The following is a 72089-nucleotide window of genomic DNA, read 5'->3' as shown; positions in this document are numbered from 1 at the left end:
GTTGGACATAACTAACAATACTCCACAAATTCTACAATTCTGTTCAACGACTCTTTACTAGTTGACTAGTAATATTACCAGTCGACTGGTTCTTGGCAGATAACTATCTTTATAGCCATCAGACACAAAAATATTATGTGTCTGGCCCAGTTAACTGGTGATCCTGCTAGTTGACTGGTAATCCCGAGTACAATCACTCATCACTAGTCCTTGCCCATGTAACCTCGACCTTGCCTTTTAACCTCTTCCATCAGCCTTGCATCCCTCGGATGCTTCTCCATCTTCATATATTGCCTTCAAGAGCTTCCTCCTTGTCCTTTTTTGTCGGGTCTTCCTTTACTAAGAGGTTGTTCCTCTAGGATTTCACCACCAAGAGCCACACTCTGGGACTTTATCCTTGTCAAGTCACACTTAGACTTACATTGTCAATACTACACACTTGGACTTACATCGCCAAGACTCCACTTAGACTTTGCCTTATTGTACCTACATCTTACACACTCACAAGCTCATATTAAATACAACAATAATCTAACTTAAATCTTTTCCCAAATATCAAAACATAGGGCCACACCGATTACTCCAACAATCTCCTCCTTTTTGATGTTTGACAACCTGTTTAGGTTATGGAAACATATAATCCAATAATTATGAAAATAAATATGCAATCTACAAATGCATATGAATGGAACCTAATCCTTGGCTCTCCCTTCACCTAAACTCCCTCTTAAGGTAAAATATCTTGCAAAGGTATTTAAGTTTTCTACATAAATCTAAACTTCTCCCCCTTTGTCAAACATTAAAAAGAACTCCAATAATATCCCAATTATTAGACTCTTTAACCTCTAATAATCAAAATTATCATGTATTAATCTTTCATAAGATTGCATATATGTATACCATACTTTTGGTCATTTCCTTTTGCTAGAAAATAGTTTCAGATTGCATCAGTCGACTGCCATAGTCCCCAATCGATTGCCCTTATCAAAATAAACTCACAGAACCATTTTGTGTTTGATAAACAATGTCACAAGTCGATTGATCTCTGATTAGCAGAATAGCAATCGACTAGTACAAATTTCAACCCAAAATATAATTTTGAACCTAATTTCATAAATGCACCAGAAATTCTACAGATCTCAATTTTTTTTAAGTTTTATAGAGATGTTTATTTTACCCTTGTCTAATTGGAAAAAATATATTTAAAAATATATCTATCATGAATCCTAATATTGACACAAAACCTAAAACTATCTAAATGGTTTAATTGAACCTTGACCTAAAGTCTTAATTTTGGCTTCCTCTTGATATATCTGCCTATACTAAACCATAATCCATCCCTAGCATTAGTTTATATGACATCTATACATCTAAAATCAATTTTTATGTAATATAAATCTCATTTCATATTTTTTGTATGACAACTCATTTCAATTGTGCCAATTTCTTAGATTTATGACTCAAGTCTGTCTCTAAATCCTTTGGTACATTTCATGACTCATCTAGAATCCCAAGCAATGACCACTTGAAATCCATTGGATATGGTTCCAAATTTACTCTTTGAGCTCCCTTAGAGCTCCCTTAGAGCTCTTAACCTTAGCCACCTTCCCAATTGGACTCTTTGGGATCCCCCTCAACCTTGCCTTCTAGTCTCTTCCATCAGTCTCACATCCCTCAATGCTTCCCCATCCTTCATGCCTTGCCTTCAAGAGCTTCCTTTGGCCTCGCATCCCTCGGATTCTTCCCTATCCTTCACGTCTTATCCTTGTTGTTGAGTTTTCACCATGCCAAGTCACACTTGGACTTATGTTGCCAAGGCTACACACTTGGACTTACACCACCAAGACTACACACTTGGACTTCACCTTATTGTACCTACACCCTGCATACTCACAAGTGTATATCAAATATAATAATAACCTAACTTAAACCTTTTCTCAAACATCAAAACATAGGATCACACCGATTACTCCAACAATCTCTCCCTTTTTGATGTTTGGAAACTTATTTAAGTTAGGAAAATATATAATGCAATAAATATACAATCTACTTATGCATATGAATGGAACCTAATCCTTGGCTCCTCCTTCACCTAAGCTTCCTCTTGAGCTATAATTTTTTACAAAGGTATTTAGATTTCCCACTTAAACCTAAACTTCTCCCCCTTTGTCACACATAAAAAAAAGCAACAATATCACAATTATTGAACTTTTTAATCTCTAATGACTAAAATTATCATGTCTTAATCCCCCATAAGATTATGTACATGTATATCATCCTTTTGGTTATTTTTTATTGCTAGAAAATAGTTTTAGATTGTATCAGTCTACTGCCATAGTCCCTAGTCGACACCCTCATCGAAACAAACTTACAAAATCATTTTGTATTCGATGAACAATATCACCAGTTGACTGGTCTATGATGGCAGTCGACTGGTACAAATTTTAGCCCAAAATGTATTTTTGAACCTAATTTCAAAAATACACTAGAAATTCCATAGATCTCTAAAAATTTCTAAATTTTGTGGAGATGTTTGTTTTACCCTTATCTACTTGGAAAAAATATATTTAAAAATCTATCTATCATGGATCCTAATATTAACATAAAATCTAAAACTATTTAAATGGCTTAATTAAACTTTGACCTGAAGTCCTAGTTTGGGCTTCCTCTTGATGTATCTTCTCATACTAAACCATAATGCATCCCTAACATTAGTTTATATGACATCTAAAACTAATTTTCATGCAATATGAATCCCATTTCATATTTCTTACATGACAACTCATCTCAATTGTGACAATTACTTGGATTTGAGACTCAAGCCATCTCCAAATCCTTTGGCACATTTCATGACCCATCTAGAATCTCAAGCAATGTCCACTTGAGATCCATTGGCCATGGTTCCTAATTTGACTCTTTGAGCTCTCCTTAGAATTCTTAACCTTAGCCACCTTCCTAGGTGGCTCATCCACTATGGCTAGACTACTATGATGCACCTCGGGTGACATTTGGCCTAATCATTTTACTTTCTTGACCTTAAACACCTTATCTTTGATTAACTTTCATTTGTCCTTAACCTTGGATGATCTATCTTTGATTAACTTCTCCTTGTCATAGTTATATGCAACCCTTGCATATTTCTTTTTATTGGCCTTCGAAGGACTAGATTGGTATCCCAAGCCCAATCTAACATTTTTGTGTCTTTGACTACCGAATACCCTATCAAGTCCTTTAGATATAATAATGAATCCATCTAGGACTTTCTCCATTTCCTCAAGCTTTGACTTCAAGGCTTGATTTTGTAATTCTAGGTTCCAAACCCAAGAATCAACATATCCACGTTGGACATTCCTAAACCTATCATTCTTTCTAGGCATGTATCTTCCCTTCTTGGGATTAATGCATAAATGCTTCACTACCTTTCTCTCCTTAGGCATGATAGATTGGTTCTTGTTAGATCTAACCTTTATATTTGACTTCCTAGGGTTATCAACTACATTAAACCTATTCCTATCATTATAGTTAAATCTATAATTATGCATGGTAAATAACTAGCATTATTTCTAGCATGCATTGAGGAATTTAAATTTGAATTCAAATTTAAACTAGATTTTACCTTACCCTTTACCTTTGGAACTCCCCCTTGACTTGAGCCTCCATTCTTCCTCCACTTCTTTAATTGCTCCATCTTCTTAAGCTCTCCCTTCCTGGGACATTTTGTGTGATAGTGTTCTTGCTCATCACACGTGAAACATCTAATATGCTTATTCTCTTTCGCTCCATTCCTACAACTCACATTAGTTTCTAAATCAACCTTATTGAGTTTAGAAATTACCTCCTTTATCTTTTTGAGCATGGAGCACCTACTCTTGTAGTGTCTCATCTCTTCACACTCAAAGCACTTGATATGGGCTTTCCCACTCCTCTCGGTACAAGTGGTTGAGCGTTGAACTTCTAAGACCTCTTCTTCACTTGTCTCGAATTGCTCGTCTTCTTCTTTCCTTGAAGATGTGGATGATTCCACTTTTTCCTCCTCTTTGGATGTTGAACACATGCCCACATCTGATTGGTTCTTCTCCTCATCTTGGACCAATGAGCCATTCTCCTCGGACTCTTTCACTTCTTGTGTTTATGAGGTGTTCCCATGATAAGCAATTATCTTCTTCCAAAGGCCACTTGCATCTTTGTATTCACGTACACTAGACAACACATTAGAAGACATTAATTTAATAAAATTTTTGTCACCTCCTTATTTGCCTTCGATTGTTGCCTTTTCTCCTTGGTCCAATACCATGGCCGGAGACGCTTTGTCACGCCCCAGAGGAGTCCCTGTCCGAGAAAATTTCGGCAGCATCTCCCCTGTACGGTGGACAATCTGAAACTTTTCTACATCTCACAAATACCTCAGCCACAGGCGGCTGGAATAATAACAACAAAATAAAACATCACCACGCAGTTATATATAATCTATTCAGCCTCTGGCTGTCACAACCACGCAGTTAAGATAATTAAACAGTAAAATAATACTCTGACTCGAAATCCACCCTACTCCACTACACTCGTAAAGCTCAAATCCGACGAACTCACCTCTTCTGCCGTCCAGGCAGGCATGTAGTAGAGTAAATCCAAATCATACCAAAAGTCCATCCAACGGAAAGATTCCATACAATATCCATATGTAAAGTCCAAACCAAAACTAAAACAAGTCTGATAGCGAAAAGCTAAAATAAAACAACAACTCAAAAACCAGTAGGGGAGTAGCACTACGTGCTGTGGGGACCAGCGACTGGAACTCCCTCCTGACAGCATCAACCTGAAAATAACAACAATGGAGGTGGGGTGAGTCCAACACTCAGCAGGTACAATTGATATGCAAAGTAAAGAAACAACATCTAGCACTAATCATGCGTACAGTCTCCTGATAAGAAAGATAAAAATGCATCTGAAGTAAACAGGAGAATGCTGTACTAACCAGGTCCTGAGTATAAGGTCAAACAGTCCGAGGGATAAGGAAATCCTGTATGCATGTCAAACATAGGTATCCAAACAATATGCAGCATATAAATGCAGCAAACACAAACACAAGCAATAAATGCATCATGCATATGATGCCAATGATGCGTCCTGGTCACCCCTGACGCCAGTCGATCATCTCACACACAATAGTGAGGCCGAGTGGGTAGGGCTGTGACAACCGTGCACTCTGTCGTCACTACTCCTGATGAGTGACCGAGTGGACGGGATGCTGTCGGAGTACACCTATCCTCCTACCCCAAATCATAGATGGGGGAGCGCAATGCTCTCAACTCCCGGTACATGATGACGGGGAGGAATCCCTGCCGGATAACACGTTGTGTCACACTACCCATGAGCAGACCAACGGTGCCTAACAGAGTCTCTGCTGCAACACACTCTGCCTGAATCGACCACTAACCCATGAGTGGTGGTGTGTGCAGATCCATGTAACTGGCGATGTGCTCAACAATAATGGAGCGGACTATCGCACAGCATGCAATCATGCAAATGATGCATGGCAATAACCATATAAACATCCTGACCTAATCCATATATATAGAAAAGTGCACCCTAGGTCAACGAATCATATTGAATCAAAGGTACACAGAAGGTATAAAAACCTAGGTCCTGAACATGGTGAAGCATGGTATATCACTACCCCCTATAAGCATGTATAAACAAATAAAGTATACATGGGATGCAAATCAAGCAATCAATCAATCATGTATCAGATATTGGGTAGTGACTAACCAAAACAAACAAAGGACATAATTAATGCAATATGTTAATTTCATTACTAAGCATATCAAAGACAAAAAGTCAAAAGTACCCGCCTCCAAAAATAGAAAGGTCCAATCTGACTCCGAGATACTCGTCTCGCGTCAAGGTCCTGTAATATTTATAGTTTCCAGGTTTAGCTAGCTTCATATAGATAAAATAGCTAAATCAAATCCACGAGAAGCTAACATAAATCCAACAATTAACTAGGGTTAACTTACCTTAACCCTAATCATACTATCAGACCAATTCCAATTATACATATGCAACCAATTACAAAAAAAATCTAACTCATACCTAATCCAACCTAATTAAATATCTTACCTCAACACCAAAGTCTCCTCTATTGATCCACAACAAGTAGTTGTCGGGACAGGGCAGCCGCGGAAACCAGATACACCACCGTCGAATTGAATCTAAAATTAGAGACTACCACCCTTAGTTAGCATAACCTTCCACACAACCCAAGTGCTGCTCACGGCAGGGATAAGAACCAGATCACAGAATTGAATACAAAAAAACAAACCCTAAGCCTTACCTCAAGTTCCACAACCTAGAAATCCAAATCAACCTCGCTGCTGAAATCCAAGAGTTGCTGCTCAATAGGGTTGTTTACCGCTAGAAGTGGCTGCCGGAAATTAGAAACACCCCTCAAAGCACAAAAACCCCACCAATCCGTGACCTAGAGTGGCAGCAAGGAGAGGGTCGGCGTCGGCAGTGGTGGCGGCGCGAGGTGGCTAGGGCAGAGGCGTCGGCGCTCAGTGGCTGGCACAGAGGAAAGAAGAGAGAACGACAGCGATGTCTCGTGAGGCGGCGGTGCTGCTCTCGTCGCCGGCGGCAGAGGATCGGCAGCAGGGGAAAGAAAACTGTCGGCACTTCTCCAGGCGGCGTCGGCTGTGGCTAGGGCACCAGTGGTGCGGCGTCGCTGTGATGGCGGCAGAGGAGAGAAGAAAGAAGAAGATGTGGTTGTGGGGATTTGTCGCGAGGGGGAAGAAGGAACTGCCGCGGTTAGGGCACAGAGGAGAACCGGGCGCGGGCGGCGTCGGCGCGAGGAGAAAAGAGAACGCCGAGGAATAAAGAAAATATAAAGAAAAAGGAAAAGGAAAATAAAATAAAACTTTTCCTCATTAAAACAGGGTAACCTAAACAGGCTTTTCCGAGCCCCGTTTTTATCCCCGTGAACTTATCCGTATGAGTTCCGGAAAATTCCCGAAAATTTTCCAAAAATTCCGAAAAATTCCCTTATTAATATTCGACTATTTTCGGTATTTTACACGCTTTCCCTTCTTGTCCGTTGGAGCTTTGAAGGGATCTTCCAATGCAATCCAATGATTCTAATCCATTTGGAACCATGTCTCCAATCGTAACCTCAAATACTTGAAATTTCCTTGCACGGTAGGAGGTGGAATTCAGATATCCCATCCTAGTGCTCCCTTTGACTCTATTTCTTCCTCTAGTACTTGCTCCTTATGATGGTTAGTTCTTCAAGAGAGCTCCTTACTTTGATACCACTTGTTGAGACCTTTGACCCGACTAGAGGGGGGTGAATAACTGATCACCCACTTCATTTGCTTCCTACATATTCATTAGTGTGCAACAGAAATACAAAACTAATACGAATGCAAAAGCCAAGAACAAGAAAGAAAACAAACAAACCCTAACATATGTTGTTTAACGTGGTTAAGAAATGATATTCCTACTCCATGACGTGTCCGTAAGGTGGACAATCCCTGTGATCCTTCGGTGGATCAATCCCTCGCAAACTTTGGCTAGTGAACGACTGCTTCTCAGTGGAGAAACATCGCTACAAACTCGATCATATGCACTTGGATTACGAGAGCTTGGAGACTCTAATTAGGGGTTAACCATCTCTAATTCGTTACCCAAGCCAACCACCCCAAGCTCCATTATATAGAGCTTAGGGAAAACAACCTATCTATTTTCCTACTGCTAGTCGACTGGTAAGTTATCAGTTGATTGATGCTACCATTGGACACAACCAATGGTACTCTATAGAATCCATGATTCTGCTCAACAGCTCTTTACGAGTCAACTAGTAACATTACCAGTCGACTGGTCCTTGCCAGTCGGCTGTCTTCGTAGTCATTGGGCACTAAAACATTTTGTGCCTGCCCCAGTCAACTAGTGATCTTGCCAGTCGATTGGGAACCCTGAATATAATCACCCAACACTCTTCCTTACCCGCACAACCTCGATCTTGCCTTATAGCCTCTTCCATCAGCCTCACACCCCTCAGATGCTTCCCTATACTTCACATCTTGCCTTTAAGATCTTCCTTCAGCCTTCTCTTTTGGTGTTGGGTCTTCCTTTGCCAAGAGGTTACACCTTCTGGATTTCACAGCCAAGAGCCATGCTCCGGGACTTCATCCTTGCTAAGTTACACTTGGACTTACATTACCAAGGCTACACACTTCGACTTACATCGCCAAGACTCCACTTAGAATTTGCCCTATTGTACATGCATCCTGCATACTCACAAGCGCATATCAAATACAACAATAACCTAACTTAAACCTTTTTCCAAACATCAAAACCTAGGCCACATCATTTGCTCAAACATATATGTTTAGACATACCATTATAAAGATTGATTTATGCCCTACCAATTATTGATTGACTATCACAATGTATGTAAATTGATGACATAAGTTTTGGCTATCTTGGAACAACTTTCAAGAATTATCATAATCATTCTACCTCTTCTCCACATTTATCAAGAGATACATGTTGGTCCCTTTTGATGCAGCCGACAAGAATAGGTGAATTGGCTAAAAACCAAATCAAAACCTTTCTTGTCCTTTTCAAAAACAAAATCAGAGAAACACTCGCTTATAAAATAATTAATTAAAATAAATAATTAATGAAAGAAAGAGGCATAGAATTTACTTGATTTACAATAGAAGATTACTAATCCATGACTATGAAAAGCTCACTAGAATTCTCCTTCAGGCGGAGTAACCTTTTACAACATTGACAGCTCATAATCATGGTAGTTAAATAGAAAAGCAATTCAAGTACAAGTGTTGTTCTGAACTACTGAGACTAGAACTTTATTTATAGTCTGTTAGTTGAATCTAACCGTTTACTGATGTGGCAAGTCTGGGCGCCTGGAAGGGCTCCAGGCGCTTGGGCGTGGATAAAACTTTATTCACGTAGCAACGGTTCACAATGGATCAAATTATCCTTGTTCGGACGCCTGGACCGGTCCGGGCACTTGGACACCCTCGTTTGGCACCACCTTGAGGAGGCACCCCTCGGGGTGTCCACAGGGTCTAATTGCCCAGACTGTCTGATTTCTCCTCCATTCAGGCTCTACTCGCTTGGGTGATTTCGGTCATCCAGAATAGGGCTCATTTGAACCCATTTTCCGGCCTTCTCCTCTAGTAAGATTCTGCTCCGGCTTCTCGCCCCTCGAAAGCACCGCGTGCTTCCTTCTTGTCGGCTAGCGTACTCTTTCGTAGCACCTTGTCCCTTAGACGCACTGAGCCTGTCGACTCTCTCCCGTGCCATTTTTCTCGCTAGCTGCGTCTTTCGCTCGACTTCTTATTCTCTTAAGTTCCTGCGCACTTAGATACAAGACATCAAATATATACAGGATCTAACTTAACTCGGTTGACCATATCAAAACTATCTCAGGGTACTTATAATCCCCCTCTTTTTGATATGCATCAACCCAAGTTAAAGTTAGGGAAAAAACATAGAAGTAACAAAATGATAATTAAAATTAGAATTTTACAAACTATAAAATTACAAATATAACCTCTCCCTAGAATTGAGTTATCATATCTCATTCTCCTCTTTTGAACACATCAAAATAAAGTTAGAAAAAAAACATAGTTAGATAAAAAATTTAAAACTTTTTCTAAGAGTTAAGGAAATAGACTGCAAAGTAAAAAAAAAATTACAAAATATTTTCTAAAAATCTAAATTTACAAGATTTAATAATTACACTTGTCAAATTTAATTTAGAAATAAACTTAATAGTTCTTTAAATTTTGAAGATTTTTCTTATGGTTCACCAGTAGTATATGAATATGCAAAAAAATTTTTACAAATTTTTAAAAATATTTTAACATAAATAAATTACTTTGTACAGAAATATACTTTTTGCAAGATAAATTTTAAAAACAAATTTTTATCCAAAACAATCTCCAAATTGAGAACAGAATACATAACTAATGAAAATTTAATTTTTCAAAAATGAGTTTTTGAGATTTGTTAGTTTTAAAAATAAGTTTTTTGATAAATAATCCATAGAAAAGTTATTATTTATCAAAAAATTTTAAAATAATATTTTCTAGATAGAGAACTAATTTTTCCATTACCAAAAAAATTTAAAAACTTGCTTGAAAAAAATTTTAAGCACATAACATTCATTTTTGAAAATAAATATTTAAAAAATAGTATTTCTATTCTAAAAATCTGGCTAATTTTCCTATATGGTCAAAATATAACGGTAGTTGTGTGAAAAAAATAGATTTTTCAAAATAAGTCTCCAAAAATTTTTAAATATGATTTTTCATTCGAGAATTCTAAGAAAATTAATTGATAGATGAAAAAAAATCAAAAACAAATTATTTGAACAGATTATGTATTGTTGCAATACAGAAAAAAAAATTCAGTAAAAATTATGGAAAGTAAGTAGATGAAATTAATTTTTCAAGCAAAATTAAAATACATGCATAATCATTTTTTTTATATACTAAGCAAGATTTGTGGACCAAAAATAAATTTTTACCTACTTGGTTAACAAAAAATTTCTTGGGTATATATTTTTATAATACTTTTCTAATTTGGCTCTTATAAATTTTAAAATACCAATTTAGACTTCTATAATTCCTTGAAGTATTTGGATTAACACATGTCGAATTTTTTAATGCTTCATTTTATCCTTCAATTTTTCATTTTCTTCCATTTAGTTTATCATACATTTCTAAAGGGCATGTATTTACTAAGATTGTTTTTAATTCAAAAACTTCCTTTTTTCAAATTAGTATTTTTAGATTTTAGTTTATATAATGATCTAGACATAGATTTAATACCTGAATATAATTAGTCAGGAGGTAGTAAACATAGATTTTAGTTTGTTTCTTCCTCCTCATTGCAACTTTCTTCTGTAGAGCCTCCCCCTTCATCTATGCTCTACTCCTGGTGATTTGCTATTAGTACAAGTCAAGCGTACTCCTCCAAATCAGATTCTGATGACGACTCATCGCAAGTCGCCTTCAGGGTTTTGTGCTTCGTTGTGCTTGATCCTTTCTTGTTGTCCTTCTTCTTTAGCTTTGGGCAATCATCCTTGATATACCCTTCTTCATTACAGTTATAGTATCTTATCTTCCTTGCTTTTCTTTTCTTGGCCTATACTCGATTAAAATTTATTAGATCTATTTTTTTTATTTCTTTACCATAAATGTTGTTTCATCATCGTCGAGGGAAGTGTCGACGTCTGATTCATCCTTCTTGGCTTTTAGAGCAATATGGTTTGATTTTTCTATTTCCTGAGTATCTACACAATGAGATTCATGAAATTCAAAAGTAGAGAATAAACTATCAAGAGTACTTGCCTCAAGGTCCTTAGAGATGTAGTAAGTATCTACTAAGGCTAGCCACTCTGGAGTTCTCGGAAAGGCGTTAAGTGCGTACCTTAAAGAGTCACGATTTATTACCTTTTCTCTAAGGTTGTTGAGCTGGGTGATTAGATCTTTATTCCTATCATGGAGTTAAGCTACCTTCTCTCCCTTGTTCATCCGGAGGTTCATCAGTTGTCTTCAAAGGATGTTCCGTCTCACTAATTTGGATTCCGAAGTACCCTCGTGATGTTCTAGGAATTTTTCCCTGAGATCTTTGGTAGAGTTGTAGCTTCCAATCTAGCTGACCTCCTAGGGTGGAAGAACACTAACCAGATGGAATTCTTCTTTTCTATTTACCATGAAGTCGGCTTGTTCCTTCCTCATCCATGTGTACTCTTCTTTATCGGCTTCGTGCTAATCCTTGGATGCTACAAAACTATACTTTATAATTAACAAAATCTTAAAGTTAGATTTGAAGAATACCTCTATAGCTTCTTCTATGTCTCAAAATCTCCCTCGAATTTTGGTGGGTAGATGCTGGATCCGGCCATTTCTTGTGCTTTAGATGTTGGTTAGTCCTTCTGAAGCAAGCCTAGCTCTGATACCACTTGTTGGTCTCTTTTGATGCAGACAGCAAGAAGGGGTGTCTTTTTCAAAATAAAATTAGCGAAACACTTGCTAATTGTAAAAGAATTAATTTAAATAAACTAATTAATGAAAGAAAGAGACATAGAATTTACTTGGCTTGTAATCAAAAGATTGTTAATCCAAGACTATGAAAAGTTCACTAGAATTCTCATTTGGATGGAGTAGCCTCTTACAACGTTGACAGATCACAATCAAAGTAGTAGAATAGTAAAGCAATTCAAGTACGAGTGTTGTTCTAAACTACTAAGATCAAGATTCTATTTATAGTCTGCTGGTCAAATCTAACCGTTTGCTAACGTGGTAGCTCTGGGTGCCTGGGTATGGATAAAACTCTATCCACATCATAACGGTTCATAACGGATCAAATTATCCTAGTCCGGTGCTTGGACCGGTCCGGACGCTCGGATGCCCTCGCTTAGCACCGTGTTGAGGAGGCGCCCCTGGGGTGCCTAGGGGGTCTGGGCGCCTAGACCAGTCCGGGCGCCCGGACTAGGCATCTGGATGGTCCGAGTGCCTGGACTTGATCTAGGTACCCGGGCAGTCAACACCATGTTGACTGTCTGATTTCTCCTCCTTCCGGCTCCGCTCGCTTGGTGATTTCGGCCATCCAAAATAGGGCTCACCCAAACCCATTTTTCGACCTTCTTCTCGAGAAAACTTCCGCTTCGACTTCTCATCCCTCAGAAGCGTCACACACTTCCTTATTGTTCGCTAGCATACTCTTCCATAGCACCTCGTCCCTTAGACGTACTGAGCCCGTCAACTCTCTCCCGTGCCATCCTTCTCGCTAGCTACATCTTTCGCTCAACTTCTTGTGCTCCTAAGTTCCTACTCACTTTGACACAAGGCATCAAATATATACAGGACCTAACTTAATTTGATTGACCACAACAAAACTATCTCAGGGTACTTACACTACAAACTCTAATGCCATAGTAGATTATGTTATTACAGTTTACTTAACAAATTTCCATGAAATGATTATACTTCCCAAAGTGAATACATATTCACTTGTAGACTTAGAGTTAATTATGTTTGATATCCAATTAGCATCGCTGTATCCTTCAATCATAATAGGATATCTAATATCGTGTAGTCCTTAATCACGAGTATACCTCAAGTACATCAATACTCTTGTTACCCCTTTCCAGTGCTCAACACTCGACATTACTTTTGTATTTACTCAATTTACTTACTACGTAGGTTAAGTCTGTATACAACTCTGTAAGTACATCAAACTTCTAATAACCCTGAAGTACGTACTCTATCGAGAGATACTCTCATCTTGATTTTTCAATAGATGTTGACTCATATTTATTAGAGTTCATCTCACCATAGTATTACCCTTATTGAATTTCTCAAGAACCTTGTCCACATAATGGAACTGACTAAGAATAAATTCTTTTTCTATTTTAATAATTTTAATTCTTAGAATCACATCAGTTAAACTCATGTCTTTCATGTCAAATCTTGAGTTCAATATAGCTGTAATATATTTAATTATCTTATCATTATTTCCAATGATAAATATGTCAATCTACATAAAGACATAACATAACATAACATATTCATTTCTTGTGTCTTTTTTGTAGATATATTTACCACATTCATTAATTTTAAATCCACTTTCCTTCATGACAATATCAATATTTTCATGTCATTTCTTTAGATCTTGTTTCAAGCCATGCAATGACTTCATTAATCTACAAACCTTATTTTTCTACCCTAGTGCAGATAACCCTTTAAGTTGTTTCATGTAGATTTCTTCTTCTAAATCTCTATTAGGAAAAATAATTTTACATTCATTTGATGTACGTATTTTTAAATTTTATAAAGCGGCGATAGCCAACAATACTTTGATGGAAGTTATTCTCGATACTAGAGAATATGTATTAAAGTAATCAAGATATTCATGTTGTTGATAATCTTTAATTATCAATCTAGCCTTATACTTACAATCGTGTCATCTGATTTCATTTTCTTCTTAAAAATCCACTTGTAACCGAGTGGTTTATTTTCTAAAAGAAGATCCACAAGTTTCCAACTATGATTTTGCAAGATAGAATCCATTTTAGATGCAATTGTCTCTTTCCATTGAGGTGTCTCAGAATAGCTTACTACTTTTGAGTAACTTTGGGGATTACTTTCTAACATGAAAGTGATAAAATCCCTTCTAAAGGATTTCTCTACGCAAACTCTTTTGTTTTCTCTAAGCTCAACCTCATCAAGTTCATCAACTTATTCTTCTCCTTATCACTACAACAAATATGACTTTTTGCAATGCGTCATCAACAGTGCATATTTATAGTGCACTGTTAATAATAGTTTTTACAATGTGTCAAATAAAGAACGTTATGGATACTATTATATTTTTATAAATAACAACATATAAAAATAATATGCTTTTAAATATAATTTTAACAATGCTCAATGCACACTATTAATATTAATTAATAATAGAGCATTTGCAATGCACAGGATATGCTTTTAAAAATACTTTTAATAGCGCATTTGCAGCTTACTATGGATGCACTATTAAATATCTGATTTCATTCCTACATCATCTAAAAAATCCCCCTATTTTTCACTTAAAGAATCTTTTTTTTTTCTCTTACCGCAAGCCGCTGCCCGTCCTCTTACTCGACTCAGTGTTTTCGATTCTCAACCCTAGCAATTTCCTGACCACTGCAACCACCCGTCGCCACCTCCTTATCTCCCACTTCCCCTTTCCCTCCCTCTTCGAGCTCTTGACACCCCTCCGGCTATTCAAATCTTGCCTCCCTCTTCTATCGGTTCTGCCATCGCCCCTATCAGCCTCTTCAAATAGACGCATCCCCTATCTCTCCCTTTTTGTTGGCACTGCCCTCGGCTCTCTCTACCTCTTCGAACCGCTGCACAACCTTTCCCTCCCTCTTCTGCCACCCCTCCCTCTTTGAGCTATAATAGAAAATCAACTCTACCCCCAACCCCTCCCTCTTCGAGTAGCTCTATCCCAACCGCTCTCTTAGAGCTCTATCAGTGGCAGAGGCATAACACTCCCATCCCTCTTCGAGCTCCTTCAACGGTAGAGGTGCAACACTCCATCCATCTTGAAGCTCCTTCAGCAACAAAGGCACAACCCTAGATCAGTGGCAAAGGCACCCCAAATATGATTTTCTAGCAAGGTTTGTAATAAACAACTGATGAAATATTTAGCACATTCATTTTGTCAGATCAAGGTTTAGTCTTAATAAAATGTTTAGCTCATTCATTTTGCTTCCATGGTCTACAATGGAAGTTAATGAAAATTTCTGATGCATCAACATCCATTTTAAACTATATTTAATGATAAATAATGACCAACATTCATTTTGCTTCCATGGTTCATTTTAACAAATAGTAGATATTGTAGAAGAGACCATGGAGATCAAGTTCACAAGTATTGTTAGAAATATTTTTTCGTTTCCTTATATGCAAATGACATTGTAGATGAAACTTTTTCTTATAATGATTGCATTGGTTGATTAACTTGATTTATGTATCTATAATTATTGTATACGAAATCTCATGATTTTCATGTTCTAATGCAACAATTGCTATCAGTTGCATTGAGATATCTTTTGCCGAAAGGTCCACACAATGCTTTATTTCTACTGTGTGCATTTTATAATGAATTATGTCAAAGAATGTTAGATAGGAACCGTTTAGAATAAAACAAAGAGTATATTGCTGAAACTCTTTACATGTTAGAAAGGTATTTTTCACCTTCTTTCTTACAAATTTCGATTAATTTGACAATTCATTTAGAAAGAGAGGCTACCTTGTGTGAGCCAGTTCACTTCCGTTAGATGTATCCATTTGAAAGGTAATAAATATCATACGACAAATTAGATTTTGCTATCAACAACTCTTGTTTGTGAATTTTATTTTATTATTTAGATTTATGAAAACACTTAAAGGTTATGTGAAGAATCGAACAAGGCCAAAGGGTTACATAGCTGAGTGTTATCTCACAGAAAAAAGAATGTGATTTTGTAGTGAGTGTTTAAAAAAAGCTGATAGTATTGGTGTTCATTCAAATTGGAATGAGAATTTGGAGAATGGATTAGTGGAAGGTCACCCAATTTCTAAAGGAAAAGAAATGATTATAGAAGACCATTTGTTGTAAGTCACACATCGATATGTGTTATTCAACATTACAGAAGTTGAACCTTACTTTCAATGAGTATAGTTAATTGCAAACCCTATTAGATAGGTATAATCTCTATTACAAAATTCTATTTTTCTAACAATCACCCTTCTAGTATTTTAAATAGGGTGCACATTGATGACCTTAAACAAGAAGAACATCGTTTCATAACTAATGAAACATTGTTACAAAAGTAACATATGGAAACATTTGCTCAATGGCTATCAGAACATGACCTTACGAACTCATCAGGCTGAATCCAATGGCTAGCACATGGTCCAAGAAAGCATGCTATATCTTATACGGGTTATATTATAAATGGACATCGATTCCACACAATTGATGTTGAAAGAATGACACTAAATAGTGGTGTTTCAATTGAAGCCAATACTATTTGTCAATCTATAGTGCTAATGATTATTCACATACAAGTGGAAGAATTTCATACTACAGGGGTTTATGAGATATTATTTTACTAGACTACTATTCTTTCAAAGTGCTTGTATTTAGATGTGATTGGACTAATACTGGAACAAGGATTAAAATGGAAGATGGTGTTACATTAGTCAACTTACACCAAGGACTAAGCACTTTTGAAAGTGATCCTTTCATTTTAGTATCACAAGCAAAGCAAGTATTCTATTCTAGGGACAATGATGAATCAAATTGGTATGCATTGCTAAAGGTGCCACCACAGGGTATTCATGACATGAATTTGATTGAAGAGGAAGCCTACACGCCATCAACACCTCTTGATGTGTCTAAACTTAATATTAACATTACCGAGAAAGAACCATATGTAAGGAATGAGTGTGATGGAATTGATGTGACAGATCCATGGCTTAACTTTTAAAGTGTAGAATTTATAGTACTCTTAATGCAATAACAAATGTTCTTAAGTTCCATTATATTTTTTTATCATTTCTGTATTTATTCGATAGGTTTATTTATAGCAATATAATATGTAATATTGTTTATGGCAGGTCATTATATATCATTCAAAAGCTGAGAAAAATTAGGAAAAATACAACAAAGCAGTTGTAGATGAAATTCAGGTTATATTGTATCCTTCTTAAAATCTTGCTCTATTTTAATAGAGTATACTTGTACATTTTGATCTCTTTATGCTATTTTGTAAGAAAATATAGGTAAGAGGCTATCGGGAGTGGACTCTAACTCTTCACTTAATGTATCACAAGATTTTCATAGTAAAAAGCCAATTGATGATGCCAAATATGATAAGAAAAATGGGCAAGGTCCATCGAAGTTGAATTTATCTAGTGGTCATCAAAAGATAAAAGAGCTGGAGCGTAATGAATTTGGACAACCAATTAGAATTAATTCTATGAAGTATGCCTCTTTTCTAGGTTGCATGGTAAAGAATTTGTACCATATACATTAGATGGGTGGAATAACATAGATGAAGAAGTGAAGTATATGACGTGGAGTTATCTTTAGGTAATGTCAAGAGTTGTTGAATTTTTTAAGTCATATTCTATAATATATAGTAGATATAATTTTATTCTTCTTAATGTATAGGTGGATTATAATATTGAGGAGTGTGAAAAGAAAACTATCTTTCAAAAGTTAGCAAAGTTGTGACTTGATAGAAAGTCCAAACTGCAAATACTTGTACGAGAGCTAATGTTGGTAAAGTAGCTTCATGAAATCTTAATATTTTGAAGCCTAAATTTATAGACTAAGAGAAGTGGGAATTATTTGTAAGGAGGACAGTATCACCTGAATTTCAAGTAAGTATTAACTAGTAATACTAGTCACTTAATGAATTTTGTTGTATTAGAAATATTTGGTGGATTTAAAATGAATATGTTAAATATATTTTTCTTATCAGAAAAAGAGTGAAAAATTTAGAAGAATTAGGGTAAATCAAGACCACATTCACACGATGAGCTGGAGAGGTTATGCTCATTTGGCTAACATATGATGATAAGTATGATTTTTTAAAATATTATGTAAAGTTATGTGAATATACTTCACATTATTATTTATTCCTAACTATTTTTATAAAACACAATATATTTAGGAAAAAGTAAGTCTTGATACACCAATTACAAGATTACAAGTTTGGATTGAAGGTCACACAAAGAAAAATGGACAACTTAATAAGTCAAGTTATTGTCGAGAAAATAATAATAAAGTCATCTCTTGTTATTATATCTAAAGTTTTCATACAAATGTCACTATTAACTTAAACTTCTTTTTTTTACAAAGTTTGTATCTTGTTATTTGTAGAAAGAAATAGAAGACTGGCCAACCGAATCTGTAAACACAATTAACATTGCTGATGATGCAATTAGCCTTGTATTTGGCAAGGAATCTCGAGGAAGAGTGTGAGGAATGAGATTTGGAGTTTCTATTGGATCGAAAGCGCTAGAGGGGGGGGTGAATAACGCTCGTGGCTTTCACTTTCATTTCGGAAGACTTAAGAATAAAACACAGCAGAAATATAAAAGATAGTTGCAAACCCGCAAACACCAAGTCTTTTACTTGGTTCGGAGCCTAGGGTGACTCCCACTCCAAGGCTCACACTCGTTGAGTGTTTACTTTGGGCAATCACTATAAGAACGGAAAACTCTTTACAATTTAAGTACAATAATAGAGTAGTAGTAAAGTTTATACCGACAATAAAAGTAATAAGTTTTGAAGCTCGTAGTTGTCAGGGTCTTGCTATAGCCTTTCTGGATCGTCTTTTGAGCAGCACGGAGAAGACAAATTGCAATTTTTTTTTCTAAGTTGTTGCTCGAGACCTGCTTATAAAGCTCGTGGAGGGCACCCTCAACAACATGGAGGGCACCCTCATCCCCACCGAAATCGTAGCGTGGATGAGCTCTGACTTCTTCGCCGCTTATCCACCCGAGGGCGCCCTCACACCAGTGTCTAGGGCTCCCTCAAGCTCCATGAGGGTGCCTTCGTGCCAAGCTGCAAGGCAGTCTCTGCATACGATCCGAGGCACCTCCAAACTCCATGGAGGGTGCCTTGGGTACTGTTCATCTGAGGCAAAGTTGTCCAATTTACTTCTTGCAAGATACATTAGTCCAACAAACCAACTATATCCTGCAAAACAAAGTTAGCACAACAAAATAAGTCAAACATTAGTATTTGACAGTCTCCATACTGTCTGGTTCTGACTTTGGATTCTCAACCGAAAATCCTAGGTCGAACCGGTGCCTACTGTTCCTTCACCGGGGAACGAATCCTCACCTACTCCACTCAGAAGAGTTTACTTATTGCCAGTTGATTCTCCAGACCAACTGAACTTTTGCTCAGTGCCTGAGGCTCCAGGACTTTCCGCTGGACATCCTCTCCATGACCCGCTCAGTCTTTCACCTGGTTTGCGACACCAGAACTTTCCACCTAAAGTCCTCGACTTTAGGACTTTTGCCCGAAACCCTCGACCCGCCAAGACTTCCCGCCTAGGGTTACCACCCCCTAGGACCTAGGGTTACCTCCCCCTAGGGTTTTTCACCTGCCTAACCGAAGCTAGGACTTTTGCCTAAGTATACTTAGGACTTTCCTGCAAGTTCATTCAAACACGTTAGATAACAAATAACCTTAACTTTGAATTCTTTGCCATTATCAAAACTTAGGTTCGATCGCCGGATGCTTCCCGCACCAACAATCTCCCCCTTTTTGATTATGGCAACAAAATTCAAAGTTAAGTAAAACAAATGTACTCAAAAAGTATAAATGCAATATTAAGAATCAAGTAATTGCAATAACTAGAACATGTTAAGTAATTGTAGCAAATTGAACAAAATGTTCTAGTTTTCGCTTTTATTCACTTTTTACTTTAACTTTCTTAATTTTCACTTTCCTCTCCCCCTTTGTCATATATCAAAAGTATATAAAGTAGAGAAAGGGATGTAAAGAAAAGATAATTTGCTCCCCCTAAAAGACAGCTTGGAGTTGAAATATTATATTTGAAAAAGAAACTTTAGCAAAAATATTTTTCCTTTTTTTTGTTTGAATTTTTGAAAATGACTTATACATTTGAAAAACATTTAAGGAAGCTTTAAATCTTAGTAAAGTACTTAAGTTTTTAAACGATGGGAAAGAGAAGTTCAAATAAGTACCTTACTCTCAAAAGATATTTAAAATTTTTGATAATACTAAAAAAAGTTTGATCATAATTTTGATTTTAGCTTAAAGAATCTTAAAATCCAAGAAAAACTTTAGTAAGATGTAGTAAAAATTTCAAAATATTTTTAAGCTGAGTCAAAAATATTTATTTCAGAAATAAAAAATTTCACTTAGTAAAAAGTTGAGAAAAAACTATAAAAAGGTTTTCAACACTAAGTAACATAATAATTTTTATTTCGAAAACTAAGTCAAAAGAAAATATCAATTTAGTTTTTAAAAATCCCTTGTTCACTCCCCCTTGATTAATGCCAAAACAATAAAAAATCCTAGAGTCCAAGTATGAGTAACCAAATTATTTACTAACAAACAACTATCTAACCTTTAACTACTAGCTGTTTACCAAGAGGTAGTAGCTTTCACTTTGTTAGTCAAATTAGGTAAATGTTCCAGTTAGTTTTGACTAAACATGGATCACTTAATTTGATCAATATAAAGTTTGTATTTATTGCCCAGACTTATGTCGATGCACAAACATAAGCATTCTGAAGTTCAGACAGTACTCTATGTATCTCACACCATTCTAAGTGTTTTTCATACACAAGCAGGGTAAACCTAGTGTGATTGTGAGATGCTCTGGCTAAGAACTAGGGGTACATGCTTTCTAGGGGGTAAATTCCTAGGCTAAATCTAATATTTTAAAAAACTAATGAAATTGGAATTTTGAAAATATTTTTCCTAGAATTTGAAACTGAGTAACAGACTGAAATAGAAATTTTAGAAAGTAGAACAAATCCAAGTCTATAAAGGATGTTTATCAAACAGACTAGAACAAATTGTTTATAGATAGGATGTCAAACATATACAAAGCATAGAGAAATATAAGGACTGATCAAGTCGGAGCATCATCAGTAGGTGGTGGTAATGGTTACTCAGGGCCTCAAAGAATTTGAAGAATCTGGTCAAGTCTGGAAGTCACGTCATCCCGGAGAGCAGTCATCTCTCCCCAGAGTGTGCTGAAGCCATAGAAGACTGACTGCTATAAATGCGTGGAGAACTCCTTGAGACGAGTGAGGCGATCCTCGACGGATAGTGAGGTCGAGGGTTGGGTCAAAGTCGAGGGTCGAGTCAAGGTCGAGGGTTGTGTTGGAGGAGGATCCTCACAGAGATCTGCCTCTGTAGACTCTAACCACTCCTCTCCCTCGACAGGGGCATAAAAATCATCTCATGCTAGAGCAGCTGACTGTGACCCACCTCTCCAGGCTAGGATCCCCTGAGTGGTATTATCTACATGCACTAGGGCTAACTGACGCTATCTGAACTCATCATAAGGACTAAGGGAAGTAACCCTCCCCGGGTCGTGTCTATCCCTAAGGTCGAAAACATATATGTCAAGACATGACAATAGGGCATATGAATCTCGAGCCTAGTGACGAGACCGGATGCACGTATAATGTTATGGAACATATGTAATGCTATATCTATATCCAAACATTGACAAAGGGTGTATAAAAAGAAGGAATGAGAAGGGTGCATCTTCGGAACGCTCCGAGATGCGATCGGCAAAATGTAGGAAGTCAGGACTCGGTACATAATATAGTCCTGGACCCTAAGGGCGAGTGACCTGAAGTCAGTCACTACAGGTGATCTCTCCTCCCCAAAAAGATACATATAGATAGTATCTAGGATGATATGGGAGTAGGGCTCATCAAATGGCAGGTCCCTACTAGGGTAGCATAAAAATGAACATGTGGAAGGCCTAAGTCCTAGACTAGTGCATAAAAGGGTGAGAGAAAATTGAAAATCCTTTCCACAAACTCTTGTAGAGTAAGTCAAATCATCTACTCTATCTAGATTATTATAAAACTGTACACACAGATCATGATTAACTGCATGGCTGTAGTAAACCAGCTTATCTAGCAGGTAGTGCTCAAACATCTGGATGATAGATGGACAATATCTAGTAAACATGATCTGCTTAAATAACGACATTTTAAAGGAGTAAATTTATGCCTAAGGAACTCTATTCTATGCAGCTCAAAAGGAAACCTAGCATAAGTGGATGGGGTACTTGTTAGAGCGTATAATAAAAGTCTAGCTTTTTGTAAACATTTATTTTGAAATAAAGAATCACATTGGTCAAATGTCTACATTTATATGTTAAGTGTAGTTGTTCAATTAATTTATATTTTAGATAACATGGTGTGTGGTGTCACACACAGAAGATCATGTTATCAATTCCTTATAAATTATAAACAGTAGCTCACGACTAAGATGGAAAGGAACAAATCATTGGAATAGTCAAAGTGTAATTTGGTATTAGTTTATCTTGACTATAAAATTATACTAGTACACTCTGAGTGTATTGAGCAGGACCATTTAAGATAAGTTCTTTTTATACTTACTGCATAAAAGAATAAGACCTTTGTTATTATGGAAGTGTGTGTTCTTAATCTTGATATAATAACAAGCGCATATATTTAGTATTTATTTCTTTAATTTATCAGAGGGTGTGATTTAGCTCGATAAATCAACAGGCCCGATAAGTTGAGAAATAATATTATTTATAATGTGTGTTGTTGATTATAGAAGGAAACTGTGCCCTAGAAATCTAGGTTGATAATGTCCCCAAGAGGAGCTCATAAGAATTGTCATGTAAACCCTGCAGGTGGACTTAGTCCGACATGACGATAAGGTTGAGTGATACTACTCTTGGAGCTAGATATTAATTGAGTTGTCAGTAACTCATTTAATTAGTGGACATTCTATATCTTAAACACAAGGAGACTAACACACTCATGATAAGAAGGAGCCCATATAGTAATATGGGATTGGTGCGGTAGTTTAATAATAACTCTTTAGTGGTATGAGTTATTATTGATGAACTCGAGTTGAGTGTTCGGGGCGAACATGGGAAGCTCAAGTTCATCGGGAGACCAAAACCAATTTTCTCCTCTCCGTCCCTATCGTAGTCTCTTAATTATAAAGTGTTATACCCACCCATACCCACCTTCTTACCCACCTTAAGGTGGCCGACCAAGCTTAGCTTGGAGCCCAAGCTAGGGCCAGCCAAACCAAGGTTAGATGGGTCAAGTAGGTGGCCGACCCTAGCTTGAACCCAAGCTTAGGTGGCTGACCATAATTAAATTAAAAGGATTTTATTTTTTAAAAATCTTTCCTTATGTGGAAGCCATGGTTTTAAAAAGAATTTAAAATTTAAATCTTTCCTTTTATAACTTTCTACAAAAAATTAAGAGAAAGGTTTGATATCTCTCCATATTTGTAGTTAAAACAAAGATTTTAATTGTTGATAAAACTTTCTTTTTTTTTTTGTAACCATCCTCATGGTTTTAAAAGAGAGTTTAAAATTTAAATCTTTCCTTTTATAGTTTTCTACAAAAGATTAAGAGAAATGCTTGATATCTTTCCTTATTTGTAGTTAAAAGGAAGATTTTAATTTTTTATAAAACTTTCCTTTTTTGTAACCATCCTCATGATTTTAAAAGAGAGTTTTAAAATTAAATATTTCCTTTTATAGCTTTCTACAAAAGATTAAGAGAAAGATTTGATATCTTTCCTTATTTGCAGTTAAAAGGAAGATTTTAATTTTAGATAAAATATTTCTTTTTATAAATCATCCACATGTTTTAATAGAGAGATTTAATTTATAAAAGTTTCCTTTTATAACCAACCATGAAGGAAATTTTTATTTCCGGAAATAAATTAAGAAGTTTTAATTTTGTGTTTAAAACTTTCCTTCCTTGGAGGATTTGATATGGCCGACCACATTAAGAGAAAAGGAATTTTTTTTTATAAATTAAATTTTCCTTTTCATTGGTAAGGAAATTAAGGAAGTTTTAATTAAAACTTTCCTTATTTGCCAAGACCAAGGAATATAAAAGAGAGAGTAGAGGTGCCTCACCTTATAACAATCTATCTTCTATTATTCCTCTCTTCCTTGTGGTGGCTGGCCCTCTCTTCTTCCTCTTCCCCTATTCTTCTTCTTAAGTGGCTGGCGGCATCATCTTCTTGGAGAGATCTTGGTGGCTGGATTTTGCTTGGAGAAGAAGAAGAGATAGGAGGCATTGTTTCCTAGCATCCCTTGTAGCTTGGTTGGTGGCCGAAGTTCTGCATCTCTAGGAGATTGTTGGTAGCCGAAACTTGCAAAGAGAAGAAGGAGGCTTGGGTGGATTCTTGTCTCAGTAGATCGTCGCCCACATGATGCCCGAGATAAGAAGAGGAATATGGTAGAAGATCGTGAGGTCTATAAGCTATAAAAGGTATAACTAGTTGTTAGTTTCTGCATCATAACTAGTTCATCCTTTTATTTAGATCTTGAAATACCAAACACAAGAGGCTAATGAATCTAGGTTATCGAATTTATGTTTTCGATTTTGTGTTTCTTTTGTTTTTCAAACTTATGATTCGATTGTTCCTTTTGGTTAAACCTAGGGTTACTATAAGGAAATTAAATATTGAATTTCATTGAAAGGCTTTGTCTAGGAAGTGGTGGATGCTCCCATACCCAAGAAGGCCTAGTGCCTCGCCATGATTAACCTAGAAGTCGATCTCTAAAATTAATATTTAATTGAATTTGTAATATGGGCGGATTTGGATCAATAATGTTAAGCATTGTTTACGATCCAAGTCTTAACCACTAAGAACAGATAAGTTGAATTTGGAATCAATAATGTTAAGTTTTGTTTGCGATTTCATATTTAATTTTTAAAGAACACAATAGGTTGTTAAGAATGGTTCAAGACTTGTATAAAATTTTTGTGTAGGGGAACCGGTACAATATTCCGAGTAGCAACCAACAATTGGTATCAAAGCTAGGGTTTGCCTCTGTGTGTTTGGTTTTCAGTTTAATTATGCACATGTCATATATAATTTAGGCAGGATAATAGCAGGATATGGTAACTCTATAGTTGCATGCTCCAACTATTATGACTTATAGTGAATTTGTGTAATTGGACCCTTGGACATGTCAAGAGTATTTTATGTGTGTGCATGATTGTATGTATTAAATACAGTAGGAGCTGTATTAGTTTTAGGATTTTACATTTTTGTTTCGATCTAGATTACATGTACATTCCTTTGTGGAATATAGGATTGATATATGTAAAATTCTATTTTTGTTGCGGATCATATCCTTGCGAGGTGTGGTACTATTTATGGACCAGAGGCGCAGCGGAAAAAGAAGTAAGATAGATGCGACGACTAGAATCTATTGCGGTGGTTAAAGATGGCAGCAGCTAGGGTTGGCAGCACACAGAAGACAGTGATGGAAAAGGTCATAATAGTTGTAAAATTATTTTTCCATATTTATTGCTTTATTTGCTGTGATGTGTGTGTACATGTTAAAATTCCTCACCTTAAATAACTAAGTGGGAGAAGGATTAGTAAATAAATTCCACGGCCTCCATTACTGGTTTGTAAGTGATGCAACAAACTTGCGTGTTGGCTCTGAGTGCCTCCCTCCACAACAGATAAGTTTGTTTGCAGATCACTAGATCAAACATCCTTTATGGATGGTTATAGGAAATTATTTAGGAGCATGTGATCTTCTCCAACTGAAGGGGCACAATCCTATTTAATGGACTAAGTATCAAGTAGTGGTATACACTTAGGCGCATTTAATAGTATCCTCCCCAACAGAGTCAGTGCTATTATTTGTGTGACCAAAGGAATACCAACTATTGATTTTATTTGTCATAAAGTTAGGATGACAAGAATAAAATTAATGGGTAAGACCCTCCTTTTACAAATGTTTGAATTTGTATATGTCCACGCTAACGTGGCATGCAAAATTCACGGTGTTTTAAGGTGTTGGTAAATTTAAATAATATTATTTGAGGAATCAATATTATTCTAAATTTAGAGTCTTAACCAAAAGTTTATTTTGTGATTCTTAGGATGACTTGCAACCCACTGGCTATTATACTGAAAGAGAACAAACTTACTGGTCCCAATTTCATAGATTGGAAAAGAAACCTAGACATTGTCCTAACTGCTGAAGGCTATAAGTTTGTACTGTTAGAGGTCTGCCTTAATGTGCCTAATAGAGATTCTAGTGAAGAGGAGATTGAATATCATAGGAAATGGGTCACGGCAAATGAGATGCCACGGAGTTACATTTGACTATTATATCAAATGTGTTGCAACATCAGCATCAGACCATGCCTACTGGCCATGACATGATGTACAATCTCAAGGAACTCTTCGGACACTAGAATCAAGCTGACAGGTAAGACTATATGATCTCTAGGTACTGGACTAAAAGCAGGAATGAAGAAGCTGAAAGGCAAGTCCTTCATTTGCAAGCAATTTGGACATTTGTAGGCGGACTGTCCTCGTAGGAAGAGAACAATATAAGTATATCTTTTTCTTTAGTAGTTGGAACATGTTTAGTGGTGTTATCTACTAGTACCTGGTGTGTAGATACAGGAGCCACTGATCATGTCTACAATACATTGCAGGGGTTCCATGAAACCCAACGACTATATGAGGGAGAGATAACGGTCTACATGGGCAATGCTACGCAAGTGACGGCTGTTGTAGTGGGAGATGTCTACTTATCATTTGATAGGAATAGAACTTTGGTTTTGAGAAATTATCTTTATGTACCAACTTTCAGAAAGAATTTTATTTTAGTTTCTTAACTATTTTTGGATGGATATTCTGTTTCTTTTCATGACAAAGTAGTTATCAAGAAGAATAGGGTTATTATCTGTTCTAGTACATTAGTAGGCAATTTGTATACTCTAAATCCAACTTTCGTAAAGCAACAAATGAAAATTAATAGCACATCTTCTAATTCTAATAAGAGAAAAGAACTTTCGTAAATGAACCAAACATATCTTTGACATCTAAGGCTTGGTCATATTAACTTGAGTAGGATTCAAAGGCTTATAGCCGATGGACTCTTGGGTTCTTTAGTGTTGGAAAACTTTCCAACTTGTGAATCTTGCTTGGAAGGTAAAATGACCAAAAGACCTTTTAAGGTTAAGGGGTATAGAGCCAAAGATGTGTTGTAACTGGTTCATTCTGATTTGTGTGGTCCTATGTCTATCCAGGCAAGAGGAGTTTCGAATATTTTATCTCTTTTATAGATAACTATTCGAGATATGAGTACATTTACTTGATGCGCCGCAAGTCTGAATGCTTTGATAAGTTCAAAGAGTACAAGGCTGATGTGGAGAAACATCATGGTAAAAGTATCAAGACACTACGGTCTGATCGTAGTGGTGAATACCTTTTTGGAGAGTTTAGGAATTACTTATCAGACGCTGAGATTCAACCCCAATTGTCTACATTTGGTACACCCCAATAGAATGGTGTGACAGAATGAAGGAATAGGACTCTTATAGAAATGGTTAGATCGATGATGAGTTATTCAGAATTACCAAATTCATTTTGGAGATATGCTCTGGAAACAGCAGTGTACATTTTGAATATGGTACCTTCTAAATTAGTAAGTACCCTTTACTCCCATGGAATTGTGGAATAGGCGTAAGCCTAGTCTGAATCATATTCGGATATGGGATAGTCTAGCACATGTACTAAAGGGAGATACTGACAAGTTGGAATCACGTACAGAAGTTTGTCTGTTTGTAGGATATCCTAAGGGAACGAAAGGTGGTTTGTTTTATAATCCTAAAAATTAGAAGATCATTGTTAGCACCAATGCTCAATTTTTAGAGGAAGATTATGTAATGAACCATAAGCCCATGAGTGAAATTGTTCTAGAAGAAATGCGAGAGGACACACCTACTTTATACCAACAGTGCAAGATGAAATATCACAAGAAATTGTAACACGTATCACAAATGATACACAACAATAGACAGTGCCTCGTTGTAGTGGGAGGGTTGTTAGGCAACCTGAGAGATTCATGTTTATGGGAGAGTCTTTGGACTTGGTCCTCGGTGAACATGAACCTGATCCCCGGACATATGACGAAGCACTCCAAGATAAAGATGCAGTATCTTGGCAAAGAGCGATGAACTCTGAAATAGAATCTATGTATTCTAATAAGGTCTGGGAGCTTGTAGAACCACCAAATGGTGTAAAAACTGTTGGATGTAAGTGGATCTACAAAAGGAAAAGAGAGACAGATGGGAAGGTGGAAACCTTCAAAGCAAGGCTTGTTGCAAAAGGGTACACTCAGAAAGAGGGAATAAATTATGAGGAAACTTTTTCGCCGGTGGCCATACTTAAGTCTATTCGGATACTCTTATCCATTGCCGCTCATATGAATTATGAGGTTTGGCAAATGGATGTCAAGACAGTTTTCCTTAACAGAAGTCTTAAAGAAAACATCCATATGAAGCAACCAGAGGGGTTCATTGAAAAAGACAAAGAGCATCTAGTGTGCAAGCTAAATCAGTCTATTTATGGACTGAAGCAAGCTTTAAGACCTTAGAACATCCAATTTAATGAAGTAATCCAATCGTATGGATTTATTCAGTGTCCGGATGAGTCTTGTGTATACAAGAAGTGTGATGGAAACGTGGTGGTATTTCTTGTACTATACGTAGATGACATTTTGTTAGTTGGAAAAAATATCAAAGTGTTGTCAGATGTAAGGGTATGGTTGCCCAAGCAATTTGATATGAAGGACTTAAGAGAATGCACACATATTCTTGGGATCAAAGTAATAAGGGATCACAAGAAAAGAATGCTGTGCTTGTCCCAAGCTTCATATATCGATACAATCCTTGCTCGTTTTAGCATGTAAGACTCCAAGAAAGGTTTTCTACCTTTTAGGCATGGAGTAGCTTTATCTAAAGAGATGTCTCCGAAGACATCAAAGGAGATAGAGGACATGAAGGCAGTTTCTTATGCTTCGACTGTCAGAAGCCTAATATATGCTATGTTGTGCACGAGACCAGATATCTATTTTTCCGTGGGCATGGTTAGCAGATATCAAAGTAACCCTGAACAAGGACATTGGACTGCTGTAAAGTATATATTGAAGTACCTGAGAAGGACTAGAGATTATAAGCTAGTTTACCAAGCAGATGATTTGCTCCCTGTGGGTTACACGGATTCTAACTTTCAATCAGATAGGGACAATAGTAAGTCTAGATCAGACTATGTGTTTACTTTAGGAGGTGGAGCCATTGCATAGAGAAGTGTTAAGCAGAAATGCGTTTCAGACTCAACCATGGAACTTGATTATGTGGCACCCTCTGAGGTAGCCAAAAAAGTTGTATGACTTAGGAACTTCCTAATGGACTTAGATGTGATTCTTGATTTGCTCAAAATTATCACAGTTTATTGTGATAATAGTGGTGTAGTATCAAACTCGAAGGAACCACGAGCCCATAAGGTGAGTAAACACATAAAGCGCAAGTACCACCTGATATGAGACATCGTAAAGCGAGGAGAAGTTGTTGTCGCCAAGATTGCATCAGCAAATAACCTAGCATATTCTTTCACTAAGGCCCTTCCGGCGAAGCTTTTGATTGGCATGTTGAGAGGTTGGGAATCAGATGTATGGCAGGGTATATGGCAGCATAGTCTTTTAGTATAAGTGAGAGATTGTTAGAGTGTATACTAAAAGTTTAGCTTTTTGTAAACATTTATTTTGAAATAAAGAATCACATTGGTCAAATGTCTACATTTATATGCTAAGTGTAGTTGTTCAATTAATTTATATTGTAGATAACATGGTGTGTGGTGTCACACACAGAAGATCATATTATCAATTTCTTATAAATTATAAACAGTAGCTCACGACTAAGATGGATAGGAACAAACCATTGAAAAAGTCGTAGTGTAATTTGGTATTAATTTATCTTGACTATAAAATTATACTAGTACACTCTGAGTGTATTGAGCAGGATCATTTAATGTAAGTTCTTTTTATATTGACTGCATAAAAGAACAAGACCTTTGTTATTATGGAAGTGTGTGCTCTTAATCTTGATATAATAACAAGCGCATATATTTAATATTTATTTTTTTAATTTATCAGAGGGTGCGATTTAACTCAATAAATCAATAGCCCTGATAAGTTGGGAAATAATATTATTTATAGTGTGTGTTGTTGATTATAGAAGGAAACCGTGTCCTAGAAATCTAGGTTGGTAATGTCCCCAAGAGGAGCTTATAAGGATTGTCATGTAAACCCTGCAGGTGGACTTAGTCCGACATGACGATAAGATTGAGTGGGACTACTCTTGGAGCTAGATATTAATTAAGTGAGTTGTCAGTAACTCATTTAATTAGTGGGCATTCTATATCTTAAATACAGGGAGACTAACACACTCATGATAAGAAGGAGCCCATATAATAATATGGGATTGGTGCGGTAGTTCAATAATAACTCTTTAGTGGTATGAGTTATTATTGATGAACTCGAGTTGGGTGTTCAGGGCGAACACGAGAATCTCAAGTTCATCGGGAGACCAAAACCAATTCCTTCTCTCGGTCCCTGTCGTAGCCTCTTAATTATAAAGTGTTATACCCACCCATACCCACCTTAAGGTGGCCGGCCAAGCTTAACTTGGAGCCCAAGCTAGGGCCGGCCAAACCAAGGTTAGATGGGTCAAGTAGGTGGCCGACCCTAGCTTGAACCCAAGCTTAGGTGGCCGACCATAATTAAATTAAAAGGATTTTATTTTTTAAAAGTATTTCCTTATGTGGAAACCATGGTTTTAAAAGAGAGTTTAAAATTTAAATCTTTCCTTTTATAGCTTTCTACAAAAGATTAAGAGAAAAGTTTGATATCTTTCCTTATTTGTAGTTAAAAGAAAGATTTTAATTTTTGATAAAACTTTCCTTTTTTGTAACCATCCTCATGGTTTTAAAAGAGACTTTAAAATTTAAATATTTTTTTTATAGTTTTCTACAAAAGATTAAGATAAATGCTTGATATCTTTCCTTATTTGTAGTTAAAAGGAAGATTTTAATTTTTTATAAAACTTTCCTTTTTTGTAACCATCCTCATGATTTTAAAAGAGAGTTTTAAAATTAAATCTTTCCTTTTATAGCTTTCTACAAAAGATTAAGAGAAAGATTTGATATCTTTCCTTATTTGCAGTTAAAAGAAAGATTTTAATTTTAGATAAAACTTTTCATTTTGTAAATCATCCACATGTTTTAATAGAGAGATTTAATTTATAAAAGTTTCCTTTTATAACCAACCATGAAGGAAATTTTTATTTCCGGAAACAAATTAGGAAGTTTTAATTTTATGTTTAAAACTTTCCTTCCTTGGAGGATTTGATATGGCCGGCCACATTAAGAGAAAAGGAAATTTTTTTTATAAATTAAATTTTCCTTTTCATTGGCAAGGAAATTAAGGAAGTTTTAATTAAAACTTTCCTTATTTGCCATGACTAAGGAATATAAAAGAGAGGGTAGAGGTGCCTCACCTTATAACAATCTATCTTCTATTATTCCTCTCTTCCTTGTGGTGGCCGGCCCTCTCTTCTTCCTCTTCCCCTATTCTTCTTCTTAAGTGGCTGGCGGCATCATCTTCTTGGAGAGATCTTGGTGGCCGGATTTTGCTTGGAGAGGAAGAAGAGATAGGAGGCATTGTTTCCTAGCATCCCTTAGAGCTTGGTTGGTGGTCAAAGTTCTTCATCTCTAGGAGATTGTTGGTGGCCGAAACTTGCAAAGAGAAGAAGGAGGCTTGGGTGGATTCTCGTCTCGGTAGATCGTCGCCCACACGACGTCTGAAATAAGAAGAGGAATACGGTAGAAGATTGTGAGGTCTATAAGCTATAAAAGGTATAACTAGTTGTTAGTTTCCGCATCATAACTAGTTCATCCTTTTATTTAGATCTTGAAATACCAAACACAAGAGACTAATGAATCTAGGTTATCGAATTTATGTTTTCAATTTTGTGTTTCTTTTGTTTTTCAAACTTATGATTCGATTGTTCCTTTTGGTTAAACCTAGGGTTACTATAGGGAAATTAAATATTGAATTTCATTGAAAGGCTTTGTCTAGGAAGTGGTGGATGCTCCCATACCCAAGAAGGCCTAGTGCTTCGCCATGTTTAACCTAGAAGCCAATCTCTGAAATTAATATTTAATTGAATTTGTAATATGGGTCGATTTGGATTAATAATGTTAAGCATCGTTTGTGATCCAAGTCTTAACCACTAAGAACAGATAAGTTGAATTTGGAATTAATAATGTTAAGTTATGTTTGTGATTCCAAATTTAATTTCTAAAGAACACAATAAGTTGTTAGGAATAGTTCAGGACTTGTACACAATTTTTTTACAGGGGAACCGGTACAATATTCCGAGTAGCAACCAATAGTACTACCAGAAGCAACATCTACATTCCTTCTCTTCCTATTTTTACACAAGCAAACATATAACAAAAAGTACAAAAAAATACATATTGAAGCAATAAAATGAAATAGGATATATCTAGGAGGCATTTTGGGGTCGAAGGGGAGAAAATTAGGTCGAGGAGGGCGCCTTGGTGTGAGTTGTTTCATGGTTGGACCGTGAAAAACACGAACAAAGAGCCTTCTGTTCGCTAGGAAAAACAACGTTAAGGGCACCCTCAACTGCATGGAGGGCGCCCTCAATGGGTTATAGGGGGCTCCTCCGACTGGTGGGAGGCGCCCTCTAAGGTTTCGGCGGGAATTTTCCCATCGCTCACAAGGGTGCCTCCTTTTATTGTGGAGACGCCTTCGTGAGGCACCCTATGCAAGTTAATTATTTTTTTATTTTTATTTATTCATTTATTTATTATTTAGATTACTTGATTTATTAATTAAGTTTAATTTAAGTTAAATTTATTTATAAGTTAAAATTGATTTATTAATTGATTTTGTTAATTAAGTTAATATTGATCGATTAATTTTATTAATTAAGTTAATATTGATTTATTAATTAAGTTAAAATTGATTAATTGATTTTATTAATTAAGTTAATATTGACTAATTAATTTTATTAATTAAGTTAAAATTGTTAGGTTAAATTAGGTTAAGTCAAATTAAATTAATTTGACTAAGTTAAATTAATTAGATCTAAATTTTACCTAAGTCCATCTCACCTTTTTCTAAATTATAAATCAGGAAACCTTATGGATTTTGTGAGATGGTTAATTTTATCTTTGATTTAAATTATGTCGAAGGATTAATTTACATTTGGGTTAAACTCAGGTTTTTCAATTAGTCAATTAAATATACATTTCAAAGATTGACTTCTAGGCTGTGGCGAGACACTAAGCCTTCTTGGGTATGAGATCATCTACTACTTCTAGACAAAGCCTCTCAAAGAAATTGTATATTTAATTTTCCTTTGAAACCCCTAGGTCTAACTAGTCAAGTGTAAATTATGCATAGGTCATTATCTAGCGTAATCTAAGTATGTATAATAAAAGCAGTAAAAGCAAAACAATTCTATAAAAGGTCTTCATATTGGCTCCCCCTGGATCATAGCCTCGATATGGTCTATCAAGGTAATGGATTTGATCTTTAGGGACCCTCCAAGTCCAACTTGATTAACCAAGTTTGACTTGGGGACCCATGCTTGGACTAATTTGCTATTTGTTCTGTTAACAAGGGATAAATAAGACTTGTATTTTCGCCTAGTTTTAAATCCAACTCCAGACCGGTTGTAAACGGCTTGCTGTTTTCCAAGAATCAGATCAAGATTCTTGGGACCCAGAGTAAATTGTTCCAATGTGTCCTTTAATTCCTTGACTTGATTTTTCAGGCTAGAATTATCTTCCTCAAGCTTTTAGACTTGAGTTGAGGTTCCAGTCTGAATGAGATCAATCAAGGAGCTAGGGTTAGTCACTTCTTTAAGGAATGTTATCTCCTTTTGAAGTGACTTAACCCAGACATTTGATTTAGCTAACTTACACAATAAATAATTAACTAAATTGTACAATTTATCTATTTGACAAGAACTTACAGCGGGTTTAGGCCCTTTGAAAATGGATACGGATCCGTGGCTTCGTTCGGACTCAGCTTCTGATTCGCTCTCGGTCTCCGATTCGTTGATGTGTTCCTGGGTGTCAGTGCAAGAAAGATCGTCTGTCAGTGCAAGAAAGCTCTTGGAATCTTTTGACGAGGACTCATCCCATGTGGCTTGTAGTGCTTTCTTCTTCCTCTGCTTCTTTGCTTCGTTTAGGTTCGGACAATTGGCCTTGACGTGTCCCTTTTGATTGCAGCCATAGTAGGTTACTTCAAATTTCACCTTTGGACTCAGTTGAGCCTTTTTGGACTGAACCACCTTCTTGATATCCTTCTTTGTGAACCGCTTCTTCTTTTTGTAGAGCTTGCGTAATAGGTTGACTAATTCGGTTGCTATCTCCTCGTCATCTGAGTCCGGTTCTTCTTTGGACACGGGTTTGATCTGAAGCTTCTTTCTTGCCTTGCTTGTACCTGCAAACAATGCAACACCTTTCTCGGACGGACGTGCATTAGTCTGTTTGTGTAATTCAAATTTAGAGAAAAGTTCATCTAACTTAATTTGAGGAAGATCCTTGGACACTTTGTAAGCATCAACCATGGATGCCCACAAAGTGTTTCTCGGAAAGGCAATAAGTGCGTACCTTATGACGTCACGGTTCTCCACTTTCTATCCGATCTCATGGAGTCCATTTAACAGGTCTTGAATTTGTGCGTGAAGCTGGCTCTCTGTCTCTCCTTCCTGCATTTTGATGTTATATAATTTATTAAAAAGTAGATCACGCTTACTTATCTTTGTGTAGGAAGTGCCCTCGTGCAGCTCAATTAGTTTTTCCCACAGCTCTTTCGCGCTTGAGAATGAGTCGACTCAGTTCAGCTCTTCCTTTGTTAGTCCACATTGGAGTGTGCAGGTTGCTTTGGCATTGACCTCAACCTTCTTGATTATGCTTGCGTTGTAATTCTCGCATGTTACCGATTTTCCAGAGCCATCGAGTGGAAGTGTGATCCCAGTTTTGATGATCATCCACATCTCGAACTGAGTTTGGAGGTATGACTCCATTCGACCCTTCCAGTAGCCGAAGTCCTCACCGGTGAAGAGTGGAGGGCGGGCTATGCTATAGCCTTCTTGATGGGGCATTATAACAAAGAAAATCTCGCACACACGAAAAAAACAAAAAACTTGTTCCAAGACTTAGTCTTGGATTAGTAGTGCGGGATTAAAAAATTAAAACACGAACTTGAGTGGTGTTGCACCAGCTTCGAGCAAAAATTTTGATTACGAAAAAAAATGGATAGAAGGCGGCAATTATACTAATTTCGATCGACTCTGAAAAATCAAAAAATTACCACGAAAGAAAGAAAAAGATTGCTTGAATGGTGATTTCACCAATTTGAAGTGACCTCGCTCTGATACCAATTGTTGAATCGAAAGCGCTAGAGGGAGGGAGGGGGTGAATAATGCTCGTGACTTTCACTTTCGTTTCGAAAGACTTAAGAATAAAATGCAGCGGAAATATAAAAGATAGTTGCAAACACGCAAACACCAAGTCTTTTTACTTGGTTCGAAGACTAGGGCAACTCCTACTCCAAGGTCCACGCTCGTTGAGCGTTTACTTTGGCCAAACACTATAAGCACGGAAAATTCTTTACAATTTAAGTACAATAATAGAGCAGTAGTAAAATTTATACTTACAACAAAAGTAATAAGTTTTGAAGCTCCTGTCATTGGGGTCTTGTTATAGACTTTCTGGATTGTCTTTTGAGCAGCACAGAGAAGACAGATTGCAATTTTTTTCTAAGCTGCTGCTCGAGACCTGCTTATAAAGCTCATGGAGGGCACCCTCAACAGCATGGAGGGCACCCTCATCCCCGCTGAAACCGCAGCGTGGATGATCTCGACTTCTTCGTCGCTTATCCGCTCGAGGGCACCCTCAACTTCCATGGAGGGCGCCCTCGCGCCAGTATCCAGGGCACCCTCAAGCTCCATGAGGGCACCCTCGTGCCAAGCTGCGAGGCAGTCTCCGCATACGACCCGAGGCGCCTCCAAACTCTATGGAGGGCGCCTCGGGTACAATTCATCCGAGGCAAAGTTGTCCAATTTGCTTCCTACAAGATACATTAGTCCAACAAACTAACTATACCCTGCAAAATAAAGTTAGCACAACAAAATAAGTCAAACATAAGTATTTGACAATCTCCGGACTGTCCGATTCTGACCTCGAATTCCTGACCGGAAACCCTAGGTCGAACCAACGCCTACTGTTCCCTCACCGGGGAACGCATCCTCGCCTACTCCACTCAGGAGAGTTTACTTGTTGTCAGTTGATCCTCCAGACCAATTGGACTTTTGCTCAGCGCCCGAGGCTCCAGGACTTTCCGCTAGACTTCCGCTCCACGAACCGCACAGTCTTTCAGCTGGTTTGCGACACCAGGACTTTCCACCTAGAGTCCTCGACTCTAGGACTTTTGCCCAAAGCCCTCGACCAGCCAAGACTCCTCGCCTAGGGTTACCACCCCCTAAGACCTAGGGTTACCTCCCCCTAGGGTTTTCCACCTGCCTAACCGTAGCTAGACCTTTTGCCTAAGTACACTTAGGACTTTCCTGCAAGCTCATTCAAACACGTTAGATAACAAATAACTTTAACTTTGAACCCTTTTCCATTATCAAAACTTAGGTTCGATCGTCGGATGCTTCCCGCACCAACAGTTACACCATCAAAAGTTAGAATGTTTGGGCAACAAAATGGAGTCATTAAACATCTTGAAAATATAATGTATAATCTTTAACAAGAAATAAAGAGCATGTTTTTACAATCAGAGGTAACAAAATGAACATAAACAAGTTAGTAATTAAACAACATGCATTATTTACTTTTAATTATTATGATTTTTTTTATATTTATGTTAGTGTAATTATATTATGGTGATATTACTTACACAATTTATTGTAAAATTAGGTTGCTAGTGGAGGCATTGGTAGCGGTATTGGCAATTATGTTCGTGGCGGTATCAAAGTTAACTAAGGCAGTGTTCAGGGATCAAAATAATTAATGCATGAGGGATTGGTAGAAGAGAACTGAAAAAAAAAATGAGAACAAGCAGTCAACAACTAAAAATTCAGTTGCTTGAAGTATATGTGTATCTTGTGACTCAGACTATGTCTATATATTTGTGTCATTTGTAAATTGTATTGTTTAAAGCTCTATATTATTTTCATTTAATTACTATTTGGAATCAACTCTATATAACTTATATATTTTTTTGGTTATATAGTCACAACTAAAAAATTTGAGTTGTGGAGATATCATTGATAATACTAAATGTAAGTTGTTTCATTGGATTGCTGATGGAGTTGTTGCAGAATGTCGAATTGCATCCATAGATCCAAAAGTAAAAGTGCATCACGTTACTCTTGGTGGAGCTTGTTGGAAATTTTGGATTGATAGAGTGTTTGTCGACAAGGTGGATCTGATTCAACCAAATGATGAAATAGTTTTTCTCGAAGATACAATAGTAAGCATAGTTGCTTGGTTATCTAAGTTCATAGTTTTGTGTGATTAAGTTATCGATTTTATATTTTTTAGGAAAGTACTTCTGTTATTAAGTAAATTTGTGTTATTGGTTTGGAATGTTTGATACTAAGTGAATTGCTATTTTGTTAAATTATGGTGTTGATGATTATTTGTGGTTTATAAATGTTTTAGTTTTATAATTGGGTGTATGTGGTATTATAATTTTTGTGGTATTTATTTGTGAATTGTATTATAATTGCCATTGTAAAATACAACCGCAACGTGCAGTCGCACGCTGCAGATTCACTTTACCGTAGCCCGTGATTGTACGATGAAGAAAAGTGCATTTTTCCATAGCTTGCAGCTGCGTGCTGCGGAAAATTACATCCAAAGAGCACGGCTACATGCTGCAGTTAAGTGCATCCACGGCGCACGACTGCACGCTGCAGATGTAATTTTTCGCAGCATGCGGCTGCATGCTGTAGAAGTGTTATGACTTTTAACAGCTTGGAGTTGTGCAACGTGCAATATGCATTGTGGATAACATAATTGTGCATTACTGAAAGTCATATTTGTTGCAGTGTGTGGTTCCAATGCTTGTTTAGAGAAACTTGCTCCCTCTCAAGTCTTATATGGAAATACATATTCGCAGAACGAGGTATTTCTCGATTTAATAATCAAATTTTTGTGTGTCTATGATATTTGAGATTCAAATACAAGGAACCTATATGCACTGTTGTTATGAGCATATAAAAAAATATACAATCAATAGTCTTTGATCCTATCTTAAATATCTTCAGATTAAGAATCAATATTTTGGCAAGACACGTCACACTAGTAAGTATTTGTAGAATGGTTGTCTCCAATCCACAACTCACAAGGACACTTTTTTATTCTTTCTTATTTTTTCAATGTGTTGAAATGATGACTTTATCATTTTTTGCTTCAACACAAGTCCCACACTTGTATTTCGGGTCAAGATAGATACATATTTATTAATCTACACAATACATCGTAATTAACATATCCTAGTCTACTATGCAATAAATATGAAGACTCAAATATATAATTGGAAGATCTTTCATTCTTATTAACTGTCAATCTAATGACCATTACACTAAGATTAAATAGTCCATCAATTATATAGGTCTTTCCAACAAACATTCTATTCTTAGATATACAATTTTGTCCGACTCAAAAATAATGCAGAAACCGTGCTTGATTAAAAGTGATCTGGATACTAGATTCTTTCGAATCTTTAGAATATACAATATATTGTTCAGAGTGAGCTCCTTGCCCAAAGTCATTTTCAGCACTACTTTCCCTTAACCTATGATTCTGCTTATGCTTCAGGTAGTTTTCGAAGTCCTTCCAACAGGAGGTAACTTCTCAATGATTACTTCCACCTGGAAGGTTTCACTTAGTATCATACCTTCTGAATGGATCTCTTGTAGGATCACCTGAAGCTCTTGACTTGGCTAATCACCAACTTGGAATTAACTATTTTATAGTCAAAGAATCAGCCAATAATGACGTTCTTGGGCCCAACATCCTTCGATTTGTATCTTTATGTCCGGAAACTTCCACAGCTCCTTAGTCGTACAATGACTCAGCAAGATAGTTGAGGATCTAGTTTCCACATACGAACTCAGAATGGTTCGATGCTTCTACTTCATTGATGGTCTGAACATTGTGACATCCTTAACTGACTTGGGAGATTCCACCGTCAAGAACCATGCTAGGTTAGCATGATTAGATAGAAGAATATTTTCTATTGCCACCACTTAAAGTTTAACCTAATGAACTTTCTGACTTTACTCCAAAATTGATTGGAATATTTTCCATGGAGACAGAGAAGGCCGAGACATGTTAAGTTTGTTGCATCTCAATATTTTTTACCGTCATCTCAATAGAACAAATCTATTTTAAGATTGTTGGATTTCTATCCATAATCTGCTGGAGGGACAAGAATTACTTATCTATCAAGACGACTCGAGTTTGTTATTTCAAGTTGTTGGTCCTGTTGGGTAGGTCGATCGCCAACTTCATATATAGCTGCATTAGTTGAGTGGGAATCTAAATTTGTTGACTGATCAATTCACCGTGTTGTCAAGTCAGCTGAGTGCTCCGAGTGTCGATTTATGCACCAAGTGCTTCGGTTGTTGAATGGGCCAAGTGGTCTGAGACCATCTCCAACCGATACCTTTTTACACAATTTTGGTGTAAAACAAACACCAAACAAACTCCAATGTAACATCAAAATTTACACCAATTTGGTGCAAATGAAAGTGCAGCACCACATGGCGCACGTGCCTATTTTCTTGTAAATAAAAATATAATATCATAAAAATTAGCTATTATGTACCATAAAATTATTAATTTTAATAGTGATTATTATCATAATAAAATATTTAACAAATTAATATGTAGGTTGAAAATAAATTATAGGATGGGAAAATAGAATATTTTAAGAAATATTTCTTTTAGGGTAGGAAATGATATGTATTAATTGGAATTGAAAAAATATTTAGTGTTGAAATGATACTAAATTAGTGTTGAAAATGTATCAAAATAGGCTTTATGGTGGAGATGATCTGAGTGCTGAAGGTTGTACTTGGAGCCTGAGTTGAGTAGGTTGTGTGAGAAGTGTCGTCCCAGGTCAAGTTACAACGCTGAGCTCTAAAGAGATAATTTTCTTAAAATATATTTATCCCCTCAAATAATATTAAGAAGTCAATGTTTAGATATCTATTTCTCAAGATGAAATAGTAAAATTATAAATATTATAACCTAGCACATATGATCATAACGAACTGAATTTATACCGAACTATTATTATAAATATCTACCAAATAAAAAATTACATGACAAAGCGAAGCAAGAAAAAAAAACGAGCAACAGCAGATTGAGATATATCTTCTTTTGATTTTTCTGTCAACCTTCCTGCTCTTTCAAAAAGCCTCCTCTTTTATGGAAATGTCCACTAAGTAGATGACAGCCTGCGAGCCATGTGTCATGCATGCAAAGCAACATGTGGTGTGGTGGCATGCAACATGGGCTTAAGGATGTCCATGTGGCATGTTTTGCATATGACACTTGTACATGTATGCAAAAGACAAGTGTGATAAACATTGATTGATCCATGTAGATATATCATGCTCCCACCGGTCGGTCCTATGCGTATAGCAGCATTCACAAGAACATTAATTCGGATCCTGAATTCGTATTCCCTCGTGTATTATATCTGAGCTTTAATCTCACTCAACTTTTAATGCTTTCCATTCATATGTTTTCAGCACAATAAAAGGTAGAAAGGGTCACTAAAAAAAATAGCAGGATTAGAAAATTAATAACGGTCGATAAAGTGATGGCAAAAATAGAACCAATAGACTCTTAAAATCACTTTAGTTAATTTTTTTTTTTGAAGCGGTTGTTAAACCGTAGTTATTGGACACAGAGAAATGATTTGAGAAATCAATTTTATAAGTTTTGAAGCGGTTAAAGGTCTCATACAAGATAAAAAAAAAAAATATGCTTGCATCTCATATTAATTTTACAATTCTAACGATTTTAATTGTTCTAACGATCCTTTTTTTCCAACGACCCTCTATTCTAATGATTCATCATATTAATTGCATCTTAGTATTATCTTTCCACATCTACGTCATAAATTGACTTTGATTTTATTTCTCGAGATAATTTCTTGATTTAGTTTTACAAGATGATAATTTTTTAAGTGTTAACAGTGATAAAATTATAATTGATTAGGATGATTTTAGGATAGTAGATTTTAAAATTTTTCATTCAATCCTTTCATTTATCTTTTTGCCAAATTATTCATATTGTTTCTCAAATTTATAGACATGCTAAGCTTATTTTTCATATTTTTTTCCTTAATATGAATTTTTTTTTCTTCTATTTAAATCCTTCAGTTGATATATTTAAAATTTTATATTTAAAAATTATATAGGTTTGTATTTGTTAATTCTTTGAAATTTTATCTATGAAGTTTCTTAATTTTAATAAATCTTGTTTTCATTGTGTAAACTTTTATAAATTATTGAATATGATCAAATTATACAGAAGGAATGGATGGCTACCCCACATGATAGTCTTGATTATTGGTTGAGAATCTTATATTTTTTACGTTATGCATTTGATGATGCGACTCAAGAAGTTATGAGATCATATCTTTATTGCAAATGCATAAACTCATTGAGTTATGAATGTGAGGCAATACATGGACATATGATGATAAATGACATCTTACAAGATTATCGCATCTAGCATTTTCATGGATAATAACTAATTATATAAGATCATGATAACAATGAATTTCAAGATTTGGTGTAACAAGTTTCTAAAGTAACTAGCTAGGAACCCATGGTATAAGAAATGTTGCATGATGCATTCAGAATGCATGAAGGATCTATAAGTAATGAAAATTATATTGTTGCATCAGTGAGTCATACACCGATGGAATCTAATGTTAAAGTTTTTTATCGACTAATAGAGGAAGGAAAACAATAGCTATATATCGGATGTATAGAATTTTCTAAACTAATGTTTCTTGTTGAGTTATTTCAATTAAAGGTGAATGGAAAATGGAGTGATAAGTCATTTACAATATTATTGGACTTCCTTCGTTGAGTACTTCCATCTGAAGCTCAAGTGCCTAAGTTTTTTTATAAAGCAAAGAAATTGATTTCTAGTTTAGAACTTCATTATGAAAAAAATACACATTTGCCCAAATGATTATATAATTTATTGGGGGGAAGTCAGAATGAACAAGCTTGATAAGTGTATAACCTTCTAAGATGAAAACAAATTACAGAAATCATCTAGAAGGTCATATATATAGGTGGAAAAAATATCTTGTGGTTAAATTTTCAACCGAAGTCATTTGATATTTTCCATTGAAACAAAGATTGCAATGGTTATTAATATCATCCAAGACGTCTGAAAATATGTAATGACATTTCAAAAAACACATTTTGGATGGAAATCTAAGGCATCCAACTGATTTTCGAGCATGGAAGGAATTTGATGAACGTCATTGTGAATTTGTGTCTGATCCTAGAAATGTACGCTTGGGACTTGCCGCTAATGAGTTTAATCCATTTAAAAATCAAAGCACTTCACATAGTAATTCACCTATTTTTCTGATGCCTTACAATTTACCTCCTTAGGAATGCATAAAGTCTCATTCTATTATTTTATCCACCCTTATTCCAAGTCCAAAAATACTTGAAAATGATATCGATATATATTTACGTCCCCTATTGTCTGAATTGAAAGATTCATGTGAAAATGGGATTGCCACATTTGATACTTGTTACAAAGAAATGTTTCAAATGCGGATTGCATTACTTTGGATAGTTAGTAATTTTCCTAGTTTGGGTTGTTTATCTAGATGGAACACATATGCCAAGAATTCATTATTGGCGTTGTAAGGTTGCAAATATAGTCCCACATTGAAAACACATGAGAAAGATCATGGGTTTATAAGAAAAAAGTATCTCCATTGGCATGAAGCCTTTTGAGTAGAACCCAAGAGTAAAACTATGAGGCTTAGATCCAAAATGGATAATATCATACCATTATGGAGATATCTAAATTCTTTTCAATCCTACAAGTGGAATCAGAGCAAGGTCGCTCTTCACAAGACTAACTGCCGGAAGAAGCACGAGCCAAAGCCATGATCCAATATCGAACCATGTGGATGAAACTTTGAACAAAGTAGGGGAGGCCTTGAGCAGGTCAGTGACTCGATACTTGAGGGGACCCTAAGTTGGTCAAGAGTAACCCAATACTCGAGGGGAGACCCTAAGCAGGTCAAGAGTGATCCGATACTTGAGGGGTCCATTGGCATGAGGCCTTTTGAGTAGAGCCCAAGAGCAAAACCATGAGGACTTAGGCCCAAAGTGGACAATATCATATCATTTTGGAGATATCTAAATTCTTTTTGATCCAACAAAATATTATATGTGTACCTTACAGGTTGATCGAGTAATGAACAAATCAATGACTTAGATCTTAGTGTACTTTTGCATGATCCAAATTCAGTAGCATTTAGTTATCATGGATTCAACATAAATGGTTTTGCATTTTGCATTGTGGAATTTGAAAAAAAAATAAAAAAAGTGCAAAATAGGGGGTTAGGGTGCAGGCAATGCATGATAATGATGATCACAAGTCAATCTATTGTGGTCTACTAATTAATGTCATCTCACTTGATTATGGTGGTCATGGATGAATTGTTCATTTTCGATGCAATTGGGTTAACACTACTATAGGTTTTAAAATTGATCCATTTGGAATTTCAACGCTAAATTTTTCACGCTTGATACATACATGAGAATGAGAAACAGAAATAGAGTAATGCTAGAAGATATGGAGTTGCAAGAAGCACAACAACAAATGGAAATAGAGCAAATGAGAAGACAAATGCAAAAAAATGATTAGCTTCAAAATTTTGCATGAATAATGCAAAGTATGATGTTGAGAAGTGTTGGTGGCTCTCAGATGTTGGATCGAGACGCACGTGAGAGAGGGGGGGGGGGTGAATCATGTGATTTTTTTAAAACTTATCTTTTTTTTTTTAAAAAAAAAATAAAGTATGCTTAATGGAAAAGAAAGAAACAAGAAATCACAAGAATGCAAATTACTTGGTTCGGAGCCTTTGGCGACTCCTACTCTAAGACTTAGGTCCTGTGTACATATTAATGAGTAATCCACTAAAATCCTCTTTTGGAACTGCCGAAAGAGAGAAATAAGTACAATAAAAAAGTCAGGACAACTGGACTAGCCTACACTTTCCTTTATATAGAAATTAAGTACAATAATAAACATTCATTACCCAACACCTTCGAAGATGATTGGATCAAGTTTGGTGTTGGATGACTCCTCAGCAATAGTCGGGCACAGTAGTATTATAGCAGAGTAGTAGCATGAAGCTAGAATACTCAGAATGCCAAATGGACGCGTAGAAGCTTGTAGAAGCCTTGGTCGAATTCCTCTTTTATAAGGGATGGAAAACGCCTTCAAAATCGCTGAAGGGGCCTTCAATCACAAAATCTATCCCTTAAAAACTAGCTCTTATCATCGCCGAGGTCTTCTGCATTATCCGACTGAATGCACCTTCCAAGCTCATGAAGGTGCCTTCCATGAATAGTACTCAAGGCGCCTTCTATTGTCCTGAAGGCGCCTGGGGTACTGTTCACCCAAGGTACTTTGTGTTGGTGCGGTTTGTACTAACAGTCTAATTCAGATTTTGATGAATGATAAGTAAGTTAAGTTAAGTTTTGTTGTGATCTAACTACTTGATTAAGTGTAACGCCCGAAAATTCTCAAATTTGCATTAGAATTATTCTACGATTTTTCTGGAATTTCTAGATATTTTTCCGGAATTTTCCGAGTAGCAGAAGTAGCAAAAATAATTAGAACCATAGGATAGCTTAGGCGGGAATCGAACCCGGGACCTATGGTGTAAAGGATAATGTTAGTAACCGGTTGAACCCAGCAGGGCCGTGCTGAAAGAAAAGAGAATTAGTTAAATTTATATTCGAGTTGGTTAAATAAACCACTTAATATAAATAGAGGAACTTAAGTTGGGTTGGTTTATTTTAGAATTGGTTTGGCACCTCTCCTCCCTCTCCAAACCCTCAACGCCAACGCCACCCTCCTCTTCCTCTTTCTCTCTCGGCGCCCAAGCCCAAGGGCTCTCGGATCACCTTCCGGCGACGACTCCAACACGAAAAAGGTTCATCTCCGCGAGGGGAACGCGAAGACGCGAGCGAATCGTCGAGAAGTCGTCTCCACCGGAATTCCTAGCGATAAGAATCGTAAGAAATTACGAATAGAAGGTAAGAAACCCCTCACCTGCAGTATAATAGCTCCGTTTGGATTTTCTATGTATCAGATTAGTAATATGCAGATTTGGTTGACTTGTAAACCCTCCTCTCAGATTTAGGGATTTAGTTGAGAACCTTTAGATGGGCCGGACACGCCTACCCTCTTTAGTTGGGGTTGTAGACCTTGTCGGGTGCCTAAAGGTGATCTTCCTAATAAAGAGGAGAGTTGGGGCACACTAAGTGTTCGACAAAATAACTAGATCAGTAAAAATGCAACTTAGGCATTTTAATAGTACAGTTAAATGCATTAGAAGCGTTTAAAACAGTAAATCAGTTTATCTTAGCTATATGGGACTACGGTCCAATGGGTGAGCTCCCACAGTCGCCTCTAGGTTCAGACAACCTAGCTCTAGGTTCAGATAACCTAGAAACAACATGTTATATCAGTTAGCTATAGATATTAGTATTTTATTTTCAGTGGCACTGTACTGGATTAGATATCCATTGGGTTGGACTCCCACAGTCGTCCCTAGGTTCAGACAACCTAGTAAACCCTGCTAAATTCGGGACTTGCAACCCCGGGTCTAGTAGGGATGCGCGCACAGCAAGTACAGTTGCCGGGCCCAACAGCATGTTTATTATTTTCACTTATTATGTATTAGTTTTCAAAACTCAAAAACAGTTATGCTAGTTGAGTTTGATTGCAGCTTCAGTTTAGTTAGTTTAGCTCGGTATTATATTTCAGTTCAGTTCTCTATGTTAGCTTTATAATTGGTTGTATGCTATGCCATGACTAGTTCAGTATGCCATGTTTATATGATTGTATGTCATGCCATGCTAGCTTGTCCAGTATGTTTTCGAATAGCATGTTTTCAAATCATAACTGCATCGTATGCATGATTTTGTGAGGTAGATGGTTTCTTACTAAGCGTTAGCTTACAGATACTACTTTTCTTATACTGCAGATACAGGTAAAAGAAAAGTGGATTAGCAGTGGAGGCTGGAGGTCAATGCAGATGAGGGTGTGTGTGTGTGGAACTGGAATGAAAGATCTCAGGGATCTAACAAGTTTTAGTTATGCATTAGAACTCGTTAGCATTTACTTTCAGCTTATTAGTTTTGATACTTTCACTTTCATGCAATTTAGATTTGGGACGCATTGAACTATGAAAGAATGTTTTAAAATGTCAGTAATCATGTTAGAATGTTATTACATGTTATTAGAATAGTTTATTATGCAGTAGGTAGTTGTTAGATTGTATTTTGGCACACCAGAGTGCTGAAATCAGAGTTCCCGGCCGAAATCAGAACTCTGATCGGTCTCCAGACCGATCAGAGCCTGGGCAGTGCCGCTGGATCGGTCAGCCGACCGATCCAGACGGATACAGTACGCTACTGTAACCTCCTGGATCGGTCAGCCAACCGATCCAGCATGAGACAGTAGCGTCCCAGGAGATTTCGGGTTCCTGGATCGGTCTGACGACCGATCCAGACCTACCTGGATCGGTCTGTCGACCGATCCAGCCACACCTAGATCGGTCTGCCGACCGATCCAGCTGGGGACAGTAGCGATGCATCAGCAGATCGGTCTGTGGATCGATCCGGAGGGTGTTACCAGTTGTAAATCCCTCCCCTAGCATGTGTACGACTCCGGGTTACACCCTTTAGCATGTATAGAATCAAGAAAAGTAACAGCTTAGCAAATGTTAGTATCGGAGTTAACATTAATCAGATAATTAGCAAAATTTTCAATTTAGACCAGTTTTCCGCACAGTATAGCTTAGCAGTAATGTAGCGATTCGCCTTACAGCCTAGTAGTTAGAAGGTGGGTCGTTACATTAAGTGTGCAGGAAATCCAGCTAGGTCAACGGGCTGACCAGATAGTTGGTGCGAAATCCAGCTAGGTCAACAGGTCAATCGTATAGCTGGTACGAAATTTAGCTAGGTCGATGGGCCGACCAGATAGCTGGAACGAAATCCAACTAGGTCGATGGGTCGACTGGATAGCTGGTACGAAGTCCAGCTCGGTCAACGGGCCGACCGGATAGCTGGCATGAAGTCCAGACAAGTCGATGGAGTGACCGAATCTTTGGCAAACTGGTAAGTTAAGGTAAGTCACTGGAGGAGAGTGACCAAGTGAGGGCGTGTCCTGGTTGAAGGAACAGTAGGCGTCGATCCAGTTTAGGTCCATTTGGGATCCCTAAGCTGAGACCTTGATTAGTTCCTGGTTCTAGAAGGACAGGAATTAATTACTACTCTGTATTATTATTAAATTGTCCTAATACTTATTTTGCAGGGTATTTTTGGACTAACATTGTTTTGCAAGGTAAAAAGAAGAAAATTACCTTCGGATGAACAATGTCCGAAAGCGCCTTCAAGCAGTGAAGGCGTCTTCATACTGTTCATAGAAGGCGTCTTTCATGGCTATGAAAGACATCTTCCACAGGATAAACTTTTGGCATCGCAACGGATTAGTACCGGGTTGTTCGGGATCAAAGTTGCCTCGTTGGAGGCGCTTTCCATGACTATGGAAGGTGCCTTCCATTCCTTTTATAAGGTTGTCTCGAGAAGGCATTGAACAACAACCAATATTCAAGCTACTACGCGTTCTTTTGAGGTTCTGATTGCTCCGGACTCCTGTTACGACTCTGCTGCAAAGCTGCTGAGCCCAACGACTGCTCCAAGGACTTCCAATCACGACCGGCAGACATACATCGAAACAACCGCTCCCACTTTAATATCTAAGTGTCGGTAATTTACTTTTGTAATTAATTACAGCTAAAAGACAAGTGTAGTGTGTTGCACTTGTTCAACTTACTTTGTACTCAATTTCCTCTTCCGGAAGTACCGGAAGAGGCCTTTAGTGGATTACCTATCAATAGGTCTGCGGACCTAGGTCTTGGAGTAGGATTGGCCAAAGGCTCTGAACCAAGTAAACCGTTCGTGTTTTCTTATGTTCTTGTTCTTTTTAGTTTTTCTGTTGCATTCGTATACTTTGATTTTAAAACGAGAAAATGACTTTTTGAAAACCACGTGATTCACCCCCCCCCCCTCTCACGTGCGATCGATCCAACAAGCGGTATCATAGCAGGTTTTGCTCTGATTTGGTGCAACCACCAATCAAGCCGGGGGAATTGTAGTTTTTTTTGTTCTATCTGAATTGTTAAAACCTTACCTATTGAGAAAATTATTTTCGTTCGGTTTTAATTTGAGATTGGTGCAATAACTCTCAATTTTTTTTTACATTTTTTTAATCTCAAACACTGCTAATCCAAGATCAAGTCTTGGTACCTCGTTTTAGTTTTTCTTCCTACAGCTGTAAAATGGCACAACTTGAATGGTATAGCACCGTTCGTCCTCCCCTATTCAACGACGATGACTTCCCTTACTAGAAGAAGTGGATGGAAGTGTACCTAAAGATCGACTTCGACCAGTGGTTCAGCATCACCAGAGGCTACAACGCTCCCGTCGACAACGCTGGAATTCCAATGGACCTGGAACATTGGAATCTAGAAATGAAGAAAAAGGCGCAAATCGACTTCAAAGCTCTCAACACAATTCAATGCGGGCTAATGAAAGAAGAGCTGAACCGCGTCGACCCACACGAAAATGCAAAGGAACTTTGGGACAAGTTCATAGAACTGCACGAGGGAACCAACGACGCTAAGGTAACAAAGAGAGATTTATTTTTAAATAAATAGTTTAATGTCAAAATGCAGGAAGGTGAGACTGCTAGTCAGCTGCACACGAGGATAAAAGACATCCTCAACGGACTCCATACAATTGGACACCAATTAGAGAACCAGGATCTGATAAGATATGCCTTAAACGCATTTCCTCGAAATACACTATGGGCATCCATCGTGGATGCCTATAAGATTTCAAGGAACTTGTCAAAATTAAAACTAGATGAATTATTCTATGAACTAGAACTGCACGAACAGACTAATATCAAATCTGAGAAAGGTCTTGCTCTTATTGCTCATCAAAAGAAAAAATCTAAACCGAAACCGAAAGTCAAATCTGACTGAGACTCAAATGATGAAGAACACCTGGTGAACCTAGTAAGAAAAATGTTCATTAGGAGAAAGAAGAACTTCACCAACAAGGACTTGTAGAAGATGTAAAATATTGAAAAATGGCGAATAATATTAAGGGAATTTTTCGAAATTTTTAGAAATTTTTCGAGAATTTTTCGGAACTTGTATGGACAAGTTAATAGGGATAAAAATGAGACCCGGGAGAGCCTGTTTGGGCTTCCTCATTTAAATGAGGAAATGTTTTATTTTCCTTTTTAATTTTGTTTTCTTTTTCTTTATTTCTTTTTCCCTCACCCGTTGCCGACTCCCCTGACTCGCGGCGCTGTTTCTTCCTCCCTTCCTCAACCTGTCCATTTCTCTTCTCTTCCTCAACCGACGCACCGCCGACGCCGGTGCCATTTCCTCTCTTCCTCTCCGGTACAAAGACAGTAGCAAAGGGAAGCTTCGAGTCTCTCCTCTCCTCTCCCGAGCTTTTCCCCCATCTCCTTTGCTCGTCTCTGCCCTAATCTCTTCACGCGATAGCCATCCCCGATGCCGATTTCTCTTCCTCCTCTTCTCTCCCGAGCCGCACACCTCCAGTCGCCTGTCCATTGTAAAAGATCACGCCACCGACTGCCTCCTCTACTCAGGCGCTAACCTAGTGTCGTGGCTTCCTCTGCCCTAGCCCGGTCGATCCCTCTTCCTCCTCCCTCACGACGCCTCTGCCCTAGATCAGCGCCGCATGGAGCAGCGCCGACCCTCCACAGATCGCCTTCTTCTTGTGCCCTATCGTCGCTGTCGACGCCAACAACCACCACCAAACCCTGCTAGTTCTTCACTGCCGGCCGAGGGTTGTTGCTCTCCTCTGTGACGACCACTAGACTTGGAGTTTGTTCTGGCCACTGGTTTTCGACGTTATCCGACTACAGCCACATCCGGCAGTGACTCAACAGTTCGGGCATTTATGTTTGGGTAAGTATTTGGATTTAGTTTTTGGGTTGGAAACATTGATACGGTTGTGATGATATTTTTGATATAGGGCTTTTGGAATTTGCTGTAGTGATCTTGCTTCGACTGAGGACATTAAGGAAGAGGTTGCTAAGGTGAGTTTTCAGGATAAGCTTTAATCCGAGCTGTGAGGAAGAGGTAAGAAGAAGGGTAATGAAATGATTAATGTATAATTAGTTGTTTATATGTATGGTGTAATTAGGGTTAATGAAGCTAACCCTAGATGGTCAGTGGATTAGGAATTTGTTTAGCTATTTGTTTATAGTTAACTTAGCTAAACTGTACGATTTACTACAGGATTGTGACGTGAGACGAGTATCTCGACGCGGAATTGGACCGGATACGATCCTTTCTATTGGGGGTGGGTACTTTTGACTTTATGTCATTTGATATGCATAATAATGTTTATAACATATAACAATGATTGTGTTTCTCATTTGCTTCGGTTGATCACTACCCGATCTATTACATGCTTGTTTGTTTATTTTTATCACATCATGTTAGTATTTACCTGAGCATACATGCTTATAGAGGTAGTGACACAACCATGTTATATATTATGTTCAGGACCTAGGGTTTATTTGATACCCTATCTTATCTGTGTACTTTTGATTTGATTCATTGTCCTGTGGTACACATTTTATATTTATTCGTGGATATTGCTATGCTGTTCAGGATATTGTCATGCTTAGTGTCATGCACCATTCGCATAATTACATGCTGCGCGATAGTCTGCTCCATTATTGTTGAGCACATCGTCGGTTTCATCTCTGTCGGTGCTCCGTTGGTCCGCTCATGGGTAGCGTGACGCAGCATGGTAGCACATCAGTTTGGCTCTGTCGATACTCCATTGGTCTGCTCATGGGTAGTGTGACGCAGCATGATAGCACGTCAGGGATCCCTCCTCGTCATCGTGTACCGGGAGATGAGAGCATTGAGCTCCCCCATTTATGATTTGGGGTAGGAGGATAGGTGTACTCCGACAGCATCCCGTCCACTCGGTCACTCATCAGGAGCAGTGATGGCAGAGTGCACGGTTGTCATAGCCCTACCCAGTCAGTCTCACCATTGTGTGTGAGATGGCTGACTGGCGTCAGGGGTGACCATGACATTTGCATCATATGCATGGTGCATTTATTGCTTGTGTTTGCTGCATTTACTTGCTGCATTTATATGGATGCATATGATTGACATGCATACAGGATTTATAACACTCTCGGTTTAACAACCCTGTTGTAATTATACCCTAGTCCTAGTTAGTACAGTTTTCTCCTGCTTTATTCTGTTACATTTATCCTTCTTGTATCAGGAGACTGTACGCATGATTAGTGCTGGTTGTTATTTTCTTTATTATGCATATCAGTTGTTACCCGCTGAGTTGTTGAACTCACCCCCGTGGACATTATTTTTTCAGGTATCAGGTTGTTTATGGAGTCGCTTGGAGTATCCTACCTGCCGGTCCCCACGTCTCTGATCAGCATAACTCTTCTGGTGACCATATTTTTCTGCGAGTCTCACACACGAAAGGGATGACAAGATTTGGCTTCAGAGGTAAGCTAGCTCCGATACATTGGACCTTTTCAGATCTTGGAGAGGATTGGAGCTCTAGTTTATCGTCTGACACTACCATCGTCCCTGGTAGGCGTCCACGACGTATTCCACGTATCTACACTGAGGAGATACATATTCGACCTGATACATGTGTTGACAGATATATTAGTTCCCTTTCAGCCTGATGTTACCTACGAGGAGGTTCCGGTATGGATTTTGGACCGGAAAGAGCGTCAGCTGCGGAACAAGACAATCTGACTGGTTAAAGTCGGATGGCAGCATCTTTCCGACAAGGAGGCTACCTGGGAGCTCGAGAATACGATCCGAGCTCGATACCCTCACCTTTTTACTTGAGGTATGTGAGTTATTTTCCGTTCAGCATTTATGCGATCTATCTGTTATTAGTACTTGCTGATGGTAGATAACGAAATTTAGGGGACCAAATTTTTATTAGTGGGGGAGAATGTAAAATACCGAAAAATGGCGAATAATAACAAGGGAATTTTTCAAAATTTTTAGAAAATTTTCGGGAATTTTTCGGAACTCGTATGGACGAGTTAACGGGGGTAAAAACAGGGCCCTGGAGAGCCTATTTGGACTTCCCCATTTAAATGAGGAAATGTTTGATTTTCCTTTTTAATTTTGTTTTCTTTTTCTTTATTTATTTTTCCCTCACCCGTTGCCGACTCCCCTGACCCGCGGCGCTGTTTCTTCCTCCCTTCCTCAACCTATCTGTTTCTCTTCTCTTCCTCAACCGATGCACCGCCGACTCCGGTGCTGTTTCCTCTCTTCCTCTCCGGTACAAAGGCAGTAGCTGAGGGAAGCTTCGAGTCTCTCCTCTCCTCTCCCGAGCTTTTCCCCCATCTCCTTTGCTCGTCTCTGCCCTAATCTCTTCACGCGATAGCCATCCCCGACGCCGATTTCTCTTCCTCCTCTTCTCTCCCGAGCCGCACAACGCCGGCCGCCTGTCCTTTGAAAAAGATCACACCGCCGACTGCCTCCTCTGCTCAGGCGCTAACCTAGTGCCGCGGCTTCCTTTGCCCTAGCCTGGCCGATCCCTCTTCCTCCTCCCTCACGACGCCTCTGCCCTAGATCGGCACCACACAGAGCAGCGCCAACCCTCCACAGATCGCCTTCTTCTTGTGCCCTATCGTCGCTGTCGACGCCAACAACCACCACCAAACCCTGCTAGTTCTTCACTGCCGGCTGAGGGTTGTTGCTCTCCTCTGTGACGACCACTAGACTTGGAGTTTGTTCTGGCCACTGGTTTTCGACATTATCCGACTACAGCCACATCCGGCAGTGACTCAACAGTTCAGGCATTTATGTTTGAGTGAGTATTAGGATTTAGTTTTTGGTTGGAAACATTGATACGGTTGTGATGATATTTTTGATATAAGGCTTTTGGAATTTGCTGTAGCGATCTTGCTTTGACTGAGGACATTAAGGAAGAGGTTGCTAAGGTGAGTTTTCAGGATAAGCTTTAATTCGAGCTGTGAGGAAGAGGTAAGAAGAAGGGTAATGAAATGATTAATGTATAATTAGTTGTTTATATGTATGGTGTAATTAGGGTTAATGAAGCTAACCCTAGATGGTCAGTGGATTAGGAATTTGTTTAGCTATTTGTTTATAGTTAACTTAGTTAAACTGTACGATTTACTACAGGAGTGTGATGCGAGACGAGTATCTCAACGTCGGAATTGGACCGGATACAATCCTTTCTATTGGAGGCAAGTACTTTTGACATTATGTCATTTGTGTAGGACCGTTGGGCCGGCTAGAGGGGTTGGTAAATAACCTGTCAATTAAAAACAGACAACCCTTCCTCGAACGATTAAGCTAACACTTGTAAAATGAATTAAGCAGATAAATAAAAGCATAAAAGAAAATACGAGGCACCATATATTTACTTGGTTACAACCGATGTGGTTGTTAATCCAAGGAAGATTAAGCTCAAAAACTTCTTCAGCCGGAGAAACCTCTTACAGCGTTTAGGCACAGAAAATAGAAGCTTAACTACAACTAAAGCACACAAGTGTTTGGAAATAGAATGATCGTGATTGTTTAAAAGCTTCTGGGCCAAGACTATATTTATAGCCTTGGTCGGGGCGCCTGAAAGGGTTCCGGGCGCCATGGGGGGATAAAATTTATCCCCCAACGGTTGGATCGAGTCAAAGTGTAAAATACCGGAAAATAGGTGAATATTAATAAGGGAATTTTCCGAAATTTTTGGAAATTTTTCGGGAATTTTTCGGAGCTCGTATGGACGAGTTAACGGGGACAAAAAATAGGGCCCGGAAAAGCCTGTTTAGGCTACCCTATTTAAGCGAGGAAATGTTTATTTCTTAAATTTCTTTTTCTTTTTATTTTATTTTTTTTCTTTTCCTTATTTCATCCTCTTCTCTCCCTCGCGCGCCCGAAGCCTCACCCTCTGCCCTATTTCCCCAACCCCGAGCGGTTTCCCTTCTTCCTCTCTTCTCACTCGGCGCCGATCTCTTCTCATCTGTGCCCTAGCCAGCCCCGGCCTTCTTCTCCTCTGCTGTAACCCTTGCCGTGGAGTTCCTAGCGCCGGCACTGGTGCCCTAGCCACAGCCGACGCCGCTTGGAGAAGTGTCGACGGTCTTCTTCCCCCTGCTACCGAAGCCCTAGCTTCTCCACCATCCGCCGCCATCGAACGGACAGTGCCGGCCACCCTTCCTCTGCCCTCGAGCCCGAGCAACGTTGCCAAGCTCTTTTTCCTTCCGTGCTGTATGCCCTAGCGCCGGTGCCGCCACCACTTTCTCTTGCTTCTGTCGACTCCGCAGATCCCTTGCTTCTGCCCTAGCACCCCTGTTTTCGCCACAGCCGACACTGCTACTTGGTGTCGCTTCTCAGCCCTAGTGCCGATCCATATTTTCTCTGCCCTAGCCGAATCTTGAAGGTAAGGGCCATATCTAGCTGCGGAATTAGGGTTATGGCAGATCTCAGTTCATGTTCTTCCTTGCTTCGGATCTAGTCACGGTATAAGGTTTTGTTACTAGTTGCTTCCTAGGTGAACGACACCGTGAGTTCCAGCAGGGAGGACTTACTGTGGTTTTCTTGGTTACGGCAGAAATTCCAACTAGTAGCACTCCTGTTCCAGCAATCAACAGGGCTGTGACTTCAAGGTATGTTGTAGGAAATTAGCTACGTGTGGTAGTTATATAATGGATCATGTGTTGATGGGTTATGTGAATCTGGATGTTCGTTAGTGTTAACAAGAGGTGCTAATTTAGGTGAAATCATTGAATTAAGATGAATTGGGAGTTTAGTGGATTAACTGTGTTTAGTTGTAGATCAAGGATTAAATTGAATATTGTGGTTAGTTGTTTATTTATGGTTGGGTTATCTGGTGGTAAGTTGAAGACTGAATTGCCACTAGAATTGATTTAAGTATAGACTTAGGTTTAAATGGAATTGATACTCTAGCTTCCTAATCGGATTAGGATTTAGTTTAGCTATTTTTGTTTTTAATGAAAATTAGCTAAATTGTACGATTTATCACAGGACTTTGACGCGAGACAAGTATCTCGGAGTCAGATTTGGATCATTTTATCGGAGGCAGGTACTTTTGACTTATTGTCTTTGATATGCATAGTAATGAAATTAACATGTTGCATTAATTGTGTTTCTTATTTTTTTCGGTTAATCACTGCCCAATACATGTTACCTGTTTGATTGGTTGTTTGTTTGCATCTCGTATTGATCTCGTACCTGATTTTTCATGCTCATGGGTAGTGATATAACCATGTTTCACATGTTCAGGACCTAGGTTTGATACCTTATTGATCAGTATATCTTGATATGATATATTCACTATGGTGCCCATTGTTATATGTCCAGAGGTTGGTTTAGTATATTATCATGCTTGACACGCACCATTTGCATGATCGCGTCTTTGTGATAGATGCTCCATTATTGTTGAGCACATCGGTGTTACATCGTTCTCTCTCATGGGTAGCGTGACACAGCGTGGAAGCACGTCAGTTTACTCTTCCGGTGCTCCGTTGGTCCGCTCGTGGGTAGTGTGACGCAACGTGTAGCACGTTAGAGATCCCTCCTCGTCATCGTGTACAGGAGCTCCCCCATTTATGATTTGGGGTAGGAGGCAGGTGTACTCCGACAGATCCCGTCCACTCGGTCACTCATCGGGGTAGTGATGCAGAGTGCAGTCATAGCTCTACCCCCTCGGTCCCACTTTTGTTATGAGTTGGCTGACTGGCGTCGGGGTGACCATAATACCAGTAAATCCTTATTGTTATCGTTGTGATTGTTTTCTTTGTATTTATACGCTGCGTATTGTTTGGATACCTATGTTTCGTCATCTGGTCTTATACCTTCGGTTGTTTGTCCTTATACCGGTCTGGTCGTCTGATTCTCTCTGCCTACTTGGTTTGCATTTATCTTTATTTTTATCAGGAGACTGTATTAGTGTTGGTTATTATTTATTATGCATATCAATTGTACCGTGAGTGTTGGGCTCACCCCGCCTCCATTGTTGATATTTTCGGGTTGATCTGTCAGGAGAGTTCCAGTCTCTGGTCCCCATCTGCACGTAGATTGATTTTCTTTTGGTTTCTTTTCTATTCTAGACTGTTTTGAACTTGTTATGTTTTGGATTATTTTACTTATGGACATGGTATGGATTTTATTATGTCGATGGATTTGGATTTGGATTTATTCTACTACATGCCTGCCTGGACGGCAGAAGAGGTGAGTTCATCGGATTTGAGCTTTACAAGTGTAGTGGAGTAGGGTTGATTTCGAGTCAGGGTATTATCTTTCTGTTTACTTGTTATATAAACTGCGTGGAATGTGTGGTTGTATTTTTATTGTTTTTATTATTCCAGCCGCCTGTGGCTGAGGTATGTGAGGATGTAAAAAAGTTTCAGATTGTCCACCGTACATGGGAGATGCTGCCGAAATTTTCTCGGACAGGGACTCCTCTGGGGCGTGACAATTTAGTGGTATCAGAGCACAGGTATACGATCTTTTGTTTTCGTATTTTTGATGTTTGGGATAACCTAATACCAATTTATTTACTTGGTATCAGAGTACCAAGTTTGGCGATACTTGTTGGATTTTTGTATTTTGGATTTTCGAGATTTATCTGATACCAATTTATTGGTATCGGAGCAGGTTATGGATACCTGCTTTTGGTGTTCTGGATTTTTGGATGTCTATTTCGGTTTGTACGGATTTCCGTTATGGTTATGTTTCGGACTTCCGTTTCGGATTTATATGGATTTCCGCCGATTTTCTCATTCGCTGGACAGCGATGGAACATCTCCAGACGGCAAATAGGTATGATGTTTATTTTATGATAGTTAGGACATCTATTAGCACTTTATCTTTATTACCTGTCTGGTTATTGTAGCCATATTACATGTGATGGGTTAGCCACTGATCTTGGTCGACCCTAATAGAGATCAAGGATTATAGTCTCTGGTGATTTTTCATATCATACCATCAGTAGTTTTAGCTTCTGTTACTACTAATAGGAGATGGAGGCACATATCAGCCTCTGCTATTGTTAGCTGGGTAATGGATGATACCTATATATTCCTGTGGACTTAGCCAGTATAGTTTTTATACTTGTATCTTTTGGATATTAGGGTATCCGATACGATGAAAATTGGTCATTGGAGAGTTATCATGTTTGATCATTGTTGAGAATGATTTGAGGTTGAGGGATATTGGGAGATCAGATATTGTGATGTGTTGATTTCTAATGATTTATGAGAGTAAATGTTATGTGGTTGTTTGATGATCTATTAGTGGATAACTATTTTGATGATCTATTATTTGGGTTGTTGTTGATGGTGACATAGTGAGTGTCATGTATGATATTCACAAGTTTGATGATTATAGTTGGTGATCAGATTATAATCGGGTGCTAGAGAGTTTACGGTTGAGTGTACTTATGGATTTTAATAAATCTGGTTAGTTGTGGTTAGTTAACAGGATGATAAAGTTGATATTTGCTTCCTCTGATAGTAGACTTTGTGGATAAATAATGATTTGATGTTTTGAATGCTAACTTGCTCTTATGGGGAGTAGAGACTGATTCATCTGATATTATGTGGGCTGATATTTTTTAGGATAAAAATGAAAGTGTCTTGATGTTCTTGAATTCTGACTTTATCTTTTGGGTCGTACACATTTATACATATGATTATTGTGGGTTTCTAGTAGATTATACCCGAGTGGATAGACTTACATGTCTGATTGTTTATTGGAGGTATTTGTCAATTAAAAACTATGTTGTGGAATGTGCACATATGTTTGAGTGTTTCATTGGAGGTATTTTATCGATTTAATCTGAGTTGTGATATGTGCAGATGCGTTTGGTGTAATATTTGATGTATCTTGTTTATTATATTTGATTTGTGGATGCACTTGTGTCTATTAGGCTTTGTTGGAAGTATTACGTTGATTATACTCTTGGCATAGGTGTATATATGCTAGGTGAGGTTGTTTGAGGTGTATTATCGATTATACCTATGTTGATATATGCACACGGGTTCGGTAGGTATTGTTGGAGGTATCACACTGATTTATACCTGTGCTATGAGTGTGTTTGGTATGTACTAATTGGATGATTATGTCGATCATACCTATGTTGTGTGTGCACGTGTGCCAGGTGTCTTGTTGGTAGCATCATGATGATTCTACCTATGTTGAATGTAGAATGCTGAGTGTCTACATTATGTTATTGGTTGTATAACCCTGTCAACTAATTCTTCTATTAGTGGGTGACCAACCCACTAGGATGATGATAGAGTTGACTATGGATTTGATTTGTTTACTAGGTTGTTTATACCTTTGGCTGCCTACAGTGATATGTGGTTGAGTGATCTCGTGCAGCCTCTAGTTGGATAGTTAGGTGCCTTGGACACTTATGGATCGTTTGTGGTGGAGCGGAGCTCCCACATATACATATTTCGGATTGCTTGTAGCGGAGCATTGCTCCCATATCTATTGCAGATACATGTTATGGATTATTGTAGTGGAGTGTTATTCCTACATATTGAGAATTTCTTGTGGTAGAGCGTTGCTCCCACATATGTAGTATTTTCTGTGATGGAGCGTTTCTCTCACACTAGAGGATCTATGCTTAGATGATTTATATCGTTAGTGATCATATTTCATATTTATTGTCAGGATCTTATGGTTAGAAAGGTCTGTGATATGGACATTATGTGTCATGATTTTACCATTAGGGTTTGTGGAGCCTTAGAGGTTTTCAGAGACTTGATGATTTTGGTATTCCCAGGATGTTTGGATCGGTTTCCATTGTCTTTGTTGACGGTGTTGTGATCTATTTCGGATCCACGGTGAGTTACGCACTTCATCTTTGTATAGTTCTAGAGATGCTTCGATGGAAACGTCTAGGTGTGAAGATCAGTAGTGCGTATTTTGGTTGTCTTCTGTGAGATGTTTGAGACACACGGTCACCAGTAGAAGTATACTGTGGTTCCATAGGAGAACGAGGTTGTTACCGTTGGGAGTAGACGGAGTCTATAGAAGAGGCTCGCAACTTCCTTTGTTTGGCTCGATATTTCCGGAGATACGTTGAGGATTTCTCTCGGATAGTTATGTCACTGACACACTTGAACTGGAAAGACGTGAAGTTCACTTGGACTGAGGATGACAAGACCAGTTTCTAGGAGCTGAAGCGGAGACTAGTGTCGGCTCCGATTTTGGTTTTACCTTCTGGAGAGGACGGATATGTCCTCTACACCGACACATCTATTCAGGGTTTGAGCGCTATTCTGATGCAACACGATATGGTAGTTTCCTATGCTTCTCGTCGGTTGAAGGAACATGAGAAGAACTACCCTATACATGATCTGGAGCTAGTCGCCATTATTTTTGCCATGAAGATTTGGCGACATTATTTATATGGCGTTACATTTGAGATTCTCACTGACCATAAGAGTCTCAAATATCTGTTTACTTGGAAGGAACTTAATCTCCGACGGAGGAGATGGATGGAGTTCCTGAAGGATTATGATTGTACCATTAGCTATCACCGAGGAGAGCTAATGTGGTTGCCGATGCGCTTAGCAGGAAGTCTGGAGGGACTTTAGCTTGCCACCGAGTTGTGGTCACAGACTTGATTTAAGGTTCTTCCGATTTGGGCCTTGAGGGGTAAGGACAGACAGAGCAGGGTACTCTGGTTACCATGGGTGCTCAGTCGTTGATCAGGACGAGGATACGGGAGCCCTAGGCTGCTGATCAGTATTTGCAATTTATTTGCAGCCAGATAGCTTCCGGGCAGCAGACCGAGTTCACACGAGACGAGGAGGGTGTTATTTACTTCCGAGACAGATTATGCGTACCTCAGTCTCATCCGATCTTACAGGAGCTACTTCAGGAAGCTCATCGCTCTCGATTTGCTGTCCACCTAGGTGGTACCCATATGTACCAAGATTTGAGGTGTTTCTATTGGTGGAACGACATGAAGGACGACATGAAGGAAGACATCGCGGATTTTGTAGCTAGATGTCTTGTCTGTTAGCAAGTGAAGGCCGAGCACTAGAGATCTGCCGGCTTACTTCAGCAGATTCCTATTTCTGAGTGGAAATGAGAACATATTACCATGGACTTTGTAGTAGGTTTGCCGAGGACACGACGAGGCCATGATGCGATTTGGGTAATCGTTGATCGATTAACCAAATTCACGCACTCGTTAGCGATTCGGAAGACTGATTTCCTGGATCGATTGGTAGATTTGTTTTGTCGGGAGATCATCAGATCACGTGGTGTCCCGTTGACTATTATTTCGGATAGAGACCCCCGGTTCACGTCTCGTTTTTGACAGAGCTTGCAGCAGGCCTTGGGCACGCAGCTCTGTTTCAGTACAGCTTTCCATCCTCAGACAGATGGATAGTCAAAGCGGACCATTCAGACTCTAGAGGACTTGCTGAGATCGTGTGTATTGGATTTTGGAGGCAGTTGGAAGGAACATCTGCATTGGTAGAGTTAGCCTATAATAACAGCTTTCATTCGGCTATCCAGATGACACCGTTTGAGGCGTTGTATGGTAGACTTTGTCGGACACCCGTCCTCTGGGATGAGGTTGGAGAGGCCCAGCTGTTGGGACCTCATAGAGCTCAGCGTGTGGTAGAGTTGGTCCATACTATCAGACCGAGGATGTTAGAGGCACAGGATTCACCATAAGTGTTATGCTGGTCGGAGACGCAGACCCCTAGCGTTCTCTATTGGCGACCATGTATTTCTGCGACTTTCACCCACGAAAAGGGTGAAGAGATTTAACCTCAGATGCAAGCTAGCTGTGCGTTATGTTGGACCTTTCCAAATCTTGGAGAGGATTGGAGTGGTAGCATACTATCTGGCACTACCACCGTCCCTGTCAGGCGTTCACGATGTATTCCACGTATCTATGCTGAGGAGATACATAATCGACCCGACAAATGTGTTGACAGCTATCTCAGTTTTCCTTCAGTCTGACGTCACCTATGAGGAGGTTCTGGTACGGATTCTGGACCGGAAGGTGCGTCAGTTGAGGAACAAGACTATTCGACTGGTTAAAGACAGAGGGCAGCATCAATTGGACGAGGAGGCTACTTGGGAGCTCGAGGATACGATCCGAGCTCGATATTCCCATCTTTTCACTTGAGGTATGTGATTTATTTACCGTTCAGCATTTATACTCTATATCTGTTGTTAGTACTTGCTGATGGTAGATAACGAAATTTGGGGACCAAATTTTTATTAGTGGGGGAGAATGTAAAATACCGGAAAATAGGCGAATATTAATAAGGGAATTTTCCGAAATTTTTAGAAATTTTTCGGGAATTTTTCGGAGCTCGTATGGAAGAGTTAACGGGGACAAAAAACAGGGCCCGGAAAAGCCTGTTTAAGCTAACCCATTTAAGCGAGGAAATGTTTATTTCTTAAATTCCTTTTTCTTTTTATTTTATTTTTTTTTCTTTTCCTTATTTCATCCTCTTCTCTCCCTCGCGCGCCCGAAGCCTCACCCTCTGCCCTATTTCCCCGACCCTAAGCGGTTTCCCTTCTTCCTCTCTTCTCACTCGGCGCCGATCTCTTCTCATCTGTGCCCTAGCCAGCCCCGGCCTTCTTCTCCTCTGCTGTAACCCTTGCCGTGGAGTTCCTAGCGTCGGCACTGGTGCCCTAGCCACAGCCGACGCCGCCTGGAGAAGTGCCGACGGTCTTCTTCCCCCTGCTGCCGAAGCCCTAGCTTCTCCGCCATCCGCCGCCGTCGAACGGAGAGTGCCGACCACCCTTCCTCTGCCCTCGAGCCCGAGCAACGTTGCCGAGCTCTTTTTCCCTCCGTGCTGTATGCCCTAGCGCCGGTGCCGCCACCACTTTCTCTTGCTTCTACCGACTCCGCCGATCCCTTGCTTCTGCCCTAGCACCCCTGTTTTCACCACAGCCGACACTGCTACTTGGTGCCGCTTCTCAGCCCTAGTGCCGATCCATATTTTCTCTGCCCTAACCGAATCTTGAAGGTAAGGGCCATATCTAGCTGCGGAATTAGGGTTATGGCAGATCTCAGTTCATGTTCTTCCTTGCTTCGGATCTAGTCACGGTATAAGGTTTTGTTACTAGTTGCTTCCTAGGTGAACGACACCGTGAGTTCCAGCAGGGAGGACTTACTGTGGTTTTCTTGGTTACGGCAGAAATTCCAACTAGTAGCACTCCTGTTCCAGCAATCAACAGGGCTGTGACTTCAAGGTATGTTGTAGGAAATTAGCTACGTGTGGTAGTTATATAATGGATCATTCGTTGATGGGCTATGTGAATCTGGATGTTCATTAGTGTTAACAAGAGGTGCTAATTTAGGTGAAATCATTGAATTAAGATGAATTGGGAGTTTAGTGGATTAACTGTGTTTAGTTGTAGATCAAGGATTAAATTGAATATTGTGGTTAGTTGTTTATTTATGGTTGGGTTATCTGGTGGTAAGTTGAAGACTGAATTGCCACTAGAATTGATTTAAGTATAGACTTAGATTTAAATGGAATTGATACTCTAGCTTCCTAATCCGATTAGGATTTAGTTTAGCTATTTTTGTTTTTAATGAAAATTAGCTAAATTGTACGATTTATCACAGGACTTTGACGCGAGACGAGTATCTCGGAGTCAGATTTGGATCATTTTATCGGAGGCGGGTACTTTTGACTTATTGTCTTTGATATGCATAGTAATGAAATTAACATGTTGCATTAATTGTGTTTCTTATTTTTTTCGGTTAATCACTGCCCAATACATGTTACCTGTTTGATTGGTTGTTTGTTTGCATCTCGTATTGATCTCGTACCTGATTTTTCATGCTCATGGGTAGTGATATAACCATGTTTCACATGTTCAGGACCTAGGTTTGATACCTTATTGATCAGTATATCTTGATATGATATATTCACTATGGTGCCCATTGTTATATGTCCAGAGGTTGGTTTAGTATATTATCATGCTTAGTGACATGCACTATTTGCATGATCGCATGCTGTGCGATAGATTGCTCCATTATTGTTGAGCACATTGCCAGTTTCATCACTGTTCGGTGCTCCGTTGTGATGCTCATGGGTAGCGTGACACAGCGTGGTAGCACGTCAATTTGGCTCTTACTCAGCGTGTAGCACGTTAGAGATCCCTCCCCATCATAGCGTACCGGGAGATGAGAGCATTGCGCTCCCCCATTTATGATTTGGGGTAGGAGTACGTGTGTACTCCGACAGCATCCCGTCCACTCGGTCACTCATAAGGGGTAGTGATGCAGAGTGCATGGTTGTCACAGCTCTACCCACTCGGTCCCACTTTTGTTATGAGTTGGCTAACTGGCGTCAGGGGTGACCATGACATTGGCATCATATGCATGATGCATTTATTGTTTGTGATTGTGTTTGCTGCATTTATATGCTGCATATTGTTTGGATACCTATGTTTGAACCTTTCAGACTGTTTGTCCTTATACCGGGTCCTGGTCAGTACAGATTCTCTCCTATCTACTTCAGTTTGCATTTATCTTTATTTTTATCAGGAGACTGTACGCATGATTAGTGCTAGGTGTTATTTCTTTACTTTGCATATCAATTGTACCTGCTGAGTGTTGGACTCACCCCGCCTCCATTGTTGTTATTTTCAGGTTGATGCTGTTCGGAGCAGTTCCAGTCGCTGGCCCCCCATCTGCACGTAGAGGAAGATTGGTTTTCTTTTGGTTTCTTTTCTGTTCTAGACTGTTTTGAACTTGTTATGTTTTGGATTATTTTACTTATGGACATGGTATGGATTTTATTATGTCGATGGATTTGGATTTGGATTTATTCTACTACATGCATGCCTGGACGGCAGAAGAGGTGAGTTCATCGGATTTGAGCTTTACGAGTGTAGTGGAGTAGGGTTGATTTCGAGTCAGGGTATTATCTTTCTGTTTACTTGTTATATAAACTGCGTGGAATGTGTGGTTGTATTTTTATTGCTTTTATTATTCCAGCCGCCTGTGGCTGAGGTATGTGAGGATGTAGAAAAGTTTCAGATTGTCCACCGTACAGGGGAGATGTTGTCGAAATTTTCTCGGACAGGGACTCCTCTGGGGCGTGACACAAAGCTCGATCTTGTGAAAAAGTCACTTCCGAGCGCCCCGGACAGTTCCGGGCGCCCTGGAGCCAAAAGTCAACCCAGTTGACTTTTGGTCCGTGCTCTCTTCTCCTGTTCAGCTTGCCTCTGGTCTAGGTCTTTCTGCTCCGGCTCCGCTTGTTTGGGTGATCTCTGACATCCGGAATAGGGCTCACCCGAACCCATCTTCCGGTCTTCTCGAGCGTGCTTCCCTCCGGCTTCTCGTCCCTCGGAATTGCCGCATGTCCCTTCTCGTCCACCAGCGTACTCATCCGCAGACTTCGTCCCTCGGTCGCACCCCGTGCCGACCTTCGCGCTAGCTGCGTCTCTTGCTCCTCGAGCAATCTTCCGCTCCGGCTTTCGTACCTCGGAACCACCGCGCGCACTTCCTTCTCGTCCGCCGATGTACTCTTCCGCAGCACCTCGCCCCTCAGTTGCACAGCGTGCCATCCTTCTCGCTAGCTGCGTCTTCCGCACGAGTACCTGTGCTCCTAAGCTCCTGCACACTTAGACACAAGGTTAGAAACAACGCAGGACCTAACTTAACTTGTTGATCACACCAAAACAAGCTTGGGGTTCCAACAATCTCACCCTTTTTGGTCTGATCAACCCAAGTTAAGCTAGGGTCAACAATAGATATGAAATTAAACAGTTTATTGCAATAACATGCAACATGATAGAAAAAATTAAATTTCAAACATTCCAAATTTTAATTTTCAAATTTCTACCTCCCCCTAGACTTATACTTTCCTTCTCCCCCTTTGATCACAATAAAAATGGGGAACAACTAAAATCTAAGGGTTGACATTAAAAAAAATTTGAAAATATATTTCAATAATTTTCAGGGAAATATTTCTAAGTCAAGAAATAACCTTTTTTTTTAAAAAAAATTCAAGTATTCGTCATCAATAATTAAAAACTTTCTAAGCCGAGAAATTTATGCAAGAAAATTTTAAGAGAATTGATAACATTAAAAGAAATTTTCTATGTATTTATTTATTTATTTTATATTGATACTTATATCAGCAAGTTTTAAATTTCCATTTCAATTTTTCATAACTTCTCAAATTACACTTTTTCAAATTTAAAGTTACAGATATTAAACATGCAATAATTTATATCATGTTAATTTCTATTATTTTTTGTATTTCAACTTCACAAAAATATTCAAATAGCATAGATTCTAACTTGATAAAATTTTTCGACAATATAAAAAATTCTTTCGGCAATGTGCAAAATTCGTTCGAAAGAATATTTTGTAATTTGCAAAAAATTTTTAACAACAAAAAATCTAATTTACAGGAATCTATTAACAGATTTCTTAATCCGAAACACCTTTTCGGTGACTCAATTTCTAAATCGCAAAATTCTTTCGAGAGAGAAATTTGTAATTCGAAAAATTCTTCTAATTTGCATAATTCTTTTGTCAAAATATTTTTAAATTTACAAATTTCTTTTGATAATGTTTCTAATTTGCAAGACAAATTTGACAATTGATTTTCTAATTCAAAAAACTTTTTCGGTAATTCAATTTTTAAATCGCAAAAATCTTCAGGCAATTTTTTATTGAATTAACCGGTTGTTCAGAAGGTAGAGACCATACCTTACTTACCTCGTCGGTCGTTGATTCTCCCCCTGTTGAGTTGCTTTCTTCCAATATCTCTCCCCCTTCATTGATGCTCACTTGGGATGAGCTTTCTGTGTCCTCGGGATGGAGATCGACTATCTCGACAATTTCCTCATTCTCGGACTGTTCTGGCGTTGAATCGATGTTGGATTCATCCTCGACATTGGCTGGTTCTTCGTAGATCTTCAAGAACTTTTCCCAAAGTTCTTTTGCATTTTTGTACTCTCCGACTCTGTCGAGATCTTCTTTTCGTATTACGGTTAGAAGATGGAACTCAGCTCGCCCGTTTGCCACAAACTCGTCGCATTGCTTCTTGTTCCAGAGGCGTAGATCAAGTTCTTCTCCATTCGTTGTCTTTGGTGCTTCATAGCCAGATTTTAATATGAAAGAAATACCAATATCAGAATTAAGATATACCTCCATTTGTTTCTTCCATGAAGAAAACTCCCCCTTGAATGCTGGTGGATATTCGCTAGCTTCGGCCATCGTTTTGTTGCTTCAGACGGCGGTTAGTCCTTCTGAGGCGAACTTGGCTCTGATACCACTTGTAGGACCGTTGCGCCGGCTAGAGGGGTTGGTAAATAACCTGTCAATTAAAAACAGACAATCCTTCCTCGAACGATTAAGCTAACACTTGTAAAATGAATTAAGCAGATAAATAAAAGCATAAAAGACAAGACGAGGCACCAGATGTTTACTTGGTTACAACCGATGTGGTTGTTAATCCAAGGAAGATTAAGCTCAAAAACTCCTTCAGTCGGAGAAGCCTCTTACAGCGTTTAGGCACAGAAAATAGAAGCTTAACTACAACTAAAGCACACAAGTGTTTGGAAATAGAATGATCGTGATTGTTTAAAAGCTTCTGGGCCAAGGCTATATTTATAGCCTTGGTCGGGGCGCCTGAAAGGGTTCCGGGCGCCCTGGGGGGATAAAATTTATCCCCCAACGGTTGGATCGAGTCAAAGCTCGATCCTGTGAAAAAGTCACTTCCGGGCGCCCCGGACAGTTCCGAGCGCCCCGGACAGCTCCGGGCGCCCTGGAGCCAAAAGTCAACCCAGTTGACTTTTGGTCCGTGCTCTCTTCTCCGGTTCAGCTCGCCTCTGGTCCGGGTCTTTCTGCTCCGGCTCCGCTTGTTTGGGTGATCTCTGACATCCAGAATAGGGCTCACCTGAACCCATCTTCCGGTCTTCTCGAGCGTGCTTCCCTCCGGCTTCTCGTCCCTCGGAATTGCCGCGTGTCCCTTCTCGTCCACCAGTGTACTCATCCGCAGACTTCGTCCCTCGGTCGCACCCCGTGCCGACCTTCGCGCTAGCTGCGTCTCTTGCTCCCCGAGCAATCTTCCGCTCCGGATTTCGTACCTCGGAACCACCGCGCGCACTTCCTTCTCGTCCGCCGGTGTACTCTTCCGCAGCACCTCGTCCCTCAGACGCACAGCGTGCCGTCCTTCTCGCTAGCTGCGTCTTCCGCTCGAGTACCTGTGCTCCTAAGCTCCTGCACACTTAGACACAAGGTTAGAAATAACGCAGGACCTAACTTAACTTGTTGATCACACCAAAACAACCTTGGGGTTCCAACAATTTGATATGCATAATAATGTTTTTAACATATAGCAATGATTGTGTTTCTCATTTGCTTCGGTTGATCACTACCCAATCTATTACATGCTTGTTTGTTTTTTTTTTATGCACATCATGTTAGTATTTACCTGAGCATACATGCTTATAGAGGTAGTGACACAACCATGTTATATATTATGTTCAGGACCTAGGGTTTATTTGATACCCTATCTGATTTGTGTACCTTTGATTTGATTCATTGTCCTGTGGTACACATTTTATATTTATTCATGGATATTGCTATGCTGTTCAGGATATTGTCATGCTTAGTGTCATGCACCATTCGCATGATTACATGCTGCACGATAGTCTACTCTATTATTGTTGAGCACATCGCCGATTTCATCTCTGTCGGTGCTCTGTTGGTCCACTCATGGGTAGTGTGACGCACCATGGTAGCACGTCAGTTTGGCTCTGTCGGTGCTCCGTTGGTCCGCTCATGGGTAGTGTGACGCAACGTGATAGCACATCAGGGATCCCTCCCCGTCATCGTGTACCTGGAGATGAGAGCATTGAGCTCCCCCATTTATGATTTGGGGTAGGAGGATAGATGTACTCCGACAGCATCCCGTCCACTCGGTCACTTATCAGGAGCAGTGATGGCAGAGTGCATGGTTGTCACAGCCCTACCCACTCGGTCTCACCATTGTGTGTGAGATGGTTGACCGGCGTCAGGGGTGACCATGACATTTGTATCATATGCATGATGCATTTATTGCTTTTGTTTGCTGCATTTACTTGCTGCATTTATATGGATGCATATGATTGACATGCATACAGGATTTATAACACTCTCGGTTTGACGACCCTGTTGTACTTATACCCTGGTCTTGGTTAGTACAGTTTTCTCCTGCTTTATTCAATTGCATTTATCCTTCTTGTATCAGGAGACTGTACGCATGATTAGTGCTGGTTGTTATTTTCTTTATTATGCATATCAGTTGTTACCCGCTGAGTTGTTGAACTCACCCCCGTGGATACTATCTTTTCAGGTACCAGGTTGTTTATGGAGTCACTTGGAGTATCCTACCTGTCGGTCCCCACGTCACATCAGAAGACTTGTCTTCGTTTTTGTTTATTTGTATTTTGGTTTATGAATGTGTGTATTTGGCTTTGTGTTCCGGTTTTATTTCCAGAGTGTTGTGTTGTTATGTGGTGTAAGCCTAGCCGACTAGCAGTCTTTGTTATTGTTGTATGTATTGTCTATTGGATTTCCGCTGTGTTTGGTTTTGATACAGCCGAGTGGGCTGTTAGATTTATATATAACTGTGTGGTTGTATTTTTGTGGTATCAGCTGAGTAGGCTGCATATATAACTGTGTAGTTATGTATATATTCCAGCCGCCTGTGGCTGATGTATATTGTGTCTGTAGAAATGTTTCAGATTGTCACCCGTACAGGTGAGGTGCTGCCGAAATTTCTTCGGACAAGGACTTCCCCGGGGCGTGACAGAAGATCAACTCCACCTCCAACTCTAACAGCAGGAATGTGACATGTTTTGGATGCAACAAGAAGGGGTACTACAAGCCGACTGCTCGAATCTGAAAAAGAAGAAGGCCCTTAAAGCAACATAGGATGAATCATCTGGGGAAGATTCAGACAACGAAGAACCGAAGCACTCCAACTACCTTATATTGATGGCATACAAACCAGAATCAAAAAATGAATTGGAAGACGGGTCCGGACTTGAATCAAGTCATGAGTCCGCACTCATTTCTGAAGGTTCCAATGAGGTATATTTTAGTTTAAATAAAAAGTTATTTAAAATCATTGCATGCTTAAATAGGAAATTAACTACTTATCAAAATTAAATAAATGAACTAACAAAATAAAATGATAAAATTAATGAACAATTAAAATTAAACTCAACAACTGAACCAATTCAAACTGAAATTCCAACTCAAGTTTTAAAACTTGAGGAGGATAATTTCATATTGAAAAATAAAATAGTTAAACTAAAGGAATTACTTGAAAAATTTACAACTAGATCCAAGTTTCTTGACATGATACTAAGATCACAAAGAGTTGTATACAACAAGTCCGGACTCAGATATAAGCCCAGCTCAACCAATAAATCCTTTATATCTGTAGTTAACCAAAATAAAAATTAAAGTAAAGCTTGAGTTCTGAAAGCGTGTCTAACCACGCAAGTAGGATTCAATCAATATTACATACCTAAAGATAAAATTTATTATATAAATCAATATAAATTAAAAGACTCTCCCTTAAACTCTAAAGTTAAACCTTCAAAAATGAATACAAAACAAAAGAAAAACCCTAAGTTATTTAAACCTAACTTAAATAAAAACAATACAAACAAAAATTATAACCAAGTATACTATAACTATAAAACTAATCGACATAAACTCAAAACTTAACCCAAAAGATTCAATAAGTTAGGGGGAGGTTCAAAATTAGTTAGCACCTCCAAAATAATAACTTACTCGATAGGATAATTAGGACTAGTTAAAATAGAGACAACAGTTTAACTTGACAAAAGTACTGATAAAGTTTTGGATAGTAGTAGGTTAACAAAACTATGTCTATGTATGTCTAGGAAGATATGGTTTCAACATGATACATTTGGCTTAGTGGAACTAACTGAAGCTATCCCTTACGAATCCTAACTAGTTAGACCAATGTTTGGTATTAAGTTCAGTGAATATGACTGTTTAGAAAATCCCGAAGGCATTGTTACTCTAATGATGTCCAAGTGACTCACCATAACCTAGAAGTTTATCCAAAGAATGTCTATTTGTTGAGCCCAAAGTTAAACTTGAATCTAACACAAAGTTAAACCCAATCCTAAAATTAAACTTAATTCATCTCACAAAATATTAGGATTCCCTGATTAAAAATATAGATTGGGTGAGATGACTAAGAAACTTAAAATTGAAAATTAAAATGATAATTTATCAATTAAAATTAAACCTTAGAATAAAAAATAAACCTTAGATTAAAATTAAAAATTAAAAATTAAAAATTAAAAATTAAAAATTAAAAATTAAAAATTTAAAAGTAAACTTAAAATTAAAACTAAAAATTAAAAATTAAACTTAACCTAAAAATTTAAAATTAAAATAAAATACTAAAAATTTTAACCTTAAAACTAAAACTAAAAAGTAAAAATTAAACTTAAAATTAAAATTAAAATTAAAACTAAAAATTTAAAATTAAACTTAAAATTAAAACTAAAAATTTAAATTTAAAATTAAACTTAAACTAAAAATTTAAAATAAAAAAATTACTAAAAATTTTAAACTTAAAATTAAAACTAAAAATTTAAATTTAAAATTAAACTTAAACTAAAAATTTAAAATAAAAAAATTACTAAAAATTTTAAACTTAAAATTAAAACTAAAAATTAAAAATTAAAGAAAAAATCCTGAAGGCACCTCCGAATCCCTCGGAGGCACCCTTAAGAGAGACGGAAAATTCCCGCCTAAGCGATGGAAGGCGCCTTCAGCCGCTTGAAGTCACCCTCTATAACCGATGGAAGGTGCCTTCGACCCGACATTTCCAGTGAATAGAACGAAGTTCTGTTTGCGAATTCAATCACAACAAGGTGCCTTCTAGCCTGGATTTCTCAACTCTTTCGTTCCCAACACCTTAAAGATGCCTCCTAGATATATCTTACTTCAATATATATCTTCAATCCTTAGTTTATATGTTTTTTTTTTCATTTATGCTTATATATGTGTCTAAAATTAGGAAAAGACAACATGTTACCCCTAGGCCTAGGAATACTCCGTCTACTGATGCCAGATTCCCTATTGAGAAACTTAGGTTATCCTTTTTATAGCATACATATGTTCCTTTAAAATCTAGGTACTTGAATAGGACCTTTTTTTACACAGTATTACACCCCTATCACACAGGTCATTAAGCATTACCAGTTAGATAAACTGGTTTACTGCAGTCATACAGTAAATCTCGATTTATGTGTTCAATTCTATAACAACTTAGAAAAAATAGATGACCTGACATACTTCACTAGAGTTGGTGGAAAGGATTTTCACTTTTTCCCTACCTTATTATATGATAGTTTAGGACTTAGGAGGTCAACATGCCCATTTTTGTGTTACCCT

Source organism: Zingiber officinale, chromosome 9A (assembly GCF_018446385.1).
Source record: "Zingiber officinale cultivar Zhangliang chromosome 9A, Zo_v1.1, whole genome shotgun sequence".
Classification (NCBI taxonomy): Eukaryota; Viridiplantae; Streptophyta; class Magnoliopsida; order Zingiberales; family Zingiberaceae; genus Zingiber; species Zingiber officinale.
Note: the sequence above shows the minus strand (reverse complement) of the source record.